The 71,918-nt window shown below is 39.2% G+C and overlaps 4 protein-coding genes and 1 non-coding gene across 6 annotated transcripts; 3 read left to right on the top strand and 2 right to left on the bottom strand.

The window, feature by feature from the left end:
* Window positions 1-32,383: 32,383 nt before the first annotated feature.
* On the top strand, window positions 32,384-40,413 carry LOC110725751 (30S ribosomal protein S1 homolog). Of its 2 annotated transcripts, none has more exons than XM_021905220.1 (9): window positions 32,384-32,684; window positions 33,027-34,059; window positions 34,472-34,546; window positions 34,623-34,694; window positions 35,379-35,459; window positions 35,584-35,675; window positions 35,870-35,995; window positions 39,629-39,677; window positions 39,786-40,413. In XM_021905220.1, the coding sequence occupies exons 2-9, from the start codon at window positions 33,181-33,183 to the stop codon at window positions 39,963-39,965; spliced, it is 1,554 nt and encodes a 517-aa protein (XP_021760912.1). In that variant the 5' UTR covers window positions 32,384-32,684; window positions 33,027-33,180; the 3' UTR covers window positions 39,966-40,413. The 2 variants fall into 2 exon arrangements, with proteins under 2 accessions (XP_021760912.1, XP_021760911.1); XM_021905219.1 differs by having other exon boundaries at window positions 32,397-32,684; window positions 35,578-35,675; window positions 39,786-40,384.
* A 53-nt stretch (window positions 40,414-40,466) lies between these two features.
* On the bottom strand, window positions 40,467-40,538 carry TRNAI-UAU. The gene has a single exon. It is a non-coding gene; the product is annotated as a tRNA-Ile (tRNA).
* A 12,890-nt stretch (window positions 40,539-53,428) lies between these two features.
* Window positions 53,429-57,957, top strand: LOC110725750 (tetratricopeptide repeat protein 33-like). The gene is made up of 5 exons (XM_021905218.1): window positions 53,429-53,707; window positions 56,524-56,662; window positions 56,987-57,018; window positions 57,268-57,354; window positions 57,483-57,957. Exons 1-5 carry the CDS (start codon window positions 53,510-53,512, stop codon window positions 57,630-57,632), a joined length of 606 nt encoding a protein of 201 aa, XP_021760910.1. The 5' UTR covers window positions 53,429-53,509; the 3' UTR covers window positions 57,633-57,957.
* Window positions 57,958-58,459: 502 nt separating this feature from the next.
* Window positions 58,460-58,994, top strand: LOC110725422. Its single transcript, XM_021904903.1, has 2 exons — window positions 58,460-58,468; window positions 58,608-58,994. Exons 1-2 carry the CDS (start codon window positions 58,460-58,462, stop codon window positions 58,992-58,994), a joined length of 396 nt encoding a protein of 131 aa, XP_021760595.1.
* Window positions 58,995-59,142: 148 nt separating this feature from the next.
* On the bottom strand, window positions 59,143-64,794 carry LOC110725749. Its single transcript, XM_021905217.1, has 2 exons — window positions 62,897-64,794; window positions 59,143-59,985 (listed from the first exon to the last, which is right to left on the bottom strand). The coding sequence occupies exons 1-2, from the start codon at window positions 63,332-63,334 to the stop codon at window positions 59,764-59,766; spliced, it is 660 nt and encodes a 219-aa protein (XP_021760909.1). The 5' UTR covers window positions 63,335-64,794; the 3' UTR covers window positions 59,143-59,763.
* Window positions 64,795-71,918: the final 7,124 nt, after the last annotated feature.

Raw genomic sequence — 71,918 nt, 5'->3', positions numbered from 1 at the left:
AACTATGCTTGAATATGTAAATAGTATTATATAGATGTATTTAATACTTAAGATAAGCCAATGAGAGAGTGACATTTGTCATCCTCACATTGAGGTGCTTGTCTTTTAGTATAATATATAGATAGATTATATTTAAAGTCTAGGAGATGAAAAGATTATTTTATTAAAATTCATATGTTTATGTAATGAGTACTAATTAATTGAACTTTATTTTATTATGGTGGAAATGGAACACTTCATTTTCTTACTTGAATATAAATATTAAGGGAGGTGACATGTGTCATATGGGGTATTGAGTGATTTGTGATGCCATGTGTCATATAAAAAAATAGTGATTTGATTTTTTAAATACTAAGTATAGAGTATAGATGAAGTTATGATGTGACACATACATAGAGAGTTCCAGACTTTGTTAATAGGGTCATTAACTCATTATCAATCAACCTATAAAAGAAAGGGACCATATTATTATGCAATAATGCATGTGAGGAAATATATACATTTATATATCATAGTTCATACCCTAAGGAATAATATAATTCTAAAAATTTAAGGCTATAATTGGCAATGATAGTAAATCAAAACTATTAAAAAATCAATTCAACCAAAAGCTTAAGATGATAGTTAAAGCCTAGAAATATATTTTATACTCTATCAAGCCCCCTCCCATAGACCCATGAAAGTCCGTTGAGCTTAAAATGTTGATGTAGCATATGTCCTCCTCATATCATGCGCTTCACGCAGACTCTTGATACCATGTTAAAGGACTAACTCAAAAAAAAAAAAAAAAAAAAAAAAACAAAAAACTTAAGCTGTTGTTTAAAGCAAGGACTAAGGGTTTGTTCTCTTCAGCTTAATATCAGTTCAATTCAGTTCAGCTCCAATCAATTCATTTCATTTCAGTTCGTAATTTCCTTCTCTGATAAACAATTCATTTCAGCTCCAATCAAGGATCTGGGAAAGATGAGAGATTTTCTTGGAATAGAAGTTGCAAGAGGAAACAAAGGGAGTGAAACTTTCAACTGATCAAGGTGAAGTTTTGGTACCAGTAGTCCCATTCCTTGAGAGCAGGTAACTTGAGATTTTAGGCCAGAAAGTGGTGGTCTAGCTCCTTCCCCTGCTTTGTAGCTTTCCATTAGCTACCCCTCTGCTTTATTGTGAACTAGCTTTCTAGCTTAGAAAAGAGGATATACTGCTTTGGACCCTCATATGGCCAGTCACCCACGAGGGTGGTTTCTCGTTCGAAATTGACTAGTTCAAATGGTTCATCCAGGTAAACTCGTCAATTGGTCTTTGACCTCTCCCATGTTGTCACAAGCTTCCTCACTGTATACAGATGTTGCCACAACTGCACTGTGAAGAAGATGTAGATCACAATGCAGGGACTCCAATTCCAACTATTCTTGAAGAAGCATTTGGATGAGGCATTCACAATCAAGGATCTGGGAAAGATGAGAGATTTTCTTGGTATAGAAGTTGCAAGAGGAAACAAAGGGAGTGAAACTTTCAACTGATCAAGGTTAACTCAGTTCAGCTCAATTCAGTAGATCTAAACAAGCTCTAACTCAACCAAAAACTTAAGCTGATTGTTGAAACAAGGAATATGTTTTATACTCTGTAAAAAAAACTATATGAAATAGTAAAAGAAAAATGTACGATTGTAATTGTAGATTTGTTAACAGCATATTTTTATTCAACTCAATTGTCTTTGTATTTGTTAAATTTAAATTCCTTTTGTAGATATCATATGACTTTTATGAATAAAAAAAAATAAAAAAATCAATTAATCACTAAAAACGTGTATCATCATAGCAAAACAAAATAATATATCTATTAAATCAAGCCCCACGGCCACTGCTGCTAGCTGGTAAGCTGGATCAATATTATTGTTGGTAAAAGTAAATATAAAAGTTTGGTCTTAAAGATTGGGAGGAAATTTTTAAAAGTTTTGTATACACGATATGAGGCGATTGAGGTCTATGCTTGCTAAAGATGCAAGCATATTCAACTTAATTATCATTTCATTAAAAAGCGAAGACAATATCAGTTATCAACATTCGTGGACAATTCAACCCATAATAATTTAAATTGTCGACGTTTGCCATCTCTTATTCCATTTTTGCTTTAGTACATGCATATAACCCATTTTTAACAAAAGTATAATTATTGTGTATTGACATATTTGCGAATTTATACTAGACATTAATCACACGTTTAATATGTCAATAACTAATCTCATCGGAGTAGAATCAATCTAATTTAAAAGCAATCCTATTCGCATGAGCAAAATAACTTAGCAAGTTAGCATTTATGAGTCAAATTCAACTATGATACAAAGCTCATCTCATGATCCGAATCTTGATTCACATATTGGAAATGAAAGAAGGTGTCCAGACTTATTAAGCCCTAAAGATCAAGGGAATTTCATTACTCAACCCCTGTTTACTTCACCTTAAAAAAAAATATTTATTACAGTAAAAATAAGTTTAATTCAGTAAAAATATTTTCATTTGAGTAAAAATCAGTAATTTTAAAGGAGAAGTATAAATGTAAATCTTAATGGAGTATATAATTAAGTCGTGCATGCACTACTACAAAAAAGGTCTTAGAGAACTGTTATAATAGGCTTTATAGATCACCTTAGAGGCGTTCTTCTGCTAAGCGATCTATAAAGTATAGAGAACGGGTCTATAAGGCATTTTATATACTAACAAATAGAGAACAGTTGTTAGTCACAACCGTTCTCTTTTCCCTTCTTTAAAATGTGAACTAAGGAAAAAAGAACGGTTTAGGCTACTTAACTGTTCTATATTGCATTACAATAGAGAACTGTCAAGTAAGATAACAGTTCTCTAATGTATTTTTAATAATAAAAAAAAAATCCAGCCATATATTATATTTTCTTGCTACAGTATTTGTCCCGTAATTTCTTGTATACCTGTATTATGTATTGTATTCCTGTATTATTTTTTGACAAAAATTTCCTATATCTTGTACATATATATCCCGTAAGAAAAATTTCACAGTTCTTGTATAAAATAAATTCATGATCCTTTATAATATAAATTTCAAAATAACAAAATTAACCAAAATCATAATATTTAATTTTGCCCAATCACAGTAGTTGAATATCTACTAATCTACATCATCAATGCCTTCAAAAAAAAAATTCTATCATCAATCAATAAATATTGAAATTGTCAAAGTAAAATACGGAATACCAAATCAAAACAAACTTTAAAATCCACTTTGTATTTAATTAGTTACATCTTAAGTACTTTTGATATAATTCAAATGCAAAAACGAAGAACATGATATATATGCTTTCTCAAAAAAAAAAAAAAAAAAAAAAAAAAAACAAAACAAAACTGGTGCATGGTAATATGGTATTTATCGATCACAAAAACTTGTGATGATATGCTCTATACATTAATTTACGAGTACAACTAGAATGTTGTGTTGACTCAACGAATTTTAAAAGTGAAAGGCAGTCAAAAAGTTAGGAATGTAAAGCTTTTTTTACTAATAATAATTGTAGTTGTATTAATTAGACAAGAAAAGAAATGTTTTATATTATTGTATACTAGTTTTTTTTTTGTTAGGGTTTTGCCTCTAGGTTTCTCCTTGAAAGGGTGTTTTTCCTAGCTTTTTATGAGGGTTTTTTTTCCCAATTTTGTAGGGTTTTCCTTCAATCTTCTCCCTTCTCCCTTTTTCCTCTTTCTCTCCTTGATCTCCATTATTGTGATTATTGGTAGGGGCTACCACTGGTTCCTTGATCAGTAGTAAGCCCCAAAATTCCTTTTTAATCGCTTATAATAATAGATCTCATCCTTATAATGGTCTTGATCAGTGTAGATAATTTCTCTTTTGTTATCGGAAGTTTTAATTTTTTTGGTGGTGGTTTGTGCAGCGTTGAATCAGTTGTTAGATCAGATACTACAATTAATTGCATCAGGTTTTGTTCAATTCAAAAACTATCAAAAATCGCAAAGGCCCTCGACAACGATTCAAGAGACAAAGGTATTCATCAATGTCAATTCTCACTCGCGATTGTAGTTCTACAGAATTAGAATTGTTATTTGATTCAATTTTTATTGTATTTATTGTTTATAATCTCTTTTGTAGATGCCGTATGACTTCTTATTAATAAATTGATCTTCCTTTCAAAAAAAATAAAAAAATTAAACAAGAAAAGAAAATACACGAGAAGAGTTTGTTTCCAGCTTTAGAAAACATAAAAAGGGAAATATGAAATGAGTATAAATAGAATGATTAAAGAATAGCATAATTGACCAATTAATTTTTTTACAAGAGACAAAAAATAGTAAAATTAATCTTGATAATTAACGTACAATCTTGTCATATATATATACATATCATATAACTAATATATAAAGCTAAACTTTTAGCCAGGCGACGAGGCAGTGACACTTGGCGTTCCAACTTTTTGCCAAGTGTCGTGCAGTGTCACGTAGGATAGAGTTATATATAATTCAATTTGTAGGATAAAAAAGTTAGTTTAGAATTTTATTTTAATCAAATTTGGATAGAATTTTAGGATTAAATTGTTAATTTAGAGTTTTATTTTTGATAAAGTACCAATGTTTTTATTATAGAATTTTATTTTTTAATAAAGTACACATTGAATTATATCTTTACTAGATGAAGCCCGAGCGATGCACGGTTTGTTAGTATTTTTTTTAAAAAAATATTTTCATATTTATGTGATTTAATTGTTATTATATAAGTTTTTAAATATTAGATCAAATTCCTAATCTCTAAAGATAATATTTTGTATTTAATTAATTTAAACTTTAAAATCTCATTCGTCAATTTTGCTTACGTGGCATTTGAATTATTTAATTGTAAAAGAAATTAATAATTTCTTATTTAATTGGCTACAACTTAAATTTATAATCCTACATGGCGCGCTAAGAAAATTAAATCCTACGTGGCTCTCTAAAAACTCGGGGAAAAACTCCCCTTTATATATATAAATTAGATTGAAAGTACACATTGAATTATATCTTTATTGAAAAAATAATTAGATTATAACTCTCATAAATTATCATATAAATGAATTTTTTGTATCATAATATTTTTCTGGAGCGAAGGAATTATTTCAAAATGTACCACATCCATTGTTTATAAATTATAATATATTCTAATCAATTAAAATAATATACTTCACAGTCTAATAAAATTTTATTATTGTGTGTAGACCTGTAAATCAGGTCGGGTTACCAGTCATTTTAGGCAGGGTCATTATTTCAGGCTACGGGTCAAGAAATATTTTTCACCAATATTTTCATTATTAGTCATTACATGTCTACAAGTTTAAATCGTCACAAAAACACATTAATTGCTAACTAATTTTGTATCGATAATACGTTTGACATATAGATTAAAAATATATCTTAAAATTCAATAAACAACCCGGGCATTGCACGGGCACAAAACTAGTAATATTCTATAAAGTTAATTATAATATTAGGAAAAATTGTCAAAAATAATGGAAACTTTAAGCGGTCCGCTTAAAATAAGTCATACTTTTAATTATTTCTAAATAATACAAACTTTATAGGGTATCCACTGAAAACAGGTTATAACTGTTTTGTAACCTAATTAACAGGTTAAATAGGACACGTGTCATAATCTTATTTTTGTTTGACAACATAATTTGATTATTTATTTATTTAATGTTTTTAATTTTTAAAAGATTATCATATATATATTTATTTAATTAATTAGTTTATCTTTTAAAAAATAAACCCACTTCCCCACCATCCACACTGCCACCTCTCCCGGAGTCGGCAGCGCCCATTTTCCCCTCCCTGGACTCCGGCGCCGAAGCTGACCCTACTCCCCTTGTGCATTTCCTTTTCCCTCATAAACTAGCAACCTCCTCACTCCCCGACTCCCCTTTCCTCGCCACATAAAATCCCCTAAAATCCATCCATCACCATTAGAAACCCTAGCTAATCGAAACTGTCGCCAACGATTAGGGAGGTCTGGTTAGGGTTTTTTTAGGGTGGGGGATGGATTTTAGGGAGTTTCGTGGGTTATAGAGAGGAGTTTCGTGGGTCAGGGAAAGAAGTTTCGTGGGTTTCGGGTAGAGGGATGATGGTTCAGGGAAAGAGGGAGGGCTCGGCACCAACGCCGACACTAGGGGAGGGAGATCTGGGCGCGATCGGCGCGCCGGCGCCGGTGGTCAGGGAGTGGCGCAGCAGAACGCCGGAGATAGGGAAGAAGGTGGAAGCGTTGGCTGGTGGGCGGGAGATGTTTTATTTTTTAATAATTTTTTTTATAAATTATCTTTAATGGTTAATCATTACGAAAGTTTGATTAAGAGTTAATTAAAGAGTTAAAGTGTTTTTTAAAAAAATTATATGAATTTATTAAAAAAAATATATAAAGTATAACTGTTCATTAAGGTTACAGGTAAAAAAACCCGATTAAAGCAGACACCCTATAAAGTTTGTATTATTTAGAAATAATCAAAAGTTTGACTTGTTTTTAGCGGACCGCGTAAAGTTTGTATTATTTTTGATAATTTTTCCATAATATTATTTTTTTTGGTGTTCTACCCGGTTCACCCTTTTGGCTAATTCGGATTCGGGGATCAGTTATGGGTGGTTAGGTTCCAGTCCCCTCCCAATTGTTGTTGCGGGGGATCGAACACGGGTCCTCCCTACCAAGTGTAGTCCCAATCACCACTACACCAACAGCCAATTGGTATTTTTCCATAATATTATGATCATAGCTAGATATAACTTACATCAAAAGTTCACAATAAGATGCCTAATCATTATATTAGAACATTGTTATTATTCTTCCAATACTAACATGCATGAGTAATATCTCTGAGTTCAGAATACTCTTCAAAATCAAGTATGGAGTAAAATGAAGGAACCTTCTATTTCAGTGACAAATAAAAGCTTGATTAAAGGCCCAATAAACTATTTTAATGCTCATACTATTGGACTACACCCCTTCATGCATGTGGATTTTCTTGTTTAATGTTTGGAGAAGATTATATTTGTTTGGGTCCAATTTAGTCCAATTGGGCCTAGGCATTAAATGATCCAATTAAAAGCCCAAGGTCAAGGTTCAACTCTCCAATTGTGCTAAAGTCAATGGTCAGCCCTCAAAGCAAGTCAATTGGGCTAAGGCCCAACCTATCCATTTATGAAGAGGTATAAAAGCCTTCAAGATTCATACATACAGATACAGACATGTTCATTCATACATTCTGAGATTCCATAAAAGCCTCAAGCAACAAACTCTCTTGCATAGTGTTCTCTTTAACACATTGTACTGACTTTAGCATCGGAGGGGCCTTCCTCGGCAACACCCCCGAGGCTAGTTTACGTGTGTTTACTGTGCAGGAAACCTTCGGCCCAACATAAATTGGACCGAATCCAGTCTTCTCCATTTCAGTGGACCTTCGGCAAGGTCCCATTGTTTTCACCCGAAACAATTTGGCGCCGTCTGTGGGGAAGACTTTCAAAAATCTTTAAGCCAATTTTGATCATCTTGCAAATATCTTAGCAGCAATGGCTAAGAACCGCAAGAGCAAAAGCCTCCGTCAAGGAGCGGGCGAAAAGCCTAAGACTCCTACACCATCACCTTCGCCGGAATGGAACCCTCCCATGGGTGCCAGCTCGGGGGGAGGATCATACAGGGAGGATTCCCTTCCTCCCGTAATTCATAACTCTCATGAGAGGCCGAGTCACTCTCGGTCTAGCAGGGGTGAGTCCGATCATAGGACACATTCAGTGCCCCAAAGCCAACCATCAACTGTGCGCTCTCATTCCCACACTCAGCCAAGGACCCCTTTGACGGGGCCCAGCTCGGAAGAGGTGGCGAGAGCGCTGGCAGTACTCATGGAGGCGATGAGGGCACAAAATATGCCACCACCTCGTGATCGAACTCCTCCGCATACCCGGCATCAGCGGAGGAAGTTAGACCATGATGGTGGGAAGCTTCCTTCCTTCCGGGAACTGGAAGAGTGGGAGGAGGATTCCTGGAAAACTGAAAAAGAGAGGAAAAAGAACCCTCAATTTTTCAAAGGATCCTCAACCTCCCGACCAGAAACGCATAAGAGCAGCAGCTCAGCTTCTCGGCCAGAATCCACTCACCGAGAACCTGAGACTGTTCGCCGAAGCGTCCTCGACCGACTCGGCGGCAAGGAACCGAGCGTGCGCAGTCGCCTCTCGTTCCCTGCAGCCGAGGCCCAGACTTCCCAGCCAGGGACGAAAACCACTTCTACCTCTCTAAGAGGGCGGAGCGCGGTCCCTTCGGCCAGGAACAAGGGTAAGGCCGTTATGCTTCCCGCCAGTTCACCATTCGAGCAATGGATACTGGAAGAGCGTGTGCCCACGGTTAAAATACCGTCGCACATCACATATGACGGGACCTCGGATCCTAAGGATCACGTGGCCTCGTATGAGACTCATATGCATCTTTGCCCCAGGTCCGAAGCGACTTGGTGCAAATATTTGCCAACCACTCTCAAGGGGGTCGCGCAAGCGTGGATCTCCAAGGGAGTAAAGCAGGGCTCCATAACAGGGTGGGATGATCTGTCCTCCAAATTCAGGAGCAAGTTTTCCACGGCTAATCGCCGAGAGAAGACTACTGCAGAACTCATGAGTCTGCAGCAGGGGGAAACTGAAAGCCTCCGAGACTATCTGACCCGTTTCAGTAACGAGTCATCCAGCGTCTCTCAGCTGGACCAGGGTCTAGCCGTTTTCGCAATGCAGAATGGCCTTCAGCCCGGAAAGTTCCTAGACTTCATGGTCATGCATACCCCGCAGACCTTGGAGGAAGCTCTTCATGCTTCGGATAAGTTCATCCGAGCTGAAGAATGGAACAAAGCGAGAACCCAACCTCAATTCGAGGGAGGGAAACAGAGACAAATACCCTTGTCTGAAGGCCAAGGCCATAAGGCAAAGGGAAAGTCAAAGGCCTCGGAGCAATCTTCGGCCAGCGACTCAAGGAAGGAAAGATCTGCCTCATACACAGGCAGATACGAGTCCTACACTCCGCTCTCTCTTCCACGCGCTAAAATTTACAGCGTGACGAAGGGGGAGCAGAGTTACCAAAAGCCGAGACCACTTCCAGAGTGGTATCAGCGAAAAAATAAAAATCAGTGGTGCGAGTTCCACGAGTCTTCGGGACACAACACTGAGGAGTGTATCCAACTGAAGGACCAGATAGAGGACATGGTCCGGAAGGGATACTTGAAAAAATATATCGCGGATCACCGCGAGAAAAAAGAATCCGAGAAGTCAGCAAAGGACTCTCGGCAAGACCTTGACTTCCCCCGGAAGAACAGTAAAAAGCCGGAAGGGAAATTCCCTCCGATCAATGTTATCTCGGGAGGAACATATTCTCGGAGGGAACACAAGCGACACCTTAGAGCTTTGACTCACCAGGTGAACAACGCTGATATTCAATCTCCCCAGTCGCCGGTGCCGAACATGACATTCACAGCCGCCGACTGCCGGGGGATAGCGTTCCCTCACGAGGATCCGTTGGTGATCATCGCCACGGTGGCCAACCACGACGTCAGTAAGGTCCTTGTTGACGGTGGCAGCGGAGCAAACATTCTGTTCCGAAAGGCCTACAATCAAATCAAGTTGAAGCCCAAGCACCTTACGCCGGTACCCTACCCGGTATCCGGGTTCAATGGGGCATCAACTTATCCAGATGGGAAGGTGACACTTCCTGTCACCATTGGCTGCGACGAGGCAGCCAGGAACGTCATGATTGAATTTTTGGTCATTGACGCTCCTTCAGTGTACAACGTGATTCTGGGGAGACCCATAATTCATGAGATCCAGGGGTTCGTCTCAACTTATCATCAGCTGATGATTTACGTCTCAGACGCCGGCTTCCCCGAAAGGATACAGGGCAACCAAAAGGACGCCCGAAGGTGCAACTACCTCAAGCCATCCAGTAGTCGCCCAGATGACGACGAGGATGAGGAGGAGAAAGAAAAAGAAAGAGAGCCAAGCACAAAAAAGCCGAAAGGCCTAAGTGCTTCGGCCCAAGGATCTGTGCCCAGAGAAAAAGGGCCCGAAAGGGAAAAGGCTAGCTCTTCAGCTGAGCCGCAAGACTCAGAGAGCCAGCCGATGAACAAAAAGACTGGGACACCTGCTGACATTGGCAGCAGGCCAGATTATGAAGAGTCCAGTCCATCAGCAATGGACATGGACCAGCAGACTGAAACAGTTGAGTTGGCCGAAGGAGACATTGAGAAATGTGTAACAATCGGGATGGACCTTGATCCAAACACCCGTTGTGAACTTATTCAGCTCCTTCGGGACAACAGAGATGTGTTTGCTTTCTCGGCAGCTGATATGCCCGGGATAAATTCAGACCTCATCTCCCATAAGCTTAATGTTGACCCAACGTGTCGACCAGTTAAGCAAAAGAAGCGGAATTATTCCGCTAATAAGAACCGAGACATCGCAGCCGAGGTCAAAAAATTGCTGGAGGCAGGGTTCATCGAACCTTGCCAATATCCAGAATGGCTGGCAAATGTGGTGATGGTTCAGAAGCCTAATGGTACCTGGAGGATGTGCGTTGACTTCACGGACCTAAATAAGGCTTGTCCGAAGGATTTCTATCCCTTGCCGAGGATCGATCAGCTAGTCGATTCGACAAGTGGCCATGCCTTGCTTAGTTTCATGGACGCATTCTCAGGGTATCATCAGATCTTCATGCACCCCGACGATCGAGCAAAGACAGCATTCGTCACGAACGCTGGGGTGTACAATTACAAAATGATGCCCTTCGGATTGAAAAATGCGGGGGCAACTTATCAAAGGCTGGTGGATCAAGTTTTTGCCGATCAAAAGGGCCGAAACATGGAAGTCTATGTCGACAATTCGATCGTCAAGAGCAAAAAACTTGAGGACCATGTAAAGGACCTGGCTGAAACTTTCGCCACCTTGAGAAAACATCAAATGAAGCTGAATCCGAAGAAGTGTGTCTTCGGTGTGAAGTCAGGGAAATTCCTTGGGTTCATGGTCAGTAAAAGGGGGATTGATGCCAATCCCTCCAAAGTCAAAGCGGCGCTCGACCTTCCTGAGCCGAAAACGAAGCGGGATGTTCAGCGGCTCACCGGAAGAATGGCAGCCCTCTCGAGGTTCATTTCAAGAGCTTCGGATAAGGGGTTACCTTTCTTCAAAGCCCTGAAACTCCCGAAAACAAAAGAGCTCGTTTGGGAGGAAGAGCAAAAAGAAGCCTTTAAACAGCTTCGGGAGCATTTGGCTCAACTCCCAACGCTGGCAAGCCCAGCTGAAGGAGAAACTTTGTACCTGTATGTGGCCGTTAGCCCAGCCACCATCAGCGCAGTATTGCTGAAGGAAGAAAGTAAAAGTCAGCAACCGATCTACTTCGTCAGTCATACACTGACGGATGCCGAGACTCGCTACCCTTTACTCGAGAAAGTCGCTTTCGCGGTAGTAGTAGCTGCTCGGAAGCTGAGACCCTATTTTGATTGCCATCAGATAGTGGTCTTAACTGATCAGCCGTTGGAAAAAGTTCTCGGCAAGGTTGAAAAATCTGGTAGGCTAGCCAAGTGGGCATTTGAGCTCACCGAATTCAGCATCAGCTACCGTCCGAGGGCTGCCATTAAGGCTCAAGCTCTAGCGGATTTCTTGGCCGAATGCTCATACCAAGAAGCGCTAGACAATGAAAAGAAAGTCTGGACCGTGTTTACGGATGGATCTTCCACCGAAAACGGTTCGGGGGCAGGAGTAGTGATAACTTCTCCCGAAGGCAAATCCTTTGAGTATGCACTAAAATTTTCTTTTAAGGCCTCGAATAATGAAGCCGAATATGAGGCAGCAATCGCTGGCCTAGAATTGTGCATCTCCTTGGAAGCTGATCATGTCTGCCTGAAAACAGACTCTCAGCTAGTTGCATATCAGATCAGCGGCAGCTATGAGGCCAAAGAACCCTCCATGATAGCTTATCTCGCCAAGATCAAGTCAGTCATTGCAGAGCTGAAAACTTTTGAGGTTCAGCTGATCCCAAGGGGTCAGAATACTCAAGCCGATGCACTCTCCAAACTTGCCAGTTCATCTCTTACCGAGCTGAACAGATCTGTATATGTAGAAGTGCGTCGAGAGAGAAGTGTCGACGAAGCACCTGAAGTGTGCTGCGCTGACCCAGAGCCTAGTTGGATGGACCCCATCCTAGCTTTCAAACTTCGGGGAGAAACTCCCGAAGATAAAGCTTTGGCCTCCAAGATAAAGAGAGCCAGCTCTAGGTTCATTGTCTTCAGGGGGGAACTACTGAAAAAGTCCTTCTCAGCCCCATTGCTGAAATGCGTGGGACCAACAGATGCAGATTATATCCTACGGGAGATTCATCTCGGCATCTGTGGGAACCACATTGGGGGAAGGACCTTAGCCCACAAGGCATTGAGGGCTGGATATTATTGGCCCACCATGATCGCAGATGCTAAGGAGCTGGTTCGGAAATGCGAAAAGTGTCAAAAGTACGCTCCAGTTATCCATCAGCCAGCAAGGGATCTTCAGCCGATCCTTAATCCACTCCCGTTTGCCCAATGGGGACTGGATATACTGGGACCATTTCCAGAGGCTGTGTACCAGAAAAAATGGCTGATAGTTGGTGTTGACTACTTCAGTAAATGGATCGAGGCCGAAGCAGCCTCGAACATTACAGAGCAAACTGTCAGAAAATTTATCTGGCAGAATATCGTCACTCGATTTGGCATCCCGAGGGTATTTGTCTTCGATCATGGGAGGCAATTTGATAACTTACCGCTGAAGCGGTATACAGATCAGTTCGGCATCAAACTGGCATATTCAGCGGTATGCCATCCGCAAAGTAACGGACAAGCCGAAGCTTCAAATAAACAGATCCTAAATGCCCTCAAGAAGAGGGTGGAAGATCAAAAGTCCAAGTGGCTGGAGGAGCTCCCTGGAACCCTTTGGTCCCTTCGGACAACTGAAAAAGAGGCAACGGGCTATTCACCTTTTGAATTGGTGTATGGTGCCGAAGCCGTCCTCCCGGTGGAAATTGGCTCTGAGAGCCTACGAGTGCACCACTTCTCGGCTGAGAATGAGCGACTGATGAGGGAATCTCTCGATTTCCTCGACGAAGTAAGGGACTCAGCCCGAGACAGGATGGCCGCTTTTAAGCAGAGAATCAGCAAATATTATAACCGAAGGGTCCATGCAAGGCCTCTCAAAATTGGAGACCTTGTCCTTCGGAATGCTGCTGCAGTTCAGAAAGGCCGAATCCATGGGAAACTCTCAGCTGCATGGGAGGGACCTTATGAAATCTATGATGAGCTTCAGCCAGGAACATACCGACTTCGGCAGTTGGATGGAACTGAGTTGAAAAATCACTGGAACGCTGATGTACTGAAAAAATATCATGTGTAAACCCATCGGGGCAGAACAATCTCTGTAAGTACATTTTGAATTAATGAAAGGCCTTGGAGCCACCATTTATATAAATGTTTACAACTTTTTATCCTTTCAAAATTTTCTTTGTTCTATCTACTCTTTAAGGGTTTTTTATTCAGCCTCGTCGGAAACCTTCGCCTTCGGGTAGCTGGGTTTCAGATTGCTGACAAAACCCGTCTTTTTAAAGAACACTGGTCTTTCAGCTGAAGCCAAACTTCAGTAAGACTTGTTCTCCAAAGACATGAGTCCATGGACAATTCTGGGATATTGCCTTAACTGAGCCCTGTATCCCAGAGAGCCATTATCCGAAGCATTGCCTTAAGTTGGCCCTGTGTTTCGGGTATCCATTTTTCAAAGATAGACAGAAAATCAAGGATAACAGTTGAAAATTTCTAAGCCAGCCTCATCTGAAACCTTCGCCTTTGGGTAACTGGGTTTCAGATTGCTGACAAAATTCGTCTTTTTTAAAGAACGCTGGTCTTTCAGCTGAAGTCAAACTTCAGTAAGACTTGTTCTCCAAAGGCATGAATCCATGGACAATTCTGGGATATTGCCTTAACTGAGCCTTGTATCCCAGAGAGCCATTATCCGAAGCATTGCCTTAATTTGGCCGTGTTTCGGGTATCCATTTTTCAAAGATAAAAAACAAGGATAACAGCCTCGTCTGAAACCTTCGCCTTCGGGTAACTGGGTTTCAGATTGCTGTCAAAATTCGTCTTTTTAAAGAACACCGGTCTTTCAGCTGAAGCCAAACTTCAGTAAGACTTGTTCTCCAAAGACATGAGTCCATGTTTTAAAGAACTATAGTCTCTCAGCTGAAGTGAAGCTTCAGTAAGATTGGTTCTCCAAAGACTTTATCCGAGGCATTGCCTTCAGTTGGCCCTGTGTTTCGGATACTCATTTTGAAGAAGTGAAGAAATTGCTTATTCATCTGAAGCCATACTTCAATTTCGGGGGCAAGAAGCACTATCAGTGCAAGTATGTTCGGCAGAATTGAAGAAACAGAAACAGTAAAGCATTCAAAAACAAAGCAACTGAAGAAAAGAGCATCAGATTAATAATTCATGCTCAGAAATTGAGCTACAAGTTCAATTAAACTGTATCGGCAGCCGCCCACAAGCGGAAAATAACAGCTGCCGAAATACGTACATAAGCAAAAAATAAACTGTTGTACGACAAGGCAAGCTGAAGCAAAAAACAAGGCAAAAAATTCAGAAAGCGGCAAGTCTAAAGTTTCTGAAGACGACTGCCCGAGTTCCTATGCTTCAGCCTGAGGATCAGACTGATCAGCGTTGAGCCCCATGGTGGCCTCAGCCCCAGCAGCAGAAGAAGCGGGCTTTGCACTCTGCCGAGCCTCCCTTTCCCTTTGTTCAGCTTCCAACTCCATTCTCTCAGCTTCTTCTTCGGCTTCCTCAGCCTTAAGAATTTCAGCTTCGACCGGAGTTGCATACTTCATATGAGGGTCTTCGGGATTCTGGACCCATTCAGCACATTTGGACCAGTCCAGATTCGGCTCAGCATGAAGGCAGACTCTTCGGCATACTCTGAACCCGTTTCTGAAACCCATTTCATATTCCTCCTGGGTATAGACTCGGACTTTGAGTAGGGCCTCAGCATCAGCCAACTTCTTCTAGGTCTCCTCCAAGTCTTCCTTGGATTTCTTCAGCTATCAGCGAGCTTGGAGGAGGAGCTTTTCAGCTCATTCAGCTCCTGCTGAACCTGGGAAGCCTTTGTCTGAGCCTGGGTCACTTCGACTTTCTGGGTCGTCAGTTGATCCTCAGCCTCGAGGAGTTTAGCTGTTTGGGCTTCGGCAGCAGCAGCAGCCTCTGAGAGTTGGACATCTTTGGCTAGGAGCAGCTCTTCAGCAGCCATTCGGCTGGCTTCAAGAGCCTCTAGACGTTGCTGCACTTCAGCTTGTGCAGCAGCTCCTTCCTGAATTCGGCTTTCAACAGCAGCCTTGAATTTGGAGACGTCCACTCCCATGTGCTCCTGGAGGAATTTTTCCCCTTCCATCAGTGGAGGAAAAATTTCCTTCTCCATAGCGTCGCAGAAGGTTTTGAGGGCTTCAGCAGCCTTTTTCTCATACTCCTCTCCCTTCTGCTGCTTCTCTTCAGCTGCTGCTTGCTTCAGCTTAGCAAGCTTTAATTCCTCTTCAGCCACTTTCTTGTCGTGCACAGCAGCGTCTACCCTATCTTGTAGGGTATCTATCAGCTCTACAGTGAGAGTCTGATTGTGGACGAACTGAAAACAGGAGGACAAGTTAAAAAAAAAAATAATATATATAATAAAAATAGAGCTGAATTTTAGAGGAAATAAACGCAAGGAAAATCACCTGCATCATCAGCAGTTGGTTAGCCCTGGCTGGGTCAGGAACTGATCTGCTGGATTCACCCATCCCAGCAGTGGCCTTCAGCGACCAGACTCTTGCCCTATCTACTTCGGACATGCCAGCAAAATCACCGAAGTAGGCTGCAGCTCCTTCTCGGTTCTGACCCCATATGAGGTCCCAGATGTGGTCTGGGATTGGAATTCGGGGGGCCGAGAAACCCATTTCTCCAGATTGCAGAGTCTGGAAAGAAGGGAAGGATGACGATGGAGCTTGATTGGCTTTGGATGGCTCAGCATCATCCTTCTCAGAGGAGTCAATTACTATGACCTCCTCTTCTTCAGGGGTGAGGACAAAAGCCTCAACCTCTCTTGCGATGTCTGCCGTGAAGCCCTCAGCACTGGACATCACGGCATCCTTGTTTTCGTGCTCAGCAGCACTCTCCTTGATTTCTTTTTGGACCCCTCCCTTTGGTTCGGGAGTTCTCTGATCCACCTCCATCTCAGGAGGTGGCGGAGGGGTCTTTTGAGGTGATTGGGGTGGTGACTGGGGAACCCTCGGCGATCCATTGCCTTCCTCGGGTACCCTTATTGCAACGCCGATGGTCATCGGCCTTCGCTGAAAATCATGAGGGCCGATGATGGCCATCCTCCGGCGCCTTTTCAGAAGGGGCTGCTCGTCCATATCTGAGTCTGAAGACTCTCCTTGTGTTTGGTCTTCGGGACGAACAGGAGCTTTCCCTTCTCTATGTCTGTTGCTCTCTTCAGACTGTAACAGACAGGGGGGAGGAAGAATGTGAGTAAAAAAAAAAAAAAAAAAAAAAAAAAAAAAAAAAAAAAAGAAGAAAAAGAAAAAAGAAAAAGTCAAGTCTGAAAACTCACCGAGGTCTTCAGCAAAGCCTCGTCTTCTTCAGCTGCTCTAGCTGCAGCTTCAGCTTCAGCAGCTCTGGAGGACCCTTCTCCTCCTTCGCAAGCTTCGAGAACCCGTGCAACCTCTTCGGCTGTACGGGCAGCTTCAGCTTCTTCGTCCAGCAGCTGAAACCAGGGGTCTCTCTTCTTCCACAAGGGCTTCTGCCTCTGATACAGAGCAACAGCCTCAATTTGGAAGTGGGAAGAGTCTAGATGAACTTCCCTGTGCCTCGGTTCAGTGATAGACGGGGCTCGTTCAGTTACAACTCGTTCTCGGTTGACGCCAAGACGAGCGTAATTAATGCCAACGTTGGTCTCGTCCCGCTCTGAAAAAGAAAAGGGGGAAAGGTCAGTTCAGATAAGTTGGCGTAGTATAAAAAAGCGAAGCAAGAGAGATAATTAAAAGCCTCGGCCCCAGCCGAAGAAGCTTACCATCCTTAAACTTTCGGCTGAGGCCAACAGCTGCTAGCATGTTCTCTTGGAAAACGTAATGCGTATCGGGGAGCCAAGTCTCCGGGATATGCTGCATTCGGCCACTACCCCCCCGGTTCGGCAGCTTGCCGAAGATATGTTGCTGATCCAGGTTTGGATCCGCCCCGTTATCTGCGGGGGGACCTAGACTTCCCATTTCGGGATCAGGCTCAGCAAGGTACCGGGGAGCGCTGAAGACGCAAGGGTGGCCCGGATCTGTGGGTGCCCTAACCCAAATCCATTGACCTCTCCAGTCCTTGTCTGAAGAGTCGTTCGGCCACATGGTTAGGTATTGGGGCCGGGACTCAATCCGGTACCACCCAGAACCATGGCTTCCGTGCCCACTTTGAATATTTGGCACTAGCCGATGAAGCTTTTTGAAGCAGTGCAGGTTCGGCTCATACTTGAAGAACTTGCAGACCCATAAGTATGTCATCACCCTTCGGATGCTGGTGGGAGTTAACTGACATAAAGAGATGTTGTAATGGATCAGCAAGTCTCGGACGAACACGTCCAAAGGGAACCTCAGCCCGTACTGAAGCTGTCTTGTGTACACCCCCACATACCTCGGGGGTGGACGATGGATTCTATCGGATGCCGAGGGCATTCGGCACCAATACCCATCAGCTTCAAAAATGCCGTAATGCAATTCAATTTGCTCGGCAAACCGATATTGATCGGCATTCTCTACCCACCATGAGTAGGGGCGGTTCTTTATCATGGCCGAAGCTACTTCGGCATTCTCCCATTCTGAAAACCCGGGGAGGATATCCCAAAGGACAGCGGGAACTTCATCGTCCCGTCCAGAAGCGCTCGGCTCCTCCGTTCTCTGAGGAGGAGCCGAGGAAAGGGGAGTCGCCCTAATCCCTTCAGCAGGTTCAGACTCTGGCCTCTGTCCATTCCAGGTCCCAATCCTGTTCCTAGGATCGGGAATCGGCCTTGCTCTTCTTGGAGCACGGGCTCTACCTCTAACTCCTCTTGCCATTGAATATTTCGAAGAAAAAAGTCGAAAGAAAAGGGGAAGGAGTTCGAATTCGAAGAAAAAATAAACTGAAATCAAAGGAAATTACCTTAATCTGAAGCGAAAGTTGCCGATTTACGAGTTCGTAGTGGCAAGTCTCAGTTTCTAAGCTTAATGCTCGGGGAAATTGCGAAGTTTTGATGCGGGTTCTTGGTTTCTCTCTCGAGAATTCTGGGTTTGTGTTGGTGAATAAGTGAGGAGAGATGACGCGCCTCTGTTTATATCTCCAGGTATGGAATTCGAGGAGTCTGCGTTTTAATTTCTCTTAAGTACTCCACTAAGTAACCGTTAAACACATGATCTTTTGATTAAACTGCCCATTACCCGTCCAACTTCCACAATCATCCACCTTAACCGTTGTTATCTCATTAATTACGGTTTAAATTCAAATTTTTGGATTAATCAAATCATTTACTTCCCTCCTTTTCTGAATTAAATCAAACCCGACCTGTCATCCTTCCAAATCGGGTCTGGGGGGCAAGTTGTTTGGGTCCAATTTAGTCCAATTGGGCCTAGGCATTAAATGATCCAATTAAAAGCCCAAGGTCAAGGTTCAACTCTCCAATTGTGCTAAAGTCAATGGTCAGCCCTCAAAGCAAGTCAATTGGGCTAAGGCCCAACCTATCCATTTATGAAGAGGTATAAAAGCCTTCAAGATTCATACATACAGATACAGACATGTTCATTCATACATTCTGAGATTCCATAAAAGCCTCAAGCAACAAACTCTCTTGCATAGTGTTCTCTTTAACACATTGTACTGACTTTAGCATCGGAGGGGCCTTCCTCGGCAACACCCCCGAGGCTAGTTTACGTGTGTTTATTGTGCAGGAAACCTTCGGCCCAACATAAATTGGACCGAATCCAGTCTTCTCCATTTCAGTGGACCTTCGGCAAGGTCCCATTGTTTTCACCCGAAACAATATTGATTTGAAATTTCGCATAAATCAATTCAAATTACTTGACGAGCAAGACTCCTTAAAATTAGAGTAGGCGGGGTAAGGGAACAACTAATGTGTACCAGTAGTCCTAATTCAAATTACTCTTATTGTCTTTACACTTATTGCTGTAATTGTACCTCTTTATAAACATGATATACAAGTTTATTAGAACATGTAATTCAACAAAATCGCTAAAATCAACTTTGAAGTATAAAAATAAACAACACTTTAGAAGAAAATAAAAAACTTGGACAAGTTAAATCCAATAATTATAAGTTTATAACCCAGGGCCACTGTTAGACTGCTAGTTGGATCAATATTGTTGGCGGGAAATACAATAAAATATTTGGTCTTAAAGTTGTGAGGAAAAGCCGTAAAGATGTGCACGTGATTATTTATTTATTATCATGTCATGTCTTTGACTACTAAGATGTGAGCCGGGCACCAACTTAGGGATTAAAAGCAATGTCATATGGGGCCGTCTCAAATTATAAACTAATTAGATTATAGGATGAGTCTCTTTACTCTCTTACCTTCATATATAAAATGTATAAAGGCTGTGATATCGTGTTAAATATATGTCTCGGTTATCAATTATACTTGTTATTTGAGAGAGAGTTTGCGTTAGCAACAAATCCTAAGAATAGTTAATCTAAAATCCATATTACAGTAATAGGAGTAGTCTACTTTACTTTTTATATAACCCGTATTTGTAGAGAAGTAGAATGAATAGTCGATCAAAAAAAAAATGAATAGTCAATATAACTTCAATATTGACCGCCACATATCATATAAATGAATGAAGGATTGAAGGAGTTGATAGATGCTTATATTATACCATAGGGATATTTCATTATATTGCTTAAAGCATAACTGTTTAAGCCTTTAAGGATAAGTACTATCTCTGTTTTTCATTATTTGTAACAAAAGTTGTGGTAATATTTATAAGACATAAAATATTTTTTTGTTGTAAATAATAAAAACGGAGATACTCCGTAGTACATAAGTTGTGTGGAGAATTTTTAGTACGAATATTTAGTACTACTAATCTACTATTTATTTATATTATTTTGTCTCATACAGAGTATTTTTTATAGAATGAAATATAAAACACACACTAATGGAACAATTAAAATGAGATGATGTATCAGTCAATTAATTAAAAAAATAATACTAGGATAAATTACTATTAGCTTATTATAAATTATAATTAGCATAATGCGTTACAAATTATAATTAGCATAATGCGTTACAACTTACTACAATGTTATGCTAGTTGACTCAACGAAAAGTTTTTAAAGTGAAAGACAGTCAAAGGTTAGCTGGTTAGGTACGTAAACAATTTTTTCTTTCCTTATATATATTGAAAAATTAAAAAGATAAAGGAGAAGAATTTAGGTTCCCACTTTTAAAGAGTTGACCAACTGACTGTATTCTTTCGAGAAAAAATTGGTACTGTCCGTGCAGCAGTTGATGAAACACTTGAATTAAAGCCAATTATGAGAGACAAAATTAAGTACGTACTCCAATATTGAATTATTGAGGTATATCTTCATTTCGCTATGTCCTTAATACAATGCCTCTATTGAGCATTTATTCCTCGATAAAGGCTATACATATAATTATTGTATGTGGTTTCTACATACAATTCTAATTTGTCATGTTTGTATTGGCTAAAATAATAGACACAAGTTCTATTAAATTTAATTTATATTTGACTTCTTATTTTCTCCCATTTTCTGTTGATGTGTCAAATTTATAATGGTGTTGTATGTAGGGACAATATACAATGGTTGTATGTGTATCAGCTCTCTTTATTCCTCACATAATAAAGAGATATTGTATTAAGGGACGGAGGGAGTATTATTTGCAATAATTTTATTTTTCTTTTCTATTTTATGTCAAATCGTTGCAAATAGTATGAAATGAATGTAGTATTGATTACTCCCTTATTTCTATAATATTTGAGACGTTACGGTGGACGTGTTTTTCTTAAAGAAAATTACAAGTTGATCCTTTTTTTTTAAAGAAAAAAAAAATCATTTTAAACAAGTTGATCCATTTAAAATATTTGTTTATAATATAAAACATTCTCTTTTGTATTTTTATATTGTAAGAAAATGAAAAGTGGGAGGGTAGAGGAATAAATGCTAGAAAGAGGAATGTAATTTAGGGACGGAGGGAGTAATCTCATTCCGTATTTAGCAACGTGTCAAGTATTTTGGGACAGACAAAAATGTAACTGTGTCAAGTATTATGGGACAGAGATTATACAATTTTTTTTAGGATGCCCACCCGATTTAGACTACATCCAAATTCGATCTGGGTCGTACACCTGATTTATGTTGGGTGAATCTTCCAACTAGAGTTTTTTCTTACGGTGAGGCTCAAACCCGAGACCTTCCTTGAATGACATCGAGTTGTTTACCACATAACCAATTCTTATTGGTGTATTGATTACATTTACCCTAGTTATTTTTTGTTCTACGAAATACTCTATATGTTATTTCTTCAAAACTTTTAATGCGCATATTAGATGATTAACATTTTTGAATGGATAATCTTAAAACTTTATATTTCCTCTGCTCCTATATATAAAAGTGAATTAAAGCTTGAAATATCATGATTATCAATGCATAACATATTCCTTAATTTTCATTTGATATCATCAAATTCTTTGAAAAGTTACTATTTTAAAAGTATGTACTAGTGGGGAATAGATTTCAAGCGTTAAACCCCTAGCTTGAACCCCACTGTGATCATACACTAAAGTACGGTGGCGTCCAAAAGGGAAGAAGATAGAGCAAAAGAGTCGCCAACAAGTTTTTTAGGAACTTGTAAACCGTTCACGAGGTGAATGTTACACCCCTTAACGATCCAAGAGATTGTCAACTCCATAAGGTCTAGAACCAAATAAGGGTTCGGGGATGAAGGTACAAATCCAACCTAAAAGAGATTGAATCTGCCCTAATAATAGGCCTCTACTTTATTCTGATCGTATTCATGTGCGCTTTTTGACTAACATGCAATCAATAGGATTAACCCTAAACCTGTTTATCTATGTTGGTTGAATATTAATGCACAAATAAACTATTATTGGCGGTCACTTGAATTATAATCACATTAACCTTAAACAAGATTATTAATTATCTTATTAAGCGGATTACAAGTACTAAATTCCCTTTAAACATGTATAAAAGGCGTGATCAAGCAATAAATAAAATAAATATCAAGCAACATATAATAATCATAATAAATTATAATCAAAATAATCATAATAATAATCAAAACAATCATCATCATAATAATAATTATAATCGTAATCATGTTCATGTTAATATTAAAGCATAATAATATCAAGATCCTAGGCATGATACTAACAAGATTAATAACAAACTCTAACATGTCACTAAGCAATAAAAATCAAATCTTTAGCCCTAACATGATACTAATAATCATAAATATTAGGAAGACCATAGGAAACATCGTAACAATCATATTTAATATTAAAATTACCCTAGACATGATACTAGGAATATCATAATAACAATTTAAACATGATTTCTAGATCATAATATCAATTAAAACCAATTAATTAAAGCACTTACTTTGATGCCTCGTACCTCTTTCTAATTACAAAATACACGCGTTAGTAACTTCAAGGAAAATAATAAACAAAATAATTAAATTAAATGATTGAAAGAGAGATTTGGGACCAAACCCTTAGAAATTAAACCTTTCACGTCTAGGACGAAGGCAACTTCGAATATGGCTAGGTGTTTCTAGATCTTGTGAATGCGGAATTTTGTATGTAAAAGCAAGGTTTTGAGAAGGAAAGAGAGAAGATGAATTAATGAATTAATTGATTAGGGAAATCTTAAGGAGAATTAGCGAATGAAAACTGATTGTAGGTGAATTAAAACGGAGTTTTTAATACGTTATTTATAGAGAAAATCATCCAAAAAGATAAAATAAACAAAACAGAGTCTGACGCATAAAAAACAGAGTTGGTGCAAACCCTGGCTAACTGGCGCCAGGCACCAACACCAGCGCCAAGCGCCAATGCCTGGAGTCAAGCGCCAAGCCTGGTTTCAACGCGTTTTCGAAAATCAGATAAGTTTGCCGTACTGGAGGATAAAATCATATAATTTCCTCGAAAATGCTATTTGATTTTAATTAAAACTCTGAAAAGTCAACAAAAGTCAATTTATCAATGCTAATTGAATTAGGAATGAAAAGAACCTTCTTGTAGAATCTAGAAGACTAAAACCATTCCTAATTGCATTAGGAATGATAAATCATATTAGGCCCTCCCCTAGATCATTGGATCGTATATAAGGCTCAAATAGGGCCCAGTTTGGTAAATTGGCCATAATTTCCTCAATATTCATCGGAATTGGGCTTATAATATATCGTTGGAAAGCTCTTGGCAAGCCCCATCCAACTACACTACTATTGTACCCATATCATGGACCAACCAAACTGGATTAGCTATTTTCTTAAAATAAGTTTTCAAAAACAGAGAGAAGAGAAAAGAAATTAAAACTATCCGCAACACTAAACTTTCCACACTTTCGCTTCATTCGATTATGATTCGACGTAAAAGGTACTCATCACTGGGTTTGGTTTTGGGGAGACACAAATGGGTGTCTACAGTACTCCGTATATTACAAGACAAATTTTATAATATCCACACAATTATTAATTTTTCTCATTGAAAAAAGTATAAAAGTACATTTTCTTTCTCTTCTATTTGTAAATGATTGTTAATTTGGTTTTTCCATGTATTATTTGTCAAACAGAAGCATATTTAGGGATAGAGGGAGTAATTACTAAGTAAAATGTAACTATTTATTGGGTCAAGTGATGCTCTAAGTTATTACTCCCTCTGTCCCATAATATAGTTCATGTTTTCCTATTTTGGTGAACCAAAATGTTGTTCCTGTTTTTATTTTTGGATAGAATGTAAGGACCATTATACCCTCGCTTTTTTAACTTTATTTATTGTACTTCCTAATTTACCCTTAAATTTTGCACATGCCTTGTGCCTTTTCCACTTTATTATCACTCTAACTTTTGTATATGATTGTACTTTTCACTTTTATTAATGTACTTTATCCACTTTCTACTCCTATTTTTTAATACCATGAAAAAACGCAAACAATAACTATACTATGGGACATAGAGAGTAATTGTTATTTGATCACATTTGCTTCAATTGAAGTACAGTGTATGGTATGAAAACGAAATATCTTATTTGAAATAATTATAATTAGTTGCATACAACTTAAAATCAATATTTTGATGAACAAAAAAAATTGTTTAACTAACTTAAGACCCTATATAAGAAGGGTCCTAACGGACCGAAACCTCTCATAAGTCCTCCCGACTTCAAAGACGGATTCCGGGGGGTGGCCAGCCTAGGCCACGACCCCCCTATGATCCAAAACATGTAAGAAGTTTAAGATGCATACTAGTACAAGGGAATGTAACTTAGTTGACTTGGTTATTGCTCACATCTAGGGATGTCAATGGGGCGGGTCGAGGCGGATGTTGGCCTTTCCATCCCCATCCCCACCTAACATTTCATCCCCATCCCCGTGGCGGGTCCAATACTCATCCCCTTTCCTGCCCCGGCGGATACAACTCTAAAACCATCCCCGTCCCACCCTCCACTTGGATATCCATCCCCACTTAATCCCCACTAAAGACCCGCCTAATCCCCACCCAAGACCCATCTAATCTCCGTCTCTCAAATACACAATCCTACATGATTAATACTCCGTACGGATTATAATAATAAAACATTCTTAATATTATACACATTTTGTTTATAATATAAGTGTGGTACAAAGTATTATAATCAATATTTTATTATTTCACGTAATTATTTTATAAAATAGTATAAAAGTATATAAATTTACTTTTAAAAATATATAGACGTGAGTATGAGGTGGGGATGGGGCGGATACGAAGTGGGGCAGGACGGGTCTCCTACCTGACCTGCCCCACTGACATCCCTACTCACATCTCATAGATTGCCTGTTATGAGTTCAAAACCTAGCAAGCCCATTTTTTTCCTTTTTTTTTCACTAATTCTTTTAATCTTTCTTATACTTCCTTCGTTAACTATTATTTGCAACAAATGAGGGTGTTTGCGGACTCCTAGGCAAATTTTGTTTGTGAGAGTAAAATGGAGAAAGAAAAAGTTGGGTGCATGTGATGAGGAGAGAGATAAAGAGAAATGATTACATTAAAAGGAAAGAAATCATTTGTTGCACATAATAGTTAGCATCCATTTATAATATATGTTGCAAATAATAGTTAACGGAGGAAGTACTTCGTCATAAAATTTCTAGATTCGTCTTTGCCCACTGCCCAGCCCGGTTAGCAGGCACTTTAAAAATGGGGGAGGTGAGTATTGTATTACTGTGTGTTAACAAGGGTAGTTTACCCCATGGGTAGATGTAACTTTATTCGTTTATAACACTTAAAACGAAACATGATCTGGTACAAAATATTGGTCGATCTTCAACCATAAAAATTTAATAAATTCTTTAGAATTTCTGTTACAATACTAAATCTCTAGGTTTTTATTACACTCCAAAATCTAATAAAAGAGGAACCTTCTTTTTGACAAAAGCATGATTGTGCATTGGATAGATATAGGCCCCACTTAATAAAGCATATTCCCCTGTTTTTTTCGTTTTCTAAACGATGGTCACGTGGCCCACGTCCCATCTTTCACACTACTGTAATACAGTTGTATATTTATATAAATGATTTGACACAAAGTAGAGAAAAAATATCTAATCGTTCCAAATAATATAAAACGGAGGTAGTAATTTACAATACAAACTTTCTTTGATGCGTATTAAAAACTGTACTTGACTAGTTTGTAAGATTTATAATTTGACAAAACTTAATGTAAGATTTATTAAAATCATATAAATATATATTTTCATATACGAGTAATATGGTTTTTGTGTGGCTAGCCACATCGTGTGTCCGACTGATACACATCTAACCTAAAATATTGAGTGGGTAACCCTTAACCGAGTAATCCCTGACCAATCGAGTAATCCATGACCAATAGAATAACCCCTGATTAAGTAACTCACGGTTGATGACCCTTGACCAAGTAACTTCTGACTGAGTAAATCCTGGCCAAGTAACTCCTGACCAATTAACTTCTGACCGAGTAACTCCTACCCAAGTAACCCCACCACACATTGTGGCTAGCTACATATGAAACTTTGTAATTTTCATAATATTGATATCATCATTTTAAAAAAATCGTTTTTAATTATTGATAATTAGATATAATAATCGTGAAACTAATACATTGACAAACTTGATAAAGAAAAAAGTGTTAGGTAAATCAACAAATGATTTAAATTTTAAAAAAATTGATATGATATTGTAAAACTTATAAATTAGATGAATGACATGAATCTAACAAGATTTTATGTTAATATATATATATATATATTCATATATTTATCACTTTTTTTCATAATTACATTCTCTTTCATTGAATTTAAAATTTTTAAACTGAACACCGAAAAAATTGGAAGAAGTATCGTAACATTTTATGTATTATATGTTTTAGGAAACAGGGACCAGGGGAGAGTCAAGGAGGAGAGAATATACAACAAAGGAGTAGCTCACTTATGTTATAAACTAGTTGTTCTTTATTTAATTTTTCCATGTGGGACAACAACTCATACTTGCAACCTAACAATATGGACTATAGAACGGGTAGAAAAAAAAAATATGATCCTTAATTTATAAATAGTGAAAAAATTTACTACAAATGTTGTTTTACTTATATTTTTTTTAGGAAATGTTGTTTTACTTATACCATTATTATTACTACAAAAACATTTCAGGTTTTATTAACGTTATAACATGATAACTAATTTTGAAAAATTGTACAGGTCTTTGTACCGCATGTCATCCATTTTATACATAGTATTTTGTACAAGAACTCAAGCTGCTCAACCAGAGTAAAAGCAGAACCTTCAAATTACCAGGAAACTAATAACAAATAAAAACAGAATTTCATTTTACTAAAACAAAAAAGTACCAAGTTTACAAATTATAATTCAACCCATTACAAGTTAACAAAAACAAACCCTACACATTACTTCCCTGCCTTTCTAAAAAAAAACTTGGTACAATCTTAATCATGCAAATTTAGTATTCATGATACTGTTTCTCCGGAATAACCTTATGTTTCTTGGTGTTGTTGTTGTTGTTGACGTCGTTGTTGTTACCTGCATGGAGGAAACAGGGTAGCAGGAGATGAAAAAAGAGACGAATTGATCGAAAATGAGTCGCTTCACAAGCTTCCTCTTAGCAGGGAAAACACTTCCTTTGTTAGACTTAGAGTAAAATGACCTAATATTAGTCTCCTTCTCCATATTCTTCTTTGCCTCCATTATTATTATTATTATTTTTTTTAAGCTTTTGTTTATATTTTTGGGAAGGTTGGAAGCAGAGGAGAAAGGAAAGAAGAGGTAAAAGGAAATGAAGTTGAAGCATCAAAACTTTCTATTTATATAGTATGTATGAATAAATCATAGGGTTATTCCGTGTAACTTCTTGAGTGAAATCTATTGTACAATAATTAATACTCCAAGTTGTACACCAAATTTTAGTGGGCTTGTGCGACAGCACGCTTACACGTGTTGAATATGCAATTTTATGCAACCTTCACATTCTTAACCACAACGTAAGTATTATACGGAGTACGGACTTTGGAGTGTTTACTTTAGGATTACCTATTTGTTTTATAAAACCATTTTAATTTGTTTTATAGTTTTTAACAATTGCTGAGCTAAGCTTGGTTTAGTGGTAATATTTTTACATTTCAACCTAAAGGTTGGGGTTTCAATCTCCACTAAAAACACTTTGAGGATGGAGATCTCCCATTTTCCCTCACTCTTAAAGTGTCTCACCCACAACTACCGAACCAAAAAAACTGTGAGGATTGAGGTATGGTCAGGGAGCTACACGGGTTGTAGCTTTGGTAAAGCATGTGTTATCCACTGTGATTTCTTTATTTGCATGTATTTTCTCCTTTTATTTTTTTTTTAAATTTTACTTCCTAAAATGGTATTAATTTGAAATTGCATGCTAAAATCAAGAGTTAATTGGTGAAATTAACATTTATTTCAAGTAAATATTTCTATTTTTAGTTTTCTTATCTAACTCTTAGAGCGTTCGTTAGTTTTTTCCTACAAATATTAGTGATGCTTTTATAATTTTACTACTGAAGGAAACAATTGTTTGATTATTAAGTTATTTCAAGGTCAGTGTGTAGAGATTTAGGTACTTTAACCGGAATTTCATAAATCATATTCATAGTTTCATACGCACCTAAAACAGGATCACATGCATACTACACAAGAATCACATAATTATACTTTTGAATCGTGAATTTCACTTAGCAAGTTGATTGACAAATCAAAGAGAGAATAGAGCAAGTGTTGCTCCTCTACTTAGTCCACGGGATTCGAACGAGTCGTCCACCAATACTAGATTGGTCGAGTGATGGGAAAACACCGCGATCGATCTCCTTATTTATGAACAATCGGCCACCACCACGAACACCACCACCACTGCACATACACATCGGCGCAAGGAGGGGAGAGAGAGAGAGAGAGAGAGAGAGTTTGAGGGGTTTGGGTCTCGTGTTTGCAAAAAAAAAAACCTTAGGCACCTAGTCTATTTATAATCCTATTATAATTAGATTAGGAGCAAAGTGCAAATCCCTCTAACCTACTCTATATGGCCAACTACCTAGGAGATGAGGCCCATTATGGGTCTCTTCCTCTTATGCTAAATCTAGGCCCTTTGTGTGACCTTATAGGATCCATTCAATTGGGTTTTGACCTTTTTTTACTAGCCCAAAAATCGTTAATACCTTTAGCTATGATATAACGATGACTCAAAATAACGAACTTAATTATCTCCATAAGGAACCCTCCCAAGAGAAAACCCTAGAGGGAAATTTTTTTTTTTCCATATTGTTTTGTGTAGTATTTTTTGTATATTTTCCATTGTTATTTCTGAAGTATTAGATGTTTAACTTGCAAGGACGGTCTCGAGGATATTAGCTAGAGTATTTTTGATATGGCTATAGCCTATAGATATTCATGCATTGTGTCAAGGCTACATACATGTCTTGGGGTCGTATGAGGCCGATGGACCTAAGCTGAGCATTACTATGCATATAAATTATTATGTGTGTTTACAAATAGTATTTTGACCAAATGTCACTTCTTTTATTCAATGCTCTAAGTCAGTATTTTTATACACTCCAATATAAATGTGACTCGAGTATGGTTTACAACCCAATTTGCATGCACACTAACATATCATCATGTTGAAATGTCAAAATTGTCTCTTGCTTTCGTTGTGTCATACAAGCGATCAATACAACCATGCCTTTTGTGATGGATTGTGGCGTGCCTAAAGTCCATCGGCTAAGCTAATTCATTGATTGTATCATTATAAATTGGATAATTTGGCAATTACTACCGCAAGTTAATACCACTTTGTTAATTACTACCGCAAATTAAAAAAATTGTGAATTACTACCGCAAAAAATTTTAAGATGTTGCGATTACTACCAAACCCCCATTAAACCCAACTATGACGTCATTATATCTCTTTAACCCATGTTTGACTATGGTTAAGGGCCTTAACAAGCCCCCCCAAAAAAAGAAAATGGGTTAGGGATATAATGACGTCATGGTTATGGGCTTTAACCCATGTTTGACTATGGTTAAGAGCTTTAACCATGGGTTAAAGTGATAAACTGACGTCATAGTTGGGTCTAATGGGGGTTTGGTATTAATCGTAACATCTTAAAATTTTTTGCGGTAGTAATTCACAACTTTTTTAATTTGCGGTAGTAATTTACAAAGTGATATTAGCTTGCGATAGTAATTTGCAAATTTTCCTTATAAATCTAATCCTATAAACTCTACGTTGGTCTTAATTATGAGACAAAATATATTCATTCTCTAGCCTCCAATCATAATTATTTATTATAGTTCTTTTGTCTTTTTCTAAACAAATGTAATTAGGGTTGTACACGGTCCAAAACAGGATCGGACCTGTTGGGACCGGGACCTGAATTAAAGAATTTTAAGGACCGGATACCGGACTTGATTCAGCAGGTCCAGTTCCAGGTCAGACCCGATGCAATAGGTCTGGTCTGGGTTTGGACCTAAACGGACCTGTTTTGTGTTTTTTTTAATAAATAACCTATTGGACTTGTATTTGGACCTGTTTTGATTTTTGAAAAAAAACCTTTTTTTTTTTTAAAAAAAAAAAAAACCTTTTTTTTTTTAAAAAAAAAAAAACAAATTTTACTGGCAATTAGGTCCGGACCTGAAAAACCCCGGTTTTGATCCAGACCGGACCCGGAATCCTTGAATTTTAAGGACCGGGACCGAACCTGAATCTACAGGTTCGGTTCCAGTTAGTTTTCAGATCTGGTCCTGTTTATATACACCCCTATATATAATATCACTAGAGTAAAATAACGAATATTAGCAATATAATCTACTACTCGATTTATCTTCAGATAAATATATCAATTGCTCAAATTATTGAATTTGTTGATATTATTGAGAAAAGAGCAGATTTCTGTAACATAGGTGTGCATATATATAAGTTGTAACAATAGACATGAAAGTCAACCATGCTTTTCACTAACAACTTGTTTTTATCACTTTCGAGGAAGATGCATATAGTCTATAGCCGTATGGCATGGTCTGGTGCTGATATGGCTCCTCATTTTATTTTTTAAGGTATTAATAGGAGTTTATTTTCTTTAATATGGATTATGGGCAACTTCATCTCTAGCAACATAATCCACGTGGATATAAACAATTGGCATACAAGACCTTTTTAAGTTTTCAAGATTGACTAGAAATCTAGGACATGTTTGATTTTGCTACGTACTTTTTGCAATGTAGAGTGAGACATTGACTTACTTTTTAAGGAATATAACTACATAACCCTACTTCAACAGTTTTCTTATAAATGATACTCCTTCCGTTTTTAAATACTTGCTCCAATTCTCTTTTTTGGCCGTTTTTAAACACTTGCTCCATTTTCTTTTTTAGAAAGCTTTTACAATATTAAATTCAATTTTCACACTTAATGGACCCAACCTAATGATTTCTTTAACACTTTTTATTTGTTTTCTTTCCGTTCCGTTTCCAATTATATTATCATACCAAAAGCTCCCTTAATGTAATTATAGACATTGTTTTATCTAAAATTGTCATTAGAGTTGTTTTAATTTTTGGAGACTAATTTGGGGAACAAACTATTTATGAAATAAAGAATATGTCCTCTTTAATCAATATCAATATCAATATTCTTTCAAAAAAAAAAATCAATATCAATATCAATCAATCAATATATATATTAAAGCTCATGGCAATGATTGTAATCTTGCCACGTGTCGCCATGTCAAAAAATTTAATATATATCAAACATTGGTAATGAATGATTTTACATGTTTTTTCTTTTTACCACAAAATACATTTAATCAAAGGAATTTATTAATTATGATAGTAAAATCCTAACAGTTACAACAAACTGGTACAATATATAACATTTAGATTACTGCATACTAAATAATTAATTTTGATGTTCAATTACATTTACAAAATTTAGCAAATGATATTATTTTTATAAAACCACCAACATATTTCACTTTATTTTGTTGTACTTTTTAATATACAAGAAATGACCCGAGGCATCGCCTGGGCCTAAAACTAGTTCACTATTATTGGTGGTGATAGATCTCCCATCAATCGTAATTCAATACGAAGTATATTTATTTGGTTATAAATTGAATTTATAACCAAAAAAAAAAAAAGTCGTATATGATTATATTTTTATAAGGTTAGGTAATTATTTTGGCCCGCTTTGATCCAACATCTATATTAATTGGACTTTGATCATATTCGAGTATCTGCACATTATTAGTATATATACAAGAATAACATTATCAATACAGGTCTTATTCAGTCAAATCTGCATGGACTTTCTACCATTAAATTTGTTCAAGCCTAGTGGCTCTATTTCTTAATATATGCAAGAATTTTACAGAAGAATAAATTTTATAATTTTGTAAACAAAAATATTTAAAGTACATTAGATCATACTTGTACATTGATAAACATAAAATCAAAATAGGGCAGATAATGGCCTAGCGCCTAGCAGGTCTTCATCTAAGCTCTAATTTCACTCTACTAGTCTACTTCTAGAGTTTTTTTTTTTTTTTTTTTTTTTTTTTTTTTTTTTTTATATTTTTTTATATTTTTAGGACTAGAGCCCATATTTTATAATGATCTTATAAATCAAAATCTTAAAAATTATAAAAGCCCAAATAAATAAAAAATCTAAAAAATTTAAAGTAGCCCAAAATCAAAATCACGTGTCCAAACTCAGAACCACTGGCCCTTGGATAAACTATCTTCATTCTTCAAGCTTCAGCTCTTTGTTCTTGCTCTCTCTCCTCCCTTCGTTCAGGTCTTAATTTTTCACTCTTTCCTTTAATATTAGTACCAATTTATTGTTTAAATGCAGTTTTAATGCTCAATTTTACTTAATTTATTCCCAATTTTGTTGCTTTATTAAGCTTTATTAGATACTGAATTATCATGTTATCAATGGAAAATTATTGCTTTTTAATACAATCTGCAAGGTTTATGTTTACTGGGTATAAATGATAATTTGTAATTTCTTGTTAGTACTGTTTTTGATATTGAAGGTATTGTTTGTTTGTTCTATTACATTTCATATGCAAAATTTGGTTTAGTTTGGTGGGAAATTGACATTGTGGTGTTATCTATGATTTGTTTGGTTCTTCAGATATTTGATAAGGGAATTTATCAAGTTTTCGCATCGAATGATTGAATTATTCATTTGTGTTGGGTTTTGATTTTTGAAGCAAGTATAAATGGGTGGAAATGGTTGTTGTTAGGAATTAGAAGAACTAGCATAGTGAGCTCATGAACAATATAAGATGCCTGTTGTTATGAAACCTTTCACCCCGTTTAGTCTTTCATCTTCCTACAACCTTACTGTTCCTTGCGAGGCGTTCCTAGGTCCGGCTCGCTCTTTGTTCTGCAAGTTTGAACTATGTAAAAACCCTAATAGAGTTTTATTGGGGAAGCATCTATTCCCACAAGGTTTGGGACTTACTGGGAATCACTCTATTTGGAAAGCAGCCCACGTTGCCTATTGCTATGCTGAGGGTATCTCAGAAGATTTGACAAATAACCAGCTTTCCGAAAAGTCTCCAAATGGAAATTTTCATGATACTGATGAGCTAGGGTTGCTAAGCAAGCCCTCACCGATGCCGGTTAATGGTGCCTCTGATAGTAAGTTCGGGAGTGAACCCAAGAAATCGGATAAAGATGAGGCATTGGAGCCTTTTATAAAGTTCTTTAAGTCAAACGATGCGGAGGTAGAAATAGCAGAACAAGATGAAGGGGGACGTGAGAAAGAAACTGAAAAGGTTCTTGTTGAGTATTATGAGCCAAAGGCTGGTAATTTTGTTGTTGGTGTAGTTGTTTCTGGTAATGAAAATAAGCTAGATGTCAATATAGGGGCAGATATGTTGGGCACAATGTTAACCAAGGAGGTGCTTCCATTGTATGACAAAGAGATGGAATATTTGTTATGTGATTTAGATAAGAATGCTGAGGGATTTATGGCCAATGGGAAGATGGGGGTTATCAAAAATGAAGACGCTATAAGTGGACAACCTATTTCTGGCCGGCCTGTCGTGGATGCTGGAACTGTTTTATTTGCTGAGGTTCTTGGTAGAACACTTAGTGGCAGGCCATTACTTTCAACTCGACGTTTTTTCAGACGAATTGCTTGGCATCGTGTGAGGCAGGTTCTTTTCTCACTTTTTTTAAAAAAATTGTTTTATTATAAATGGATGTCCATGTATCTCCTTATTGATGCATGAATCTCTCAGAAGGAAATTTGATTTACCATAGTAATTCAATTTTGATGCATCACTCTGTTTACATTGGTGATTTTGTTAGCATGCTCTAACTTGCAATTTATTAGTAACTGTCTGCGTACTGCTGAAAATTCTTGTGGTTTGATTTGTATAATCAATGTATTAAGAGAAGGCATGATCACATCGAGCTTGTGATTTTGTCAAATTTTAGGGGCACAAAGTGGCCAGACCTAATTATCTATGCCTACTAAGATACTGTTATAGAATTCGTTTTGTTTTTATTAATTGCTAATTGATTGAGTTAAATGTTAATTTTGAAATATCCATTTGATTTGGGCAGATAAAACAACTAGGTGAACCTATTCAGGTTAGGATTACAGAGTGGAATACAGGTGGTCTGCTAACAAGGATTGAGGTTGGTACCGGCTTTCCTTGCGTCACACAATGCTTAAATGTATTATTTATTGACTTGCAATTGTGTTGCTTTGCAGGGTTTGCGAGCCTTCCTCCCTAAGGTTGAGTTGGTTGATAGAGTAAACAGTTTTACTAAATTAAAAGAGAAGGTATGGTACTAATTAAAATTTGAAAACTTCTAGTATTCAATGTTCAATGTCAGTGGGAGTTTTTGGAAATGTTAGAATCTAGATAGTACTCAATGTTCAATGTCAGTGTTGTTGTTGTTGTTGTTTTTTTTTTTTTTTTTTTTTTTTAAATATTATTTTTTTGGAAATGTTACATCCCAAATGTTTCTTATGAGGTTTCTAGGTGTTCTAGCTAGGTGAGCTAAGTAGTGTTAGATGTATGTAGCAGTATCCTTAAAGCTTTTTCCCCTGCTGTTACCAAGTGATTGCTTTTCTTAAACTCTTACAGTTTGAAGTGCTCCCCATTATTTTAATTCATTCTTGTTAAAAATTCGCCTCTGTAATTTTGAAATCTCCATCTTTGATGAAATTATTGAAATAGGCTTTGAGGTAATTCTCTCAAAAAGTAAAAAAATAAATAAAAATAATGATAAAAAAGACTTCAGATTTTGGGATTTGCGAATCTCCCTTAACCCCTCATATCATGATTATCAACTGTAATATTTAATTATCTTCTTAGTGCTTATAATTTCTCAGCTCTTAAGTTTATTAACTTGTCTGATGGTTGTCAACAAAATGGATTATTGATTGCTTGGTTGTTTTATCTTTATGATGTCATGTCCTAGTAGTTTTACCTTTTGAAACTTCAATTTGTGTATGTTACAGGTAGGGCAATGGATACATGTGCAAATCAGTCGAATAAATGAAGATAATAATGACTTGGTACTCAGTGAGCGAGAAGCTTGGGTATGTTTTACATAACTGTCTTTTATGCTATCTGTTTTCTCCCTGATACAATTTGTTGCATGCTTCCCCAATTTGACAGATCAAGAAAGGTCTCTGAGCTTGATGTTTCATGTGCTAGGAAAAGTTGTATCTACGAGAGGGAACCCTTCTGGATGGAACTGTTAGGAAGATCTTCCCTTATGGAGCCCAAGTTAAGATAGGACAAACAAACCGAAGGTAAGATATGCAGGGTTCGCTTTCTAATTTTCCACATTATTATAATTTTCTTGCATTGCAAGTCTCATTGCATATGTAGCTTCAAGTTCTTTCCCCCTTTAACCAAAACACCAAAAGACTGATTTGTTAAGTATTGAACGGTATACTTACTGGCGCAGCCTGACAGTCCTCTCTCTGACATTCTTGTATTACAGTGGACTGCTGCATGCATCCAACATCACTCGTGGTAAATTTGATTCAGTTGGTGATTTATTAGCAGTGGGGGAGAAGGTCAAGGTCCTAGTTATAAGATCTTTGTTTCCAGACAAGATTGCTCTCAGGTAAGCAAGCAATTCCTTGATATTTACTTCAGTCCTTTTAACTTCTACAACATTAATACTTTATATTGGGAATTTCATACTATGAACAGTATATTCAGCGTATGAGTAATTAAATAAAAGTTCAACATTGCACAAGTTGTACAATATATAGTGTACACCTCCTCATTTAAGTAATCAAGTTTGTCATAATCAAATAACCAAATATGTGTCCAGTGGTGGAATGTGGATAAAAAAATGATCAAAATGGAACTGTTGGATTTATATATTTGGTTGAGGTATGATAATTAAATCGATAATTTAGGGGATGTGAATGCAGTTGTCCTCATTTAGCAATGTGCTAGAGGATCTATTTTGTAGCCTTAATTTCAAATTCTAATGCATTATCACTAACTCATGTTTGACTCTTGCTTTTCTTACATTTCAATTTATTCTGTGAACCATTTTTTCAGCTGGAATTTTCCTTATAAGAATGATTGTAAAAACGCACTTTATGATTTCTTCACCCCGCTAGTGTGTCATCCTTGAAGGGTTGAGTTTTTTCTCATTACCGTTTGTGTTAAGCTTTTCTGTTCCTCTTTACCTTTCATAAGAGGTTCTTGAACTTAAATTTGCACTCTTAGATGTATAGTTGCTGCAATAGAATGACCTTTTCAGTTTATGTTTTGCCTTTAATCAGGAACTTTAGCATCCAAGACTGTATATGAGTTTGGCTAACCTTAGGTTACACCCTAATTCCTTTCTTCTGCATTAACTTATACACAGCCCCTAGAAATTCTCTCAATGCTGTATTTGAGATGTACCGCATTGATAGTCTTCTCTTAATGGATCTCTGTGAAAAGTGTCCCTTGTTTGGACTTGTGAAAATGGAGAATCCTCTAGTCACGTGTAACTTAATCCGAGATGTGAGTTGGATCACATAGGGAGAGATATGCACGTATATTTGCAATAGAAATATGATACACTTGATTTGTCTTGATAACATCACTGCTCTTAGGCCTTGTTCACTTCACCTTCAAAAAATAATATTAAGTAACAATAATTTCAGTTCAATAAAAATAATTTCAATTCAGTATAAATAAGTTCAGTTTAGTAAAATTCAGTAACTTCAAAGAAGAAATATAATAGAAAATCAGTAAAAATTAATTTCAGTTCAGTAAAAATAAATTTAAGTTCAGCAAAAATAATTTTAGTTCAGTAAAAAAATTTTTAGTTCAGCAAAGATAAGGTGAAGTGAACGGGGCCTTAGACTAATTATTTTACCAATGTTGTTTTAGTTATGTCACCATTATTACGTGTGACTTGCCTATCACATGAATACATCCATGAGATCCACAAGACGATCGTAAAGATAGGAGGTCTTAATTTGCTAGGTCCTTAAATGCAAGCACTAATCAAGTAAACTCCCTCCCTTTTTGTTGCTCCAATATACCTCCGCTACACAGGACTTTGATTGTATTTTAAGTAATTAGGTCCTGTATAGAACGGGTATCTGCATACAATGGGCTTAGTCTCCCCAAATTTCATATATGACACCGTCTCTTGTATGCGTATCACCTCCCCCCCCCCTTTTCCCTTGCTTTTAATTTGAAAAGTTTTGCCTCAACCCCCCGAAATGACCTGCTAAAACTGGAACCCCACCATACTAACTCCACAAAATTGGAAGGGCCTAACAACGCAGAAAATGCGAAAATTCTGCAATGCACTCACCTCACTGCACTCACTTACTAGCAGCAATATGTTATAGGAAATCCATTGCAAGGTATGGCACTTGAGTCCCACATCGGTCATATGGGGGGTTGATGTGGGATTTATATAGGACAATGGGCTCTCCTCCCCTTGAGCTAGCTTTTGGGGTGGCTCTCCTTTTGTGGGATTTATATTGGTATAGACCCGGGATCCTGCTCAATCAAACAGTGACAAATAGATGTGCACTCACAAAATAGGAGGAAAGCTTGGAAGGATTTTTGATTAAAAAGGCTGAAAACTACAGGCTACTGCTGCTATTACAATAATAAAGGTGGAAGCTTGGAGAATATTATTGCTACTGCTATTCTGCTAAGCTAATGATTACAATAATAAATCACATGACGGCTTTCATTCTTTCCTTCCCTTTTTAAATACTAAGCAATCCCCATGACCTAGCAACGTACACATTGTCCTCTCTGCCAGCTTGGCTTTTTTCACACAATTACATCCTTCCCTCACTTCTTTTGTCTTCTTCTGCTTTCCCAAAATTGCTGCTACTGCTGTCCTTGCCCTGTATTTTTGTGCCTTCTGGTATAAACTCGGATTGGTGTATCTGGGCTGGCCCGATCTATTGCACAATATACAGAGCCGAACTAAGAACAGAGCATTACAACAATTTAGCAAGGAAAAGTTGAAGCTTTTGATTGAATAAGGGTGTTTACAAAGTTGGCTGTTTTAGGCCGCCACTCTCCAAGCAGTGACTATAGTTCACAAGTCTTTAATCACTACACAAATATCTGCCTACCCTTCCCCTTGCTCCCACCTGCTTATATATACAAGTTCTAATCCTAGGTTCCAACATTCCCTAGGTTGATTTGGTGGCTGCTGATTTTGTCTTCACATGATGCCTAGCTGTTTCGGTCTTCTTCCTTCTCTGCTAATTGCTTTTGCTGCTCCTGTGTGTTAGCTTGGCTGATGAGCCCTTAAGTGGCTTGGCTCTTCCTTTTTCTGTGATATGTAAAGACCATATTACAAACTCAAGTTTTCCTCCACTTGACCTGAATTCTTTGGGGTGAATCTATCATTTTTTCCCCTATGCTCCTTCGTTGATTACCAAAATCTCTCAATACAAAGTTACAAATTCAGGGTTTCTCTGTTGTATGGACACTAAGGTTTAAATCTCCTGTGGTTTTTTTTCACCACGGTGTTGGATTCCAAACTTAACCTTGAGTTTTTGTATTTGATATGGTTCCAAAATTTGGAGTCACCTTGTTTTGCTGTGAAAATTAAGACAGCATTGGGTGATGAATAGTTATGGCACCCCTAGAATATTAGAATGTGAGGGTAATAGAACAAAGTCTTGCACTATATAGTACGAGAACACAAGGGGAGAGAGAGATGTTGGTTGAACTGATACAAACTCAGAAAGAATCAATTTTGAAATTGTATTTGAAATATTCTTCTGGGGGGTAGTGGAGCAAATTGCTTGAAATTCTGAGATTGTTTTCGACATATTGAACTAAAAATTTGCTGAGTGGGAAGGGAATTACAAGGTATGATACATAAAATATGCTGATTAAGCGGGAAGGGAGGATGGTAAACTGGCCTGAGTTGTTGATTGGGTCGAGGCTAGGGTCAGTGGGGCATGTGTTTCATTATAGATTGAGTGGATATTATATTTTTATTTTTAGAAGGCTGATAAACAAACACAAGGGAGGAAAAAAAGAGCTTGTAATTTGCACATAAATTAAAGCCGAGTGGGACAGTGGAGCAACAAAAGGTCTGTACTGGTAATTCCCCACAAATTCCAATTGCAGATGGTAGCTTAAGGCACCTTAAGTTAAATATTCTGATTATTTATGTGTGTATAAGAATACATGCGATGTTCATCGAGTATAAAGCACAAGTTGCTGGAGAATTTAAGGCTTCTGCATTTTTGTTTTGCAGTATCGCGGATCTGGAAAGCAAGCCTGGACTCTTTATATCAGACAAACAGGTGCTTAAACATCTACTTAAATTTGTTTGTGTTTGGTATCCTGCAGTAACTATTCATCTTGCAAACATCATTCATTCTTAAAATTATATATGCATTTTCTATGGCCAGAAAGTATTTGCAGAGGCTGAAGAAATGGCAAGGAAATATAGACGGAAGCTTCCTAGTATTTCCACAACACGTAAAACTGAGCCTCCAAATAGCAATCTGTTGTTTGAAGATGAAGCAAATCTCTATGCAAATTGGAAGTGGTTCAAATTTCTAAGTGATAATGATCAAGATTCTCTATGAGCTTACTTATCAGTTTTTGTCACTCAAGAGGATGGCTATTTCTGAGACGATGGCTATTTCGAATGCATTAATGTGGTCCAAAAAACCGAATCTGAAAAAAATGAAAACTGCATCCCAGTCAATCACATGGCTAGACTTCCTCATCGTTGTACAAGTATGGCTGTAAGATTGTGTCCTGTTAGTGTACGAAGCTCAGCAATTTTCAATATGATCCGCGATGAGCATGCACATTGTTGGAAATATAAACATGATGTGCTGTGAATCAAATTTTGACAATGTAATCTGATGGAAATTTTTTGATTTATAAGATATTTGTATGATGTAACATATATTCACATTCCTAGCAGCTTCTGTTCAGTTGCTATCATGTAGTTGGGCTGTTTTGAGATAACAATGGAAACCTACATATTTATTACTAATGATTTTATCACTACAATTTTGAAGAAAATATCATGAAAATACAGTAAAAAAATGTTGGCAATTGGAAGCTTTCTCTTTTAATATCAGAGCCAGGATTCGATCCTGGGACCCGTGGGTTATAAGCCCACCACACTTCCACTGCACCACTCTAATTAATTGATAACTTTTGTACAATTAAAATAATTATAGTAAATACATTAAAGTCTTATTTTTGCTTCCAGAAAGTTCTTTTAGATTCCTCCAAAAATCTGGTAACGCGAAAGTGTTTATCGATACATGGTCATATTGGTCAACACATGGCGTTACTTAAAAGTATCATTACAGTATTAAATATTATTTGGTCCTACCCTAATATTATTCAAATTATATTAGCTGTAATTTGAAGTTTGAACCTTATTTTATTTGAACTAAACTGAACTTAATAGACTTAAATAAATAAAAATAAAGTAAGCATAACATGGTAATAGGTCGTAGGATAGATAACATCTCAGTTCCCACATTAGGTGAATTAGACATGCCTAGTATCTCTCAATTCTAAATTGAATGTGATACTACGTATTTGAATTAATGTCAGAATTTACAAGGTATTTTCAATTACCATTACAGTTATGTTTCCTTGTAACAGTTATCCATGGATACAAGGGATAATATTCTATAAGTAGAAAGATTAAATAAGTTCAGTTGAGTGAATATCAGGTTAACAAATCAAACCATTGAGGATTATGCATATAGAATTATATTCTACAAGTAGAAAGATTAGATACGTTCAAATAAGTGAATATCATATTAACAAATCATGCCATTGAGGATTATGCTTATAGGTGAATTGGTGAAATGATTATGAACATAGTATAGACAATGGGCGATGTCATCATTAGAATCAATAATGTGTACAACATTCATTGAAAAATACTCTAATTTGTAATTTTGTAAATAAGGTGGTTGATGTTTTTCATTGTAATTCCAACATGAAGCTCTTTAATTAAGTAGCAATAATTACTAATTAGTGATCATTCAAGTTTCCAACTTAGTGTTGTCTTTGTCCATTTGCTTGGCGTTATTTTTTTATTTTTTATTTTTTACAAAGAGTACTAATAAAGAAATACAAAACAAACAAAGACGCCAAACTACATTATGCCGAAACACTAAAGAGACACTTGCGAGCAAACTTTATTCGAGCCAAGTTGGAGTACTTGAAGTCCACATTAGGCCCGCGATCACGCTTTGCACCTACACGAACCACTCGGCAACCTACAACCGAACTGTGTCGATCCACTACCGAACCTTTTTTCCTAAACCGAGGATGAAAAATAGACTTGTGATGGCAAATTGGTTGACCCGAAAACTTGGCACTGGATTGCAAACTTTGATTGGCGTGGTGTTCATAGAATTAAATTGATATTGTGCCGATGCATGTATTAAAGCATCATCAACTTTCAAAACGCCCCAAAACTAGATTATTCAGATTCACTTGTGTCCACCTCGACTAGCTCGGTCTGATTAGGGGATTTTTATCCACCAATCAGCATCTGACACGTGGGCCAGCCAGGTTTCGCCACGTGTCCTTCATGTAGGCCAATAGGAGCCTGCCACGTGTCATCAAGAGATTCGTCCTCCTTGGACCAATTGCAATGTGACACGTGTCCACCCATGCCAAATGGGAAAACCGGCCAACAAGGCCCAATCATTGTGGGAGGCCCAGTCAGCCTTAGGTTTAACCTAAACCTAGTACTGGCACACATCCCAAGGCATATAAATATGCCCATTAATCCTCATTAAGAGGGATGGCGCACATTTAACACTCTCACCTAGAGAGACTCAATTACTTTTATTTCCGCATTAATTACTCCTTAATCAAGTACTAACTTGATCGTCGGAGGCGGATCTCCAATCGTCCGGAGCATCCGTTTGTTTTGCAGGTACAGGCGTCCGGTTCCAGTCTCGGAATTGTAACTCTCCCGCAGGACATCCGAAAACCCCGAAACATTTTGGCGCCGTCTGTGGGGAGAGTACTTCTGAGATGGCATCCACGTCTGCACCGACTCCTGAAGAGAGGCGTCCCCTAGACGACCCTCAAGTTCAGTCGGACCATGATACTAAGGAAGAATTTGAAGTTGAAGCTCACACAACTTCAGACGGGACCCTAAGGGCACGACGCACCCGTCATACCGAAATGAGGGAACGGGAACATCTTCAAACTGGAATCAGTGATCCAGCCGGCGCACCGCCTGTTCAGCAGCAGCCGGCTGACGGGTCTGCTCCCATTACAAGAAACGAACTCATGACCTTCATGAGGGGCTTCAAGGGAGAGATTCAAGAGTTGCTCAACAAGAAGCCGCCTGCTCTGGCCAAGGAGCAGTCGGCTAAGAAACCTTCCTCTTCAGGGAGGAGGAAGCCTGTTCGAGGGCGAGAGACGACCCCTCATCCTAACTCTAGGAAGTGGGAGCCGCCTGTCCTTGATTTCACAAAGTACTGCTTTCCTACTCCAGGAAAGAGGAAACCTGTTCGTCATATTCAGACGGACGGGTCGAAGAAAACATACACAGATGCTCGGCTATTGCTAGAGCAGAAGAAGAACGACCGATTGTCAGAGTCGGCCTCTACTTCAGACTTCCAAGACAGTCTACGCAATACCTCGATGAAGTATACTCAGTCGCATCATGAGAGTCAGTCAGGCGGCACCTCCCGTCAGTCCGACTTTCATAGTGACCAGGCGGTACCAAACTTACCATTTGTACCGCAACAACAATATTTTTTGCAGCCACCTCTGTTTGGTGGGCATGCAGCAAAGAATGTCCAACCTATGGACTGGCAGCTACGGTTGCTTAGACTTGGGGAACAGCCGTCGGCCTTCTCCAAGGAAATTGCTGAAGCCGCTCAGCCGGCCAAAGTAAAAAATGTATTAGTAGGCGCCTATGACGGCACTACTAACCCAGAAGACCATTTGATGGCATTCACCAACCTGATGTACCTTCAAGGGTTGGATGATCCCACTTGGTGCAAGTGTTTTCCAGCGACTCTTAAAGGAATCGCACAACAATGGTTCGGCAACCTGCCGACTGGTTGTGTGAATAACTTCAGGACGCTTGCTTACTTATTCACCTCCAACTTTGCCATGAACATACCTGCGAAGAAGACGACCCTTGATTTAGGAACGATTCAGCAGGGCGAGAAGGAGGGGCTTCGTTCTTACATCAGGCGGTTCAACCTGATGAGAATACAGATTCAAGGGTTACCGGATGAGGTAGCCTATACTGACGTTTTCAGAGGCCTCAAAGACGGGTCGACATTCAAATTTGATTTGGTTCGAAAGAGGGTGACAACTCTTCAAGAGGCCTTGATTGAAGCGAAAGCCTATATACAGGCGACTGATCTTTGTAGTACGGGAAAACAGTCGGACGGGAAAAGGTTCGACAAAAGAGAAGGACGACAGAAACAGTCGTCGAACAAAGATGAGAAGAAGAGAAAAGAGGTCTGGACGGCTGATTCCTCTAAACAGCCGGCCCAGAAGAAGAAGAAAGAATTCAAACCATACTCCCCAAAGTATGCGTTTAACAAGGATAGCCAAGCTATCCTAAAGGAAATCAAGGGACGGATCTCAATTGAGAAGCCGGCCCCCATGAAGGGTTCTGCAAGCAACCGGAACCAAGAAAAATTCTGTGATTATCATGAAGATGTTGGTCATCACACCAACGAATGCATCAGTCTCATGCAGTATCTGGACCGCCTGGCTGAGCAAGGCGATCTTGACTCTTATGTCAAGAAATCTACGGGGAACACTTCCTCGAAAAAGCAGTCGGCCAAAAAGAGTCAACAGGCCGACAGCTCCGATACAGATGATGCAGTCGTCTACACCATTGCAGGCGGCTTCTCAGGAGGTGGCCCCACTATTAGGGGCAACAAAGACAATATCAGGCAGCTAGACGTAAATTCCGTTCACCAAGAACGACCTTCCAAATATTCATTTCCTGAGATTGTCATCACTGAAGAAGATCTAGGAGGGGTAAGGGGGCCGCATGACGACCCTATCGTTATTGAATGTAAAGTGGCCAACCAGAGAGTTGGTCGAATCCTTATAGATACCGAAAGCTCCTCAGATCTTATCAGTAGCAAATGTTTGTCAAAACTCAAATATCAGACTGATTGCATACATCCGGCATCCCACCCTTTAGTAGGGTTTGGAGGAGGAGTCGTCCACCCAGTGGGACAAGTGGATTTACCCATCCGCCTGGGTGAAAAAGGGAAAGGACGACACATGGTAGTCCGGTTCCTGGTAGTAGAAGAACTCTCGGCCTACAACATGATTCTGGGACGACCAACCCTGAATAATTCCAAGGCTGTTATAATCCCATCTCTTATGTTGCTCAAGTTTGAGAGGGATGATGGAATAGTCGGGTCCCTAAGGGGAGATCAGAGGATGGCCCGAGAGTGCTATCTCTCGGATATCAAGGCCACTGTTATGGCCGCTGGGTCAAGTGGTGGAAAAACAGACCTTGACAATGTCAAGGAGAGTGCGCCTGTTCAAGAAGCAGGCGGCAAGAAGAGAAAGGCAGCCCAGACGGGGGCCGCAAGAAAAGGCAGAAAATAGCAATCATTGGCAGAGGAGCGGTCGGATGAATTCCGCCCTCAGCCGGCTGGTGAGCATACGGACCTGATCTTAGACGACTCACGTCCTGAGCGAACAGTCAAAGTTGGGACGACTGCTCTGAGAGTCCTGGGTGACGACTTTCACAAACTATTGAAAGAATACAAGGACATCTTTGCATTCGAAGTCCACGAAATGCCAGGCATTAGTCCTGATCTAGCGGTACATAAACTGGCTGTGGATCCGAAAAAGAAGCCGGTAAGGCAGAAGAAGCGGAACCATGGCGAAGAAAGAAGTCAGGCGGCAGCCGCCGAAGTTAAAAAATTACTTGATGCAGGGTTCATTCGGCAATGTTACTTCCCAGAATGGGTTGCAAATGTGGTGCTAGTTAAAAAGCCAAATGGCACCTGGCGAATGTGTGTAGACTACACAGACTTAAACAAGGCGTGCCCCAAAGACAGTTACCCTCTGCCTAAAATTGATAACCTAGTCGACTCAGCAGCCGACCATGCTTTGATGAGCTTTATGGACGCCTACTCTGGTTTCCATCAAATTCCTTTATGGAAGAAAGATCAGGAAAAGACGGCCTTCGTCACTGATCAAGGGTTATACTGTTACACGGTCATGTCGTTTGGTCTTAAGAATGCCCCGGCCACCTTCCAGCGAATGATAAACACTGTGTTCTTTGATCAGATTGGGAGAAACGTCGAGGCATACATTGATGATATGATTGTCAAGTCTAAGCTTCAGATAGATCATCTGTCGGACCTCCGAGAAACTTTCGCCATACTCAGGCGGCACCATGTCATGCTCAATCCCAAGAAATGTGTATTTGGAGTTGAGTCTGGGAAATTTCTCGGATTCCTTATCAATCAGAGAGGAATAGAGGCGAACCCTGAGAAGGTGCAGGCGGTCATCGACATGCAGTCGCCTCGTACCGTCCGAGAGGTTCAGAAGTTAACAGGTTGTCTGGCGGCCTTGGGAAGATTTCTAAGCCGATCAGGCGACAAATGCTTATAATTCTTCCAGGCCATTAAGAAGAAGGCAAGGTTTGAATGGGGGCCGGATGCTGAGGCGGCCTTCTAGAAATTGAAAGTTCACTTGCATTCCTTGCCGAGGCTGGTCAGCCCTTTGCCCAAAGAAGTACTCTACATGTACCTGGACGTCTCTGATCATGCGTTAAGCACTGTTCTTCTTGCTGAAAGAGACGACTGTCAGCTCCCGGTCTACTTTGTCATTCATGTATTGAAAAATGCCGAGTTGAGGTATCCCTTAGTGGAGAAATTTGGTCTTGCACTCTTCATGGCTGTTAAAAAATTGAAGCCCTACTTTTTGGCACATGCAGTCGTCGTTTATACAGATCAACCTATCAAGCGGCCACTGACCACCATGGAGTCGTCAGGCCGGATGATCAAATGGGCCATAGAAATACAGAGCCTCGAAGTTACTTTCGAGCCTAGAAAAGAAGTGAAGGGGCAAGCCTTTGCCGACTTTATTGTTGAGATGACTCGTCTCTCTGATTCTCGAGATCCAGACCAAGTCTGGAAGGTATATGTGGACGGAAGCTCTACTTCAAATGGTTGTGGAGCAGGCGTCATATGTCAGTCGGCAGAGGGCGACATGTACGAGTATGCTCTACGCTTCAGTTTTCAGGCCTCAAACAATGAGGCAGAATATGAAGCTTTACTAGCCGGAATCCGCATGTGCAAGGCGGCAGGGGCACGAAAGATAGACGCCTGTTCCGATTCACAATTGATAGTGAGTCAGTATAATGGCGAATACGAAGCAACCCATCCGGCCATGATCAAGTATTTACAGGCGGTACGACAAGCAGTCGGATCCCTTGAAGATTTTCATCTGACTCAAGTGCCTAGATCAGAAAACAACCAGGCGAATGCACTTTCAAAATTAGCATCATCCGCCTCTTGTGATACTCCTCGAACTGTTTTTTGGGAAGTAATGGAGAAGAGAAGCATCGAGGAAGACCCTATTGGAATCCTAGACAGAAGCTCAACCTGGATGGATCCAATCAGGGCATATCTAACAGACGGTACCCTGCCGGATGATCATCACCAGGCGGCTGCGCTGAAAAAACGAGCAGCCAGTTTTGAAATGATAAGGGGAGAACTTCACAAAAGAGGGTACCTCCAACCCTACTTAAAGTGTGTTACTCCAGAAAAGGGACGAGAGATACTAGACGATCTTCACTCTGGTTACTGCGCTTCCCATGTAGGCGGTAGGTCGCTTGCTCAACGGACAAGGCGGCAGGGCTACTTTTGGCCTACTTTAGAAGCAGATGCAATTTAGATGGTGAAAATATGTGACAAGTGCCAAAGGTTTGGCAAACTAATTCACCGTCCGGCTACTGACCTCACTACCATTCATAGCCCACTACCGTTTGCTAAGTGGGGCATGGATATTTTGGGTCCCTATACGCCTGCTACAGGCGGAAGGAGGTACATACTTGTTGCAGTCGACTACTTCACTAAATGGGTGGAGGCGGAGGCTGTAAAGGGAATCAAGACAAAGGATGTAATTTCATTCATCTGGAAAAATGTCATCACTCGGTTCGGGGTTCCCATGTCTATGGTTTTTGATAATGGTCCCCAATTTGAGACGCCTGTTCTCAAAAGCTGGTTGGGTGACCAAGGAATTGCACACCACTTTGCATCAGGCGGCCGTCCACAAGCAAACGGCCAGGTAGAAGCCTTTAATAAAATCATCTCAGACGGTCTCAAGAAAAAGATTGAACGAGCAGGCGGCCTATGGGCGGATGAATTACCACATGTTCTCTGGGCCATTAGGACGACTGAAAAAGGGGCGACTGGAGAAACTCCATTCCTCCTAACTTATGGTGCGGAAGCGGTTCTTCCAATTGAACACTACGAGCCGACTCTTCGAGTAATGCTATATGACGAAGAGGCAAACTGGGAAGCCATGCGCCTGGAATTAGACTCACTCCCAAAAAGGAGGGGCAATGCTGTCTTGCGCCATGAAATTTACCGCCTGAGAATGACTAGATCATACAACAAAAAAGTACACAGGCGTCCACTCAAAGTGGGGGACTTTGTACTTAGAAAAATGGAAGCAGTTGGTAGGGCTAATGAGTCTGGCAAATTAACTCCCAACTGGGAAGGACCCTACCGAATCTATGAAGAGTTCAGGGACGGTACCTACCGTCTGGAAACACCAGACGGCCAATCGTTGCCTCGAACCTGAAATGTAGATAATCTTAAGAAATATTTCTTTTGAATGATGTAAATAGTCAAGGGCTACTTAATAAAAGTTTGATGTTTCATTCAATTTTGTACTAAGAGGGGCATGCCTACTGACAAACAGTCGGCTACTCTCCATGTTTAATTTTTATTCTTACTTAAGAGGGGCACGCCGCTTGTTCCACACAACCGGCTACTCTCCCATAACACAGTTCACCAAGAACTATCAAAGGCTCATGGCTAAAATGATCAGACCAGGCGCCAAGCCAACTGATCCAAATATAAGTTTAATTCGACCTGTCCCAACATTATAGCAAGCGTCCGACGGCATCCATCCGGATGAAATTCGTCGCAGAGAGCATCTCCCTTTTGGGTGGAACATTGTTCTATAAAACCATTACACGACACTTATACGACTGTCTAACCAAGACAACCACGTAGCCGTTTCCCGGACAAGGATACCTCTCACTTAACTGACTAATCAGGTCAAACAAGTGTTCGCAGTAACCATCCGTGTCAACCAACCGACTGAACTACTTGGGATAAGAACAGTCGGTATCTTATGAGTTCATAGCCAACAAACATTGGCGAATAAAGGGGAACAACCGGTACCCACCGCTTGAAACCTCTACTACTCAGTCACTCGGCGATTAGGTAACAATCATGTTTACTTGGTCACTCCTTAAAAATTTAGTATGAGACTAAAAAGGTGTTCATACAGCGCTTGTTCACACTAGATTAAATGTGTCGGGGAACAGTCGGCCTGGACCGACTAGAGTCTTTAGCCTAAAAAAAAAAAAAACAAGGCAGGTAGGAAACCACCTTCCTACTTGGTTGAAGGGGATCCAGTCTTTAAAGTGGCCGACTGATCGCTTAGCCTGGAAACAGACAACCAGTCGTCCAGGGGCATAGGTGGCGTGACTAACTACCTCGTACCTGTCCGCAACTATCGGCCATGCAAAACAGTCGGTATAAGTATGCAATTGGATATCAGAGTTTCGATACTTAACAAATTCGAAACGAAACAAATTCGAAACATTTTGGCAAAAAGGCATCCACGTGGCATTAACAGCCGGCCAGAAGGACCGACATAAATATTCATACCCCCGGCCCCTTGGCCGGGTAAAAGATACAAAAAGAAGCCGGTCATTAAGACCGGCAAAATATTCAAAACCCCGGCCCCTTGGCCGGGTAAACAGAAACAAACGGCACGCAGGCCGTAAAAAGAAGACATAAAGCTTAAGAAGGGGGGAGATCTTCAATAATAGCAGCTGCCGCCTGGTCAGCACTCTTTTTGCTGGACTCGGCTTCACCTGCATCCTTCTTTGATGCATCCACCCCAAGCGGCACAAGCGCCACTACCGGCTCCTCCTCCTCCAACGCCTCGTCCTCAGCAGCCGCCAGGATCTCTTGATTATATCTATCAGAACACTGGCGGTACATTTTTTCCCAGGAGGAAAAGTCGGCATTGGGGAAGAGGCGGCCCCAGGTCAGGCGCTGGATCTGAGCAGAGTCTTCCATCATCTCTCGGACCAGCTCCTTCTTTTCTTGCTCGGCCTTTGCCGAGAGCTCCTGAGTAAGACTCTTCTCCTGGGTCACCAGGCGTTCCTTAACGTGTACCAAGGATTTCTCCAAGGTGTCGTATGAGGACATTTTTTGGCGAAAAGGTCTCAGCTCGGCCTTGAGATTGTTGATGGTCGCCTCCAGCTCATTATTTTTCTTCTGGGCCGCCTCTAACTGAGCCCGGATAGCAGAAGTAGCCTGCGCCTGATAATAAATAATATCAATTGTCAAAAATTCATTTTGGGCAATTTGAAACATTTCCTTATCATAGTCAGAGGCGACCATAGCTTTTGCAGCCTTTACTTCTTTGTTCTTCCTGTCAAGCGGCTTGCGAAGGCCGTTCACTCGGAGCAGGGCCTAAGTAAAAGGGAACAGGCGTCAGTTCTCAAACAAAAAACAGGCGTCCTGGAATTTAAATAACCAAAAATATGCTAAGTATACCTCAGCAAGGACCCCTGCAATCCCGTCTAGGTCAAGGGTGGCGACACCCCTGACCGCCTCCCTCTCAGCCGGAGGGACGACTTTGATCATAGACTTGGCCACCTCGACCAAGTCTGGCTCCTGAGGGCCGGCTGCATCAAGCATAAACAAACGGGTTAGACCTAGTAAAGAAGGTAGCAAGTCTAAATTCATAAGGACAGCTTCATACTTCTAGGCGGCCCGATTGGAGTTTTAGAAGGAGTGGACGGCTGTTTCTCAGCCGCCGCATGTTTCCTGGCAGTACCAGGAGAGCTCGCAACAGTCGTCCTCCGGGTCTTGGAGTGCCCGTCTGAAAAAAATATTCTTTTTGGAGTCGGTTGAGGATTGTTGCATAATAGAGGCTCGCAACATGGCCGCTGCAGTCTTGGAGGTGGTAATTTTGCTCATGGCGTCCGCTGCAAGAACAAATAGCAAAGTTAATAAAAAGTCATAACAGTAATGCATGGAAAAACAGAGTATTCGACAGGCCGGCTACCTCTTGAGCACCGACTGCTGAGGCCACAGGCGGCCAAAAAGTACTCGTCATAGAGCCATTTGAAGCTCGGGATGCAGTGCAGGGGTACTTGCTCTCGTACCCCTGTAGTAGAGTCGACCCTCGACTCTACTTTAAAGAGTCCTTTATCCAGGATCTCTTTCTTAGCTTTGGGGGGAACAGGCGGCATGCTGCGGCTGCCTGCAAGAAGAGGCGGATTCCTGTTCCACCTGTTGAAGCGCTTGTTCAGCTCTGTGTCTGAACTTTCAATGATAAGGAAGGTGCTTCGCCAATCCTTCCACTTGTTTGCTTTACCTCTCGTCATGAGGTAGCCTCTGTGGCTCGTCAATTGATACCAGCCGGTACCGCCTGCCTTAGGGGTCCGACTGAGGTAGTTCATGTGGGCGAAAGCCTCGAAGTTTGGCTCCACCCCGTGCAGTTCGCACCCGGCCACATAGCCGAGTACGTTGACCCAGGAGTTTGGGGCTAACTGCCATAACCCCAACTCATACCCATCCAAGATCCGCTGAACAACCGGATGTAGTGGGAAGCGCAGCCCAGCGCTGATGGCCGCCTCATAGCAGCCAAAGCAGGCGCTATCATAACTAGTGCCAGCCGGCCAGACGACTGTGTCTTCTGGATCCGGCACGAAAACTAAAAAGCCAGGGCCCATTGTGTGGTTCGCAATAAAGCTCCCCACTCTCTCTTGCATGGCCGTGATCTGGCCCCGTGGGACAGTGCAGTAGTAAGGGGTATTTTGCTCTCGGTAAGAGGCGGATGGCTCCGCCCAATTGTCCCCCTTCTCAACTGCGTGAGAAAGCCTCGCCTCTTGTAGGCGGCTGTTTTTCTCTTCCGTGTCCAAAGAGGCATGACCAGAAGAACTAGACTCGGATTCGTCCTCTGACGAGTCCGAAGAGGACGACTCCTCCCCTCTCCCAGAGGGGCCCGCCTTCTCTCCTTCAAAAGGAGCAGGAGAGAATGTAGACTTGTCAACTGTAAAATGGGAAGGGGTCACCTTGACCCCTCCTTCAGAACTGTCGGCTGTCAAGCCGCCTTGGTTAACTTCCACATCTGGCGCCTGGTCAGATGTTTCACTAATCGGCACCCTGTGGGAGGAGCCGTCTGAGTTCGAGATCCTAGCAGTTCTTTTTGTTCTGGCCATCATGTTCTGCATAGACACAGAGACAGTCGGACTTTGTATAAAGGGCAAAGATGGGTCCGGAAAAGGGCAGGCGGCACTCCTAGTCCTAGATTCAGCCGTCCCCGGTGACCGGCTGATCACTAACCTAGGTCGTGTCGTGTGCTTCCGTGGTGCCATTCCAAAAAAGAATAAAATAAACAGAAAATTAAGAGTAAGAGAACCGACGGTTACCTGAACGAGTGAAGTTGACGGAGTTCTGAAAATCCTGTGTAGTCGGCTTGTCAGAGCAGGCGGTAGGCAGAAAGAGTCCGAAATGTCAAATCAAGTTCAGGGGTCCGAATGTTCTCTCTAAAAAGTTCTCAAGTGTGAAAATGACTGAAGTCAACACACCCTTATATAGGCAAAGTGAGAAGGCGAAGGGTCACTTCCCAAATTCAAAATTTGGGCGGGAGAATCTCTCGGCCTTTCGCCGAGTGACACCTGTAGCAGGCCGACGCCTGTCACGGTGCGACACCTGTCACAGATAACACGTGACCAGTCACGTGCCACCTGTGAGGGGCAAATGATTAGGGGATTTTTATCCACCAATTAGCATCTGACACGTGGGCCAGCCAGGTTTCGCCACGTGTCCTTCATGTAGGCCAATAGGAGCCTGCCACGTGTCATCAAGAGATTCGTCCTCCTTGGACCAATTGCAATGTGACACGTGTCCACCCATGCCAAATGGGAAAACCGGCCAACAAGGCCCAATCATTGTGGGAGGCCCAGTCAGCCTTAGGTTTAACCTAAACCTAGTACTGGCACGCATCCCAAGGCATATAAATATGCCCATTAATCCTCATTAAGAGGGATGACGCACATTTAACACTCTCACCTAGAGAGACTCAATTACATTTATTTCCGCATTAATTACTCCTTAATCAAGTACTAACTTGACCGTCGGAGGCGGATCTCCAATCGTCCGGAGCATCCGTTTGTTTTGCAGGTACATGCGTTCGGTTCCAGTCTCGGAATTGTAACTCTCCCGCATGACATCCGAAAACCCCGAAACACGGTCATTACAAGCTCCAAAGCCCAAACACCTTTGACGCCAATAAACAAGAGCGTGTATTTGTAACTTAGACATGTACATGTGTTATTTCGTACTAATCAGTATTTCTAAGGGTCTGTTCTGATTTACTGAACTGAGCTGAGCTGAGCTGAAATGAACTGAACTGAACTGAATTGATTGGAGTTGAAGTGAAGTGAATATTTTCTTAGAATAGGAAATTAAGAACTGAACTGAACTAATTGGAATTGAATTGAAATTAAGCTGAAAAGAACATACCCTAAATATAAATGCGTCATACAATCTAATATCAAAACACTCAATTCGAAACTCTTGGGAAGTTGGGATTATGACTCTCTATATTAACCTATCATAGGAGTGACTAATTAACCTAGCAAGGATCTATAAGCTATTATGTTGAGTAAAAACTTAACTAGAGATGTCAAAACCATACAACAATCGAAGATGACTTAACTTTAAAAATTAACCCGTTCCGACTCCACTTCACCGAATCCGATGACACGTAAATTGACATCTTTAACTCTAACAACAAATGTTTGCTATTGTCTGGAAACCAAGAATCAAACAGAGCAAAAACACAGAATCCAGAAACAACGAAAATGAAGATGACATGGAAAAAGAAGAGCGGGAGCAAGCGGTTAGCAATACCTAACCTTCCATTTGAAAACGATGAAGAAGATGATCAACTTAAACAATCTAACTCTCCTCCTTCTTCACTCAATCCCCAAATTCCCAATAAAACCCTTGATTCTTCTCTTGCCGATTCTTTCCATGAACAAGGAAACAAGCTTGCTGAGGTAATTCTTCTTTAATTTTTTAATCTTTTGCTTATTTGGGTTTCTGAAATTTAATTATTACTTTAACTTTGAAATTTTGCAAATTTTTAGTTTGTGTTATCGTTTGATTTTTTTTCCCCCCCACCTTTTTTTGGGCAGTTGGGTTTCTGATTGTTAGGATTTTTTGAAGTTTAACCTAATTGTTCTTTTTGTTTTTTTTTTTTTTCCTTCTTAAAAATGTTAATATTGTTTTTATCTTATTGGAATTTGGAAAGATTGTTTCTTTTGTTACTTGGGTTGATAGGGGTTTTGGTTCAATTTGTTATTATAGTTTAATGAAGTTGTAGTTAACTTCAGATAGTATAGCCTTTTTTAAGATGGTTGTATTAGAGATAATTTGATGTTTTATCATTTGCTGAAGAGTTATAATTGAATGTGGACATTATATAATAATGATCCAAATGTTGGCTTTATTTCTAAAAATGATCTGAGTTAGCATAATTTGGAGAGGCATCTTGAAGTTTGCAAGAAAAATAGAGTAAAATTTGCCTTCTATCACAAATAGTGTTGATACTAAGTCTCTCCTGTGTATACCATATAGACGAATTCGTTGGAGCAGATACGATATTATATTGTTCTCTGCAGCCCAGAATGGCTTCTTTTAGGATCTTTAGTATAAAAGAAGAGAATGGGGTGATAAGATTCAACATGTACCATTTGTGAAACAGTTCAAAGCAGTGTTACTCACATGGTAAAGGAAATGACATGAACGTGCTCGATTGATTAATACCGAACCTTAATATAGCTGAAATTGCTTTATAATAATCCATCCTAGTCTTAATCAAGGAGCTTGATTGGTCATTGCTAACCAAGTAACCAATCTAAGTTAATTTTTTTGAATCCTTTCTAGTTCCAACTACTGGTCTCCCATAGTTTCTTCATTCCAAGGACATCTTCTTGAGATGTGCTTGGTTTGAAAATGATGTATGCCATTCTCTATAAGGGGCATAAATCTAAGAATCCACTAGAGGAGGCTTCTTCTTGTTGTAAGACTCCACTCTTGGGAGACGTCCCTGTATGTCAAGATTTGTTTTTATGGGCCAAGACGTAAACTTATTCTGTAAGTGTCTTTATACTTTAGAGGATTTCATATCATCCTCATACATCAAATTTCACACCACATCTATGAAGTATACTCTTCATCTCTTCCTTTATATTTTTCCTCAGGGACTTCAACTTGAAAGTGGAGAATTCATGGTTTAATCTTTGCCCATTTTGAAATCTTCTAGAAGATCAGAACGTGTACATTTTTTGTTCCTATCACAGGAGATCTTCGTGTTTTTCATTCTCTAGGATCCATCCTCTCCAAGGGCTGCTATAGACAGTATTTTAATTGGTTATGCTTACTTAATAAACATATTGGTCATGATTTTCTTCTTGTCATTAGATTACTTGTGAATAAATGATTGTATTGCAGCATGTGCTGATGTGAAGTAAAGAGTGCTGCATATGAAATAACTCAAACGAGATATTTATTGGTGTATACCTTCAACCTAATTTAGATTCTGGCTCAAATGGGCCTTAGACTCTGCCTAATCTAGGTGTAGCTAGTTAACTTGGTCTTGTGTTAGGTCATTCGGTATATAGCATTGTGAAGGAGAGCGTTATAATTCATGGGATGTTGAAATTGACTCATGTTGTGGGCTCGAGAGGCCGTGAAAGGTTGTCAAAATCAAACTGCCATGACTGTTAGGAACTAGTAAGCATATATAAGGGGGAGTTGGAACACATATATTTAGGGGAGGTTTTTCAGAGTTTAGACATCCACTTGCTTGAGTAGTAAAAGAGTGCCTGGGTTGAAAGGGAATAGATGAAGAGAGATGGGCTTAGAAGTGTGGTTATCATTCTATCCTTAACTTAATCTTAGAAGGCCACTTCCAAAGATGATCCCTAGGCTAGGCCCAATTTATATTAGACGAGCTAAGAAGGGCCACTTGTCTGTGTTTTTTTTCTTTTGAAGAACATTGGAGCTCCTGTGTAGCATGGTGGGATATTGACTAGCAACCAACAATGTACTTGTTATTTTCAATTTTTTTTTAAAAAAATTGTTACATGGGTTGTTGAGCTGTGCAGAGTTTATTTGGTTATTCAATAAAACTCTTATAGCATGTAACTTTATTCAACGGAAACATGTGTGCAAATTTGCTCTTATTTCTCTTTTGCATGAAAGGTGAAGAGCTGTAAAGAAAAATTGAACTGTAATGGATTTTCTTAAAACAATCTTCAAGCTGATTGCATTTTTTTGTGCTAAAAAAGTCTACACTTCATTCCAGATTTTATTCTTGCTCCTGTGGGATTGGCAAGCAAGCTTGTCTTGACCTCACCTATATATGCAAATCATCTTGATTTTTGTTTTAAAACTGAAATTATGAATTTGTGACTAGTTTCATATCTGCCTAACTGCGTTATATAAATGCCCTCTTAATGTACAAGCCAAATGCTTTGAATAATTGTTTCCTAATGGAACTCTTAAGTGATGTCCTGCATGTAGAGCAAGCAAATGTTGGTTTTAGTTGTTTTTTAGCATTTGCACATTTTAACTTTTTTGCAGTGAACATCTGAGTCCTTTGATATCTATGCGGTTTATGGCTTATCTATACACTGCTGTCTGTGTTTCTCTTAGTCTGGTATAAGTTAATAGCTATTCCAGCATGTTTGTTTTTGCAATAAATGTTTTTGTAGTTGTCCTGTTGCCCAAAAATTGGTGTTTAGTATGCTGTTGATAAAATTATTTAAAGTTGGAATCTTATGCTGCCTTCCCCACCCTTAATTTCAAGGATGGTAAATACCGCGAAGCACTTGGAAAGTGGGAGGCTGCTATTACTTTGATGCCCGAAAAGGCTGTTTTGCACGAACAGAAGGCTCAAGTATTACTTGAAGTTGGAGATTCCTGGGGTGCTTTGAAGGCAGCAACTCGTGCGCTACACTCTCCTTTGTCTGTTTTCTTTTGTACTTTAGGTGTTAGACTACATAAACTGTGTCAAAATGCTTTTACATGCTTATTTTTTCAGCTCCTCATTTATGCGTTTTCTCTTATAGTTCACATGTATACAAGTGTTGCTTATGTAATTGCTCTGCTGTTCATTGTTGGTATATCTGCTTTCTACTTCCCAATAGAATCCATTTCATGCTTGATTGTGTATTTTACTTGTGAGCTTCTTGTGTATGTATGTGATTAAAATAATTTTGCTTATAACATCACCGGCTGATTTGACTTCAGTTTTTTGACTTGTTATGCAGGAGCCACTGAATTGGACCCATCATGGGCTGAGGTAATTGATCTTATTTCGTTCTCCTTACACCCCAATACCCCTTTCATTTCGCTTCAATAGTTGTGACACAAACAATTTTATTATGCTTGTAATGGATTAATTCCCCTCTTAGCTACAAATTTTATGCTGCCAACAGCAGTTGGCTTAATAATAATTAGATTAGACACTGCAGTAATTCCATGTCATTTTTTCTGGCATCTGGCTCTAATTACGAGGCATTCTGATATTGTTTTGAGATTTGTCTTTTAGGCTTGGACGACCCTTGGTAGAGCACAACTGAATTTTGGGGAGCCTGATGGTGCAATTGAAACCTTTGACAAAGCTTTGGCCCTTCAGGTTAGTTTTTCTTTATTTCTTACATGGCTGCATACCTGCATAATTGCATATCAATGATCAAGTACAGTATGGTACTATGGTGTAACAAGATTGAGTTTCCTTAATACCTAATTTATTGATGTGGGCAGCCTGAATTAGCTGAGGCACAAGAAGATAGACAAACTGCTTTACAGCTTGTGAAGAAGAGAAAGCACCTTCACTCATCAGGTCTAAGCGCAGATACATCTCGTTATGCAGTTGGTGAGAGGGGTGAAGCCAACCTCCCTGGTTCAGCCTGAATGTACTGGTAGTATACTCCGCAACAAAATCCTAATATAACAAGGTAATGCAGATTAGAGCAGCTGCTTCATTCCTGATATACCTCGGCTTGTTTGACTGCAGTAGTAGGTGTTTGGGTGTACATAACCAGTTATCAAATATAGTTGTAATAGACAGATTAAGGATTTAAGGGGCATACCTATCTGTCAAATGTCCGTCTGTTATGATATAAATCTGAGATGAAACATTCTCATGCATGTTTCTGTAGGTAACATATCTGTATACTGTGTTGTGACTGTTGCTCGTATGTTTACCTTTTTTAAATAAAAATTTCATTTTAGTCCATTTTCCACTCATTATTTTTACGTCAGACATATTAGATATGATGCAACAGCTATGTCATATTGACATAGTTGAAAAAAATTCTTTATCCCTGCTTATTACTACCTCCGTTAATTTTTATGTGCAATTTTGGAATATTTTATGTCTCACAAATAATATCCTAAAGTTGCACATAAAAATTAACAGAGGCAGGATATGGAGACAATGAACTGAGACAAAGATTGACTATGTTTAGGAAAAAAAAAACTCCCTTGAAAGAAAGGGCTCGTTCTCTCTAACTTGGCTTAGGGTTTTGCTACCGCCGTGGGACGGTTGTTGTCTTTCTTCCTTTCGACGGCGTTGTAAGGCTGGCAGGTATGCTCAATTGCGAATTGTTGACGATGAAAGAGGTATTGTAGACTTAAGTGCTGTTAATTCTTCTATTGCGAATGAAAAATTTGACCTTATGCTTGTTGGGTGAATTGTGACTGATAGACCTTATAATGTGGATGCCTTTAAATCTACCATGACTAAGGTTTGGGCGTTGTCGGACAAATTAATTATTAGGGTTCCTAGCCTAACCTATATGCTACCAATTTTTCAATTGGAGGGATAAGGAGAAGGTGTTGCATGGTTATCCATGGTGTTTTGATAATATGTTGCTTGTTCTGAAGGAAGTAGATGGGACCGAACAACCGGAGAAAATTCCCTTGTACCATTCTCCGTTTTGGATTCGAATTAAACACTTGCCTCTCAATTGTCGGTCTAATTCTAACGTCAAGGAGTTAGTCTCAAATATGGGCGAAGTTGTTGAGATTGAAGAGGATCCTCTTGGTCTTGACTGTACCCGTAGAGTGAAGGTAATGCTAAATGTAACAAAACCTCTGCATAGAGTTCAAAGAGTCCGTGACAAGTGTGGCAACATTGTATTGGTGGAATTTGCTTATAAGAGGCTTCCTTTCTTTTGCTATGCGTGTGGAGTAATAGGACATTCCGATCGCGATTGTGTTATGGTGTCCGAAAAAAGCAAAAAGAAACGCTTGGGTGGGGGAGATGGCTGAAGGCTTCCACTAGAAAGGGTCGTATGAAGGAGGAGGAGGAGTTGGATGAGGTTCTGTCAGCAAGGAAACAACTTTTTGTGATCAGAACCCCTGGTAATGAATCCTCACAAGGTGAGAAAGAGAACCAAAATGAGTTATGTGATGATGGCTATGAAGTAGTTTTTTTTAACACAAAAAGGGGGGCATCAGCTTATATTAAGTTAGGATAAAGTTGATGATTAAAATCATCATTACAAAAGATAGGTTCGTGCTGAAAGCAAAACAGCAGACCTGAAGGGTGATAATCAGATGGTATAACAGACCAAACTGAGTTATCAAAATTCATCCCCAAACAGAAAATAAAGACTAAAAGCAGGAACATATGAACATAATAGTAATATATAACTGCATCAGAGTTGTTGTTAATAGCAGCAAGAGGAGAGCAGAGCTACGCTGTAGGACTAAGGATTCTGTCCTTCTGGAATTTCCATGGCATAAGTTTGGAAAACCTCAGGGGGAGGATAGTTGAAAGGAACCTTCTCACCAATCTTGTATTTGGTTCTGCCCATCAAGGCTAACCTGTCAGCAACATAGTTGACACACCTATTTGCATGAAAAATAGTGACATTCCAGTTTCTTCCCAAAAGAGCAGCAACGTCTCTAATAATATTGCCCAGATCACTGTCTTCAAAAGATTTTGGATCCTTCAACATCTTGCTCAAGCTGTCAGCATCAGTTTCTAGCTCCAAGTCCTTGATCTTCTTATCCCAAGCAAGCAAAAGACCATCTCTTATAGCCATGAGTTCGGCCGAGGCAGCAGTAAGTGCATTGAACCTAGTTGCAAAACCAGCAACCCAGATGCCCTTATCATTTCTGATAACCCCCCTCCACCAGCATTGTCCACACTAATCCAAGAGCCATCAGTGTTTAGTTTAAAGAGGCCCCTTTGAGGAGGAGCCCATAGTCTAGGATTTTGAGAGGTGGAAGATGAAGGAGAATCCAAAATAGCAGCCTGATTCAATCTCAAACAAAAGATGTAGTCAACATAGAACTTGTTAAAAGTGGATTGGATAAAACTCATTTTTTGTTCAAAGATGGCAGTGTTTCTAGTGATCCAAATATGCCAAATAGCCACTGTAAAAACCTTTTTCCAAGAAGTAGAATTAGAGAGGTTAAAGTCTAACCATTCCGAAAGATTGGTGTTGTAAAAAGTTTGCAAATCAACATTGAAGGACTTAAATTTCATAAAAACCAAAGACCAAAAAGCTGAAGAGTTTGGACAATCTCTGAAAAGATGAATAGTATCTTCTATAGGAGCTTCACAGCGCAACATATAGGATCTAAAAAATTCAATTTTCTTTTTAGAATACTACCAACTGGCAGTATATCCCTGACTAAGTTCCAGAGTAGCATTTTATATTTATAAGGAACTCTAATTTTCCACAAGTTCTTCCAGGGAAAAGAGGAGAGGAAGGTAGTGTTAAGATTATAAGGGGGCATGGTAGAATTGTAAGCAGATTTGACAGTAAAGGTGCCAGATGGTGAAGAGTCCATTTTAACCTATCAGAAACTTGCACAATTTTAGGTAAAGGGTAAGCAAGGATTAAAGGGATTAAGTAAGGAGGAAGGATATGAATCACACTATCTAAGCACCATTCATTATTTCTTATTAAATCGGAAACACGCCAATGACCTTTAGAATCAGGAATATGGATGTTAGGAACTAGGTATAGAGGACATTCACCTATCCAATGGTGAAACCACAGAGAAGTGTCTTTACCATCTCCTATGTTCACAATAACTCCTTTTTTAAGAACATTCCTTCTAGCTAAGATGTCTTTCCAGATAATCGAATCAGTAGGCTTAGGAATGTAATCAAAGAAGTTTGAATATTTTAGATATTTGTTTTTCATAATATTAATCCACAACTTATTATTCTGAGTTAGAATTTTCCACCCAAGCTTAGCCATAAATGAAATGTTCCAACGTTTTAAATCCCTAATACCTAAACCACCTTTTCTCATGGGATCACAAACAACTTTCCAATTAGTTCTAGGGATATATTTGGATCGGTTGACTCTATTCCAAAGAAATTGTTTGCATTTTTTTTCTAAATCATTGGTAACATTCACAGGCAAGATATTAGTTTGCATAGCATAAACCGGATATGAATTTAAAACAGATTTATTAAGAGTACATCTTCTGGCCATATTTAACAGTTTAGCTTGCCGTCCTTTTATTTTAGCACAAGTTTTATCTAAAAGAGGAAAATAATTTAAATTGCTTAAACGTTTGTGAGAAATGATTATACCTAGGTATTTCCCAAAATTAGTAGTATTTGAAATATTACAAACATCACAAACAGACTTCCTAACATTATGATTCATTTTTTTAGGAAAAATAGCTGAGGACTTTAGAATATTTATCGAAAGATCAGAAATACCCCTGAAATGATCAAGGACTTCCATCATAGTTTGAATATTAGTAGTAGTAGCTTTACCAAATAAAAACACGTCATCGGCATAAAATAAGTGGGAAATATTAATATTTTTGGCAATTTTCATAGGTTTCCATGTTCCATTATCAACCTTATATTGAATCATACATGAAAGCCGATCAAGACACAGGACAAAAATGTAAGGAGAAAGAGGATCACCCTGTCTTATCCCCCTTGAAGGGGAGAACGACTCAGTGACTTCTCCATTCCAAAGAAGAGAAATCCTAGGGTTACAAATACAACTAATGATAAGATTGACAATATTAGAAGGGAGATTAATACTAAGAAGAGTGTCCTTAATAAAACTCCATTCAAGACAATCAAAAGCCTTAGACAAATCAATTTTAAGAGCCATAAGGTTAGCTTTACTAGAAACCTTATTAAAGTGGTGAGCTACTTCTTTAATAATAATGATGTTTTCCTCAATGGACCTATTAGGAATGAAGCTAGATTGAAAAGGGCTTATAAGATCATCCATAATAGGTTTTAAGCGATTAGAAATGCATTTAGTGATAAGCTTATAAATGGAATTACATAAACCTATAGGTCTAAAGTCTTTCATAGTCATAGGGCAATCAAACTTAGGAATAAGAGAGATATAAGAATCATTAATAGCATTAGGAATAGTCCCCTTTAAGAAACAATCTGAAATAAAATTAGTAATGGAATCACCAAGAGTGGACCAATGACGTTGGAGAAAAATAGGTTGCAAACCATCTGGTCCCGGGGATTTAATTGGATCCATTTGAAAAAGGAGTGATTTAATTTCCTGATTAGAAGGGGGTTGTTGAAAGCTAGGATCAGAGCAAACCGAATTATACTTAGGAAAATGATAAAATTGCATCAGATCAAGATTAATATCCAAACTCTTAAAAATATTTATAAAATAAGATCTAGCCATATCTTTCAAAATCTGTAAATCATTTATCCAAATTCCTTCATTATTTTGCAAAGATAAAATTTTTCCTCTAGATTTTTTGATATTAGCAATCAAATGAAAATATTTAGTATAACAATCAGCATTTTTCCTCCAATCAAGACCCGACTTTTGAGCATAAATAATACGTTCTATATGATAAATATGATTTAATTCGAAAAGTAAATCCTTTTCTAATTTAACTAGAAAGGGAGACTGCTTTTTAGAAAGAGCTATTTGGATTCCATCAATCTCTTTTTTTTTTTTATTAGTAATGTTACCAAATATGTCATGATTCCAAGCTGCTTTAATATTAGTAAGGAATTCGGATCTTCCTTTAAGAAAATCATAAGCATGCAAATCCCAATTTTTAACAAAAAAGGCAAAGAAATCACTATGTTCTAACCATGCAGCTTTACACCTAAAAGGATAAGGACCACCTTTACGATTATTAAAAACAGAAATTAAAATAGGGCAGTGATCTGAATAAGTACGAGCAAGATGCGATACCTGAGTATTGGGATAGGTATTTAGCCAGCTCGGGTTCCCTAATGCCCTGTCCAAACGTTTTTGAATAAGGTCGAGGCCCTCCCTTGCATTATGCCATGTTAAGGGGTTCCCTGAGAAGCCAAGATCCACCAAACAAGCAGCCTCCGCAAGCTTGTTCAAATCTAAACACTGCGTTTGTCTAAACCGCAGACCACCCGACTTCTCAGATGGTTTGGTCACCTCATTAAGATCCCCCAAAAATAACCATGGAGTGTCATCCGGGGGAAGAGTAGCTTGCAAGTCATTCCAATGCTTGTGACGCTTAGCTGGAGAAGAGGGAGCATGAACCGCAGATAGTAAAACCTCCCTACTATCCGGGGAGAATTTAAATAGAGCGTGAAAATAATTTTTTGTTTCACCCTCAACATAATCAATCAATTCTACATTCCTATTATACATTAACCAGATTCTACCTCTAAGTCCATTAGGATTGATAAATTGGAAGGCATCAAAACCAAGCAATTTCGCCACTTTTTCAGCACGCAAGCCATTACTTTTAGTCTCTAAGATAATGAAAATACTAGTCTTATGAGCAGCAATTAGCCCCCCTTACATTCCAAAGTACTATTTTCATGTTGAGATCAGGAAATTCTGGAACAGGATTACCCCCGCAAAACAAAATATCAAATTTGTCCCACTCCTTCCATTGCATCGTGCGTTCCATCGATACAATGTCGTGCATCTTCAGTGGTATCACCATTGAATCCAACTCCCTTGTCGTGTTCTTTGTTTCCCAAAAATTCACTTCTAGTTGTAACCCCACTATCCCTTTTCTGATCACGAATATTTTCATAAGGTGATCGGGGCTTTCTAGATCTTGTTCGCTGTTTCCCAAAGTGATATTGATTATTTGGGGGTTGGAGGGTGGAGGAATCAGGTCGTGTTGAGGGTAGCTTGGCCATGGAACCTGCTGTTTGAACCATGGAATTAGCGGCTGCTGTGAAGGAGGGGTCGATGGAGATGGAAGGTTCACAGAAAGAGGATTGAGATGATGGAGTTGAGAATTCATCATTTTGGTAATTTGAAGCAACGTGTGTACATCATCTCTATCTTCGCCGGAGTTGGAGGCGACTCGATCGATGACCATAGCAGAGGAGTCGAATGGTTGGGAATCGGGTGAGATGGAGGAGTTGAAACAATTTTCGAAATTTCGGCCGGTGATAGTGTCGGCCTGAACGGGAATTGGCTCGGGGTGGGGAATGAGGGAGATGGAGTTGGGTGGTGGAAGAGGGGTGATGGCATTCTCATGGAAAGGGGTTGAGCAGGAGTGATTGGGAGGTGGTGGGGAATTGGGGGTGGAGATAATGATAGGCTGGTCGATGGAGTGAGAGGGTTCTGCGGCGGCGCAAAGGACAGCCTCCTGGATATCCTCGCCGTCCGTCGCGGTGGTCGGATGGGTGGAATTTTTGCCTTGCTCTTCTCCATTTTTGGGGATTTCTTTGGATTGTTTTTCAGTGTGTAGGTTTTATTGAGTGATCATATTGTCTGAGATTGAAGATAATATAGGGGAATTTGAAGGGTTTGCATGCAATTCCATTACAGTAGCCGAGTTATTGGATGCCAAATGGCATTCAAGGTTTTTTGAAGGAGCAATTGAAGAAGAAGGGGTAGCGTGAGGGGGAAGAGAAATGGGGGAAATATTTCCGGGATTTTGGTGATTTTTTTTTTCGAGAAATTGCTCATCATTGCCTAGTATTATTTTATCTTCTAAAATTTGATTGGTTGGGGAAAGGTTAGAGGAATCCAGTAAGGCAAAGGAATTAGGAGAAATTGATTCCATATTTTGTTTATCAGAATATAGGGATGGCTTATTATTTTTCGATGATGGACTGGGCTTAGAGGATATCAGAGAGGCAGTGGGCTTCGATGAAATGGGCTTCGATGAGTTGGGCTTCAAGGGAGAAATATTGTGAGGATTATGGCTCGGTTTAGAAGAAACCAAAGACGAAGTACCATTTTTTTTGGCTAAGGATTTAGATTGATAAATTTTTTTTTGTTTGTAACAATTGTCCAAGGGCCATATTCATTTGAAATATGGGGAACATTGACCCCTAAATCATGGCTAATGGAAGAAGAAGGCATATTAATGTCAATGGGAGAATTAGGCTTTTCTAGGATAATGGGAGAAATATTATTTTCATAATTAGTGGAGGGTGAAGACTTTTCATGACTTGAAGGATTGTGAAGCAAGGCTTTACCTTTGTCTACCAAACCCACTTTTAGAGTACATTTTTCTTTAGTATGACCAATTTTACCACATAAGAAACAAAAACACTGAATATTTTCATACACAATTGCTTGCCACCCATTGCCTATCCAAACATTTGTAATTAAAGGACTTGTTAAATCAAATTCAAGACATACCCTAGCATATCTAGCACGAGTAAGATGATCAGTAGCATAATCAACACGGAGAGGGTTACATGCTAGTTTTGCTATGTCGAAAAGAGCTTCCTTGTCATAGTATTCTACCGGCAATTCAGGAAACCTGATCCAAACAGTCATTCTATCAAACGGATTCATGGATGGTCTAAAATTAGGTTTCCATTTGGTTATCATTAAGTAATGATCCAAAATGAACCAAGGACCACCTAACATGGCTCTTTCATAATCATCTTGGATAGAAAACCTAAAAAGATACACATCCTTTCCAAGATCAATAATCTCAAGGTAACCTTTTGGTCTCCACATAACCCTAACTCTTTGAGTAATAAAAGAAGGCCTAACTGAAATCCCCAAACACTTCCCCATAAGAGTTAATTTCCAAGGTTTCCTAAGCTTCTCTAGAGTGTCTTTATGAAAAGAGACAACTTTCATAGGATCAGGAAAAGGTATATCATTATCTTCCCATTCAGTTGATGAAATTACAATCTTTTGAGCCTCCGAAAACCATTGGGAAGAAGTTTGAACAGCCTCACGAAAAGATTGTTTGATCACAGGTGTGATACTTTTGTTTTTCCCGTTCAATAGATCAGGAGCAGTATTTATCTCAGAAGTGTTACACTCCTTGTCCTCATCAAGCATATTAACATCTTGAATTGAGGGGACGCCTGTAATTTTTGAAGCAGGGTTTTCATCTGGTAATTCGTCTTGATTAAGCATCATATTGATATCAGCTTGGATCATGAGATCTTTGATGTTGATATCAAGTTGTTGAGGACTTAAATCAGAAGCCACATGCACATCACGCGCACCACTAGGAGGTGTTGAATTGGAGGTGATCATGACATATACAACTAAGACCAAAACAGAAAAAGCAAAGAAAGAAAGGAACTGAAAACAGGACAGGGCAAAGAGGAACTCGACCACCAAATACCTGTAAAAGAAAACAATTTGAGAAAGAAAGCAAACAAGATCTCTAAAAAAGGCTCCCAAGGCCTTCTTGCCTAAGCAAGGAGGGAAACCCTTGATGACCTTAGTGAGAGAAAATGAGAGCTAGAGAGAGAAGTCATTATATTTCATGTGTTTTGGCTATGAAGTAGTTGATAAAAGGGGGGGGGGGGGGAATATTAATTTTCTAATTGAGGGTATAAATTATCCCATTCATTCTTTAAACAATAGTGTTGTGTTGACCAAGGATGATATGGGTAGTGGGGAGAAGTATGCAGGTGGGCTTTTGAATGATAATGGTGGGTCGGATGGGGTGATTTTAGGAGTGCAGGGCTGTGATGGTCAAGTGGGGGCATTAGTGTTGGAGAGGGTGTTGGGTTGTGTGAGGGAAAGATAGCTGGACAATTTAAATGGGGAGGGTGATAAAATAGACAGTGAGGTGAGCAAAGGGACAAGGGTTTTATTGGGGGAGCAGGTGGTTTTTGCAGCTGGGGAAAAGCAGAAAAATTTTAAAGGGTTGCTAGGGGATGGAGGTAGTTGGCTAGGGAGAGAGGGGGGTCAGATGATGTTGTGATGAGAGATGAAAATGATAGGGCCCTTTGGAAGCTTGTAAGAACTGATGATGATGCTGAAATTGATGTTGGGAAAGTTTCAAAAAAAAAAATGTTTCTATTGATTCTTTGGATGGATGGCGATTGGCAAAAGCTGCTAATGAGCAGCTCCGCCGGACTCAATGAGTATTTTAAGTTTAAATTGTAGAGGGTTGGACAATTCCTCTGCAGTTTCGGGTCTTTGGGACCTAATTCGAATAGAGGCCCTGACGATGGTGTTTTTTGATAAATCATATTTATATAGTTTTATTTAGGTACATTTATGCTAGTTTTAGAGCTTGTTCATAATCTTCTTAGTCGATTTTGGAGTCATGTCTGCATAAGTCATTATATGTCGCTCTATTACGCTCCGTTTGTGTTTTTCTTAATGTTTCAGGTGATTCCATAGTCATTTGGAAGCTTTCGAAGTGTTTAGAGATGATACGGATGATATTTGAATGGAAATCGATGAATCGAGTTCATTGATCGAGGGATTTATGCTCGTGGATGTTGGTTCTAAGGATTCTATGCATGGAAAATGAAAATAGCATCCACGAGAGTCGCTATGGACCTTACGGAAGCGAATTCGAGTTAGAAACAGAGAAGAACGAAGGCTTGCAAGGTGTCCAAAAATGACCTTTGCTCAATGTTTTGACCATAACTCGAGTTTTACAGATTGGAATGAAGTGATTCAAGTTGCATTGGAAACTAGACTTGAAGAGCTTTCCAATGATAGGTTGCACGCCCCGAGAAGATTCCTAGAACAGAAGTTATGAGCGTTTGAAACTAAGCAATGCAGTCAGCCACCCGAGGGATATAGCTGCGGGTCTGTCCTGCGGCCACCCGATGCCCGCTGCCGCCACTGCCAGGGCGCGGGAACCACCCTGTGGCCGCGGGTCTGGTCGAGTGGTTGAGCAGCGTTTTGAAGCCACGAGCGACCTTAAGTCTTCACTTCTTTTCACGTCATCGGTCTACCGACTTTATTTATTGCCATATCATCATCTACCATCCAATAATATTGTAGCTTATGCATTTATTTATTTATATTTTATTTATCTTAGAATTAGACTTGAATATAAATACTTGAGGGATCTTATTTTCCTCTTTTATGATTTATTTTTCTAGATTAAATGCTTCTTAGTTTTCTTTCTCTCCATTGTTGAACCCTAGCTTTTCATTCTTCATTAATTCAATCATCGAAGTATTTCAATTATTCTTTTCGTTATTTATTTATTTTATTAATTATGAATTCAAGTTTATTTATCTCTTTTGTTTTGTTTATTTCAACTATGAGTGAGTAGTCGTTTTCTAGGGTTAAGTGAGGGAAGCCATGTTTATACCATGATTATTTGTGCTTAATTATTTATAAATTTATGAATTAGGGTTTGAATAATTCCAATTTATTTGTGCTTTATTGTTTGATTCATTTAATTGGCCAATATCATGAGTTAATTATTTAGCTAATAAAAATTAGAATTGAAAGATCATATTTTTAGAGGCTTAATTACAATTGGCGAATTTGATTATGTTAGCGACCGAACTACATATGTTAATTCGCAAGTGTTAATTCCCGACCGTAGGATTAATAAGTGCTTTAATTATTCGACCTAATTTGTTTATTAATGGATTGTTTGCATTTCTTGGTTTGGTATAAGAATGGTGGACCGAACGTTTTCCCTAGATTTTAATTTATCTGAGAGCAACCTTATTTTTATTATTGTCGTACTTTAGTTAATTAATTATCAAACCACTCTTCGTTTATTGAAATAGTTTATAATAATTGGGCAAAAACTAATAGAAAATGTCTCCCTGTGGGATTCGACCCGTATTTGCTAAGTCTCTGCTAACAACAGACACCGTGCACTTGCGGTATAACTTTTTATTTATCATTTTTATCAGAGACGAAGCTAAGTAGTATCGAATTTAGGAGAGTTCAAGATAGAATTGGTGAGTTTAATGGCCGGCGTTCTAGTGGCATTGCATTGTTATGGAAGAAGGATATTGATGTTACTCCGCAATCTATGTCGGTGCATCACATTGATGTTGAGATTGGTAGGGGGTTAGGAGAGGAACCTTGAAGACTTACAGGGTTTTACGAGTGGCCGGAGGTTGGGAACCGTCATCTTTCTTGGAGTTTTCTTAGGGAGTTGGCTTCTCAATTACACTTACCATGGGTGAGCATTGGTGATTTCAATGAGAATATGTTCCCGTCTGAGAAGAGTAGCCATAATGATCGAGCTGAGTGGCAAATGGCTAATTTTAGGGATGCGGAAATTTTCGTGGCTTGAATTTTTTTTCTTATACAGGTTATGACTTCAACTATGATAATGGGAGGGAGGGTGATGAGAATACTCAATGCCGACTTGATAGAGCGCTTGCTACTAATTCTTGGTTGGCCATGGCTCCGGAGGCACACTTGATACATACTGATAGAGAATGGTCCGATCATGCGCCTATTAAACTTGTTGGCTGGAGTAAATGTAATGAGATGCTTGGGGATAAACCATTTAGGTTTGAGCAGATGTGGCAAGTTGATGAGGGTTGTGAGAATATTGTTGATGTGGCCTGGAATGGTGCGTTTTCTTTGGAGTCAAAGATGGAAGCTTGTGCTGAGGGACTGAAAAAATGGAGCAGTGAGAAATTCGGTGCAACATTTCGTGAGTTGAGGAAAAAGCGAAAAAAGCTTCAAAAGCTGAATTGTGGGAAATTGTCGGCTGCTCAAATTGAACAAAGAAAGGCTCTTGTTCGTGACATTGCGAGGTTAGTGTGCCCTGAGGAGGTCTATTGGAATCAACATTTGAGAGTCTTATGGCTCTCGGAAGGGGATCGAAACACTAAATTTTTCCACTAGAGAGCTTCATGTAGGAAGAGCAAAAATACTATCCGTCGCTTATAAGATGAGAATGGGGTCCATCAGTCCGGAAGTGAGAAAATTGTGAGCATTGCAGTAAATTTTTCCGGAATATGTTCACTTCAGCTAATCCACCTATGATCGAACAAGCTCTAGAAAATTTTCAACATCGTGTTACAAATGATATGAATGCATTTCTTAGAGCTGAGTATACTACGGAGGAGGTGAAAGTCGCTCTTAGTCAGATGCATCCTATTAAGGCCCCGGGTCCGGATGGTATGTGTCCTTTGTTCTTCCAATCTTACTGGCATATTGTAGGACCTTCGGTCTCAAATCCTGTGTTGGCTATTTTGTGTGGTGATCCCAAACCTGCTTTTTGAATAAGACTTTTATTTCTCTTATTCCGAAAAAAAATGATGTTGATTGTATGTTGGATTTTAGGCCTATTTCTCTTTGCAATGTGATTTATAAGATGATTTCGAAGGTCTTATTATTTTTAGACAAGATTATTGTAGTTAATCAGAGTGCGTTTACTCCGAGTAGACTGATTACTGATAATATTTTAGTGGCCTTTGAAATCTTTCATCATATGAAGAATTTGAATAATAAGAAGGGTAGTATGGCTCTTAAGCTGGATATGTCTAAAGCTTATGACAGGATTAAGTGGGATTTTTTGGAGGCGGTGTTAGCAAAATTTGGGTTTGATGTGTCATGGAGAAATCGTGTTATGGATTGTGTTCAGTCAGTTTCCTTCTCAGTTCTGTTAATGGAAGGCCGACGGAGGAATTTATTCCTCATAGGGGTATTCGTCAGGGTGACCCAATTTCTCTGTATCTTTTTATCTTTTGTGCTGAGGTTTTTTCTCATCTTTTGCGAAGTGCCGAGGAAATTAGTAGTCTTCATGGTATTTGTATCGCCTCGACTGCTCCATTTGTGAATCATTTGCTGTTGTAGACGATTGTATTATTTTTTTGAAGGCGGCATTGCAATATGTTGAGGTGATTAAAGGGGTTCTTGAGACCTATGAGTTGGCTTTGAGTCAAAACATTAATTTTGAGAAGACAACCGTGACTTTTAGCAAGGGGGTTCGTGATGAGAAGAGAATTGAGATTGCAGATAGTTTCGGGGTTCGTTTGGTTGATGTCCATGATTGGTATCTTGGTCTTCCGACGGTTGTTGGGAGATCAAAGAAGGTTATAACAAAGGGGGTGAAGGAAAAGTTGTTGTAAAAGTTGCAGGGTTAGAAAGGGATGATACTATCTAAGGCGGGTAGGGAGGTTATGATAAAGGCGGTGACCTAATCTCTCCCTACCTACGCGATGAGTGTTTTTAAGTTTCCATCTTTTTTTTTTGTGATGAGTTGAGATCGTTGGTAGCTCAGTTTTGGTGGGGTCAAAAGCAAGGTGAAAGGAAGATACATTGGCTTGCTTGGAAGAAATTGTGTCGAACTAAAAATGAAGGAGGTTTGGGGTTTCAAGATTTTAAGCTCCTTAATTGGGCTCTTTTAGGAAAACAGGCTTGGAGATTGCTTATGTCCCTTGCAGCCTTTTGGAGCAATTATATAAGGTTCGTTACAACCCAAATTCATATTTCATGAATGCAAATATTGGCTCTTATCCAAGATACACTTGGCGAGGTATTTGTGAGGCTAGATGGGTGGTAAGGAGGGGTATGCGATGGCGTGTTGGTAATGGTGAGAGCATTCGGGTTTGGTCCGACCCTTGGATCTGGATACTCAATCGCATCGTATTATTTCTCATAGGGGTAATGTTGATGTGGATATGAAGGTGAGTGAGCTTATTGAAATCTCTTCTAGTTGTTGGAAGTCGGATATAATTTCACATACTTATCTCCATTTTGAAAGGGACAAGATTTTGAGCATTCCTTTGAGCCATAGGTTACCATCAGATTGCATTTGCTGGGACTTGGAAAAGGATGGAGTGTATTCGGTGAAGTCGGCTTATAGGGCGATTTTTTATGATAATTGGAAGGACGAGGTGGAGGAGTCTTTGAATGGTCGGCAGTTTTGGAGCAAAATTTTGAATTTAAATGTGTTGCCTCAGGTTAAGGTGTTTGGGTGGAGGGCTTGTCAAAATGCTCTTCCTACTAGGGAGGGTATCCATCGTCGTATTCATGACTATGATCCAACGTGTGTTGTCTGCAGTAGGGAGGCGGAGTCCGTCGTTCACGCTTTGAAAGACTGCAATTTAAC

The sequence above is a fragment of the Chenopodium quinoa genome, unplaced genomic scaffold (genome assembly GCF_001683475.1).
Source record: "Chenopodium quinoa cultivar QQ74 unplaced genomic scaffold, ASM168347v1, whole genome shotgun sequence".
Taxonomy (NCBI): domain Eukaryota; kingdom Viridiplantae; phylum Streptophyta; class Magnoliopsida; order Caryophyllales; family Amaranthaceae; genus Chenopodium; species Chenopodium quinoa.
This window is presented reverse-complemented; position numbering and strand designations above follow the sequence as displayed.

Coding starts and splice junctions, on each gene's coding strand:
- LOC110725751 (XM_021905219.1), top strand. CDS start 33,181: ATGCCTGTTGTTATGAAACCTTTCACCCCGTTTAGTCTTTCATCTTCC. Junction 34,547..34,622: donor GTCTGCTAACAAGGATTGAG/GTTGGTACCGGC, acceptor GTTGCTTTGCAG/GGTTTGCGAGCCTTCCTCCC. Junction 35,996..39,628: donor CCAGACAAGATTGCTCTCAG/GTAAGCAAGCAA, acceptor TTTGTTTTGCAG/TATCGCGGATCTGGAAAGCA.
- LOC110725750 (XM_021905218.1), top strand. CDS start 53,510: ATGAAGATGACATGGAAAAAGAAGAGCGGGAGCAAGCGGTTAGCAATA. Junction 53,708..56,523: donor AAGGAAACAAGCTTGCTGAG/GTAATTCTTCTT, acceptor CTTAATTTCAAG/GATGGTAAATACCGCGAAGC. Junction 56,663..56,986: donor TGCTTTGAAGGCAGCAACTC/GTGCGCTACACT, acceptor CTTGTTATGCAG/GAGCCACTGAATTGGACCCA.
- LOC110725749 (XM_021905217.1), bottom strand. CDS start 63,334: ATGTATAATAGGAATGTAGAATTGATTGATTATGTTGAGGGTGAAACA. Junction 59,986..62,896: donor ATACCTATCCCAATACTCAG/GTATCGCATCTT, acceptor AGATTGAATCAG/GCTGCTATTTTGGATTCTCC.